We start from the raw sequence: 72,089 nt of genomic DNA on the forward strand, positions 1-72,089 counted from the left end.
CTGAGTGAGCACGTCTTGCTCCATGATGTCAAGAGAAAGAGGGGGGAGGTGAGGGGGTGGCTCATCAAAAGTGACTGTGATCTTTGCTGTCTCAGTGACATCGTTGGTCTTAGTTGTGTCACTAAGAGACAGCACAGTCCTTTGTTGTAAAGTGGAACATGGGGCTGGAGAGACCACAGAGGTGCTGGGGCAAAATGGCTGCTCAAAGCGACAATAAAAGTTGTTCAGGTCCTGTGCAAGAGTGAGGTTGTTCAGACTGTGGGGGGCACGTGGCTTGTAGTTAGTGACCACCTTGAGCCCTCTCCACACCGCAGCCGAGTCATTGGCTGAGAACTGCTGCGTGAGTTTGTCAGAGTATGCGGCCTTAGCTTTCTTCAGCTCCCTCTGAAACCGATACTTCATCTCTTTGTAGCAGTTCCTGTCCCCACTCTTGCGCGCTGCCTCCTTCTCCCGTCTAATCTGGCTGAGTTTAGCTGTGAACCAAGGTTTGTCATTTGCATAACTCACCTTGGTGTGCGTTGGAACTATGCACTCTTCACAGTAGCTGATCCATGAAGTCACAGTGTCTGTATATTCATCCAGATTATTGGTCGCAGCCCTGAACACCTCCCAGTCTGTGGTCTCCATGCAAGACTGCAGCTCCTCTTTAGCTTCACTTGTCCAGATCTTCATGCTCCTCACGACAGGCTTTGCCAGCTTCAGCTTCTGCTTGTATGTAGGAACAAGATGAACCATCAAGTGGTCAGAGAGTCCCAGTGCAGCTCGAGGGAGGGCGGTATAGGAGTTGCGGAGCGATGAGTAACAGTGATCTAGCACGCTCTGCTCTCTGGTGGGACATTTTACAACCTGCCTGTACCTGGGAAGCTCCTCACTCAGATTTGCCTTGTTGAAGTCACCAAGCACAATCACAGGAGAGTCCGGGAAAGTTCGCTCCACATGCAGGACCTGATCCGCGAGCGCACTCTGAGCCTCACGTACATCCGCGCTGGGCGGGATATACACGGCAGCCAGAATGAATGAAGCGAACTCACGTGGGGAGTAAAACGGCTTACAGTTCACGATCAGACATTCCAGAGAGGGAGAGCAGTGCTGGAAGATCACCGTCACGTCCGTACACCAGCGATTGTTGATGTAGAAACACAGTCCTCCGCCTTTGGTTTTGCCGGTGAGCTCCGGAACCCGGTCCGCGCGGTGAAGCTGGAAATCCTACAGATGAAGGGCAGTGTCCGGGATGAGATCGCTCAACCACGTCTCCGTGAAACACAAAACACAAGAGGAGGAGAAGTCTCTGTTCCGTCTCAACATCAGCGCCAATTCATCCATCTTATTGCTGAGCGAGCGGACGTTGGAGAGGATTATCCCGGGAAGTGGAGTGCGCGATCCTCTTCGACGAAGACGAACGAGCGCACCGGCACGTTTCCCACTCCTCCTCAGTTTCTTCCGCCCCGCCAAAAGATGAACTAACTCCGCAACTGACACCAAAAATACTGGTAGTAAGTCAGACGGAGTCATAGCCCTGATGTTCATCAACTGATCTTGTGTGTACGAACACGCAGATGCTCCATCAAAACACAAAAATAAACAAAATAACATGCACGGTAATTCCAGGCCAGCATTCGTCGGCGCCATCTTGAATTAGATCATGAAATATTCATTTCCCACTATAGCAGAAAGGGTCTTTCTAGTAGGTGCACATCAAATCGAAGCTGTCTGAAGTGTTTTTCCTAAGTTATCAACATTTTTATGTTTGGCGTTCCGGAATCGACCTTATCTCAGGATGAAAAATCGTTTTCTGCATTGTCCCATAACTTTGCAGGGAAGCTTCAGAACATGAAATTCTGACCTCCCACTATAGCAGGAAGTGTTTTTCTAGTAGTTGCACATCAAATCAAAGCTGTCTTGAAGTGTTTTTCTAAAGTTATCAACATTTTTATGTTTGGCGTTCCGGAACCCACCTTATCTCAGCCTGAAAACGCGTTTTACATATTTTGCCATAACTTTGCAGGGAAGCTTCAGAACATGAAATTTTAACATCCCACTATAGCAGAAAGGGTCTTTGTAGTAGTTGCACATCAAATCTAAGCTGTTTGAAGTGTTTTTCCAAAGTTAACACCATTTTTATGTTTGGCGTTCCAGAAACAACCTTTTCTCAGGCTGAAAACGCGTTTTACGCAATTTGCCCTAATTTTGCAGGAAAGCTTCAGAACATGAAATTTTCACCTCCCACTATAGCAGGAAGTGTTTTTCTGGTAGTTGCACATCAAATCTAAGCTGTCTGAAGTGTTTTTCCAAAGTTATCAACATTTTTATGTTTGGCGTTACGGAATCGACCTTATCTCCAGCTGAAAACGCGTTTTCTGCATTGTGCCATAACTTTGCAGGGAAGCTTCAGAACATGAAATTTTAACCTCCCACTATAGCAAAAAAGGTCATTCTAGTAGTTGCACATCAAATCTAAGCTGTCTTGAAGTGTTTTTCTAAAGTTATCAACATTTTTATGTTTGGCGTTCTGGAACCCACCTTATCTCAGGCTGAAAACGCGTTTTCTGCATTGTGCCATAACTTTGCAGGGAAGCTTCAGAACATGAAATTTTCACCTCCCACTATAGCAGAAAGGGTCTTTCTAGTAGTAGCACATCAAATCTAAGCTGTCTGAAGTGTTTTTCCAAAGTTATCAATATTTTTATGTTTGGCGTTCCGGAATCGACCTTATCTCAGGCTGAAAACGCGTTTTCTGAATTGTGCCGTAACTTTGCAGGGAAGCTTCAGAACATGAAATTTTAACTTCGAACTATAGCAGAAAGGGTCTTTCTACTAGTTGCACATCAAATCTAAGCTGTCTGAAGTGTTTTTCCAAAGTTATCAACATTTTTGTGTTTGGCGTTCTGGAACCCACCCTATCTCAGGCTGAAAACGCGTTTTCTGCATTGTGCCATAACTTTTCAGGGAGACTTCAGAACATGAAATTTTCTCCTCCCACTATAGCAGAAAGGGTATTTCTAGTAGTTGCACATCAAATCTAAGTTGTCTGAAGTGTTTTTCCAAAGTTATCAACATTCTTATGTTTGGCGTTCCGGAATCAACCTTATCTCAGACTGAAAACGTGTTTTCTGCATTGTGCCATAACTTTGCAGGGAAACTACAGAACATGAAATTTTCACCTCCAACTATAGCAGAAAGGGTCTTTCCAGTAGTCGCACAGCAAATCTAAGCTGTTTGAAGTGTTTTTCCAAAGTTAACACCACTTTCATGTTTGGCGTTCCAGAAACAACCTTATCTCAGCCTGAAAACGCGTTTAACATATTTTGCCATAACTTTGCTGGGAAGCTTCAGAACATGAAATTTTCTCCTCCCACTATAGCAGAAAGGGTCTTTCTAGTAGTTGCACATCAAATCTAAGCTGTCAGAAGTGTTTTTCCAAAGTTATCAACATTCTTATGTTTGGCGTTCCGGAATCAACCTTATCTCAGGCTGAAAACGCGTTTTACGCATTGTGCCATAACTTTGCAGGAAAGCTTCAGAACATGAAATTTTCTCCTCCCACTATAGCAGAAAGGGTATTTCTAATAGTTGCACTTCAAATCTAAGTTGTCTGAAGTGTTTTTCCAAAGTTATCAACATTCTTATGTTTGGCGTTCCGGAATCAACCTTATCTCAGACTGAAAACTTGTTTTCTGCATTGTGCCATAACTTTGCAGGGAAACTTCAGAACATGAAATTTTAACTCCGCACTATAGCAGAAAGGGTCTTTCTAGTAGTTGCACATCAAATCTAAGCTGTCTGAAGTGTTTTTCCAAAGTTATCAACATTTTTGTGTTTGGCGTTCTGGAACCCACCCTATCTCAGGCTGAAAACGCGTTTTCTGCATTGTGCCATAACTTTTCAGGGAGACTTCAGAACATGAAATTTTCTCCTCCCACTATAGCAGAAAGGGTATTTCTAGTAGTTGCACATCAAATCTAAGTTGTCTGAAGTGTTTTTCCAAAGTTATCAACATTCTTATGTTTGGCGTTCCGGAATCAACCTTATCTCAGACTGAAAACGTGTTTTCTGCATTGTGCCATAACTTTGCAGGGAAACTACAGAACATGAAATTTTCACCTCCAACTATAGCAGAAAGGGTCTTTCCAGTAGTCGCACAGCAAATCTAAGCTGTTTGAAGTGTTTTTCCAAAGTTAACACCACTTTCATGTTTGGCGTTCCAGAAACAACCTTATCTCAGCCTGAAAACGCGTTTAACATATTTTGCCATAACTTTGCTGGGAAGCTTCAGAACATGAAATTTTCTCCTCCCACTATAGCAGAAAGGGTCTTTCTAGTAGTTGCACATCAAATCTAAGCTGTCAGAAGTGTTTTTCCAAAGTTATCAACATTCTTATGTTTGGCGTTCCGGAATCAACCTTATCTCAGGCTGAAAACGCGTTTTACGCATTGTGCCATAACTTTGCAGGAAAGCTTCAGAACATGAAATTTTCTCCTCCCACTATAGCAGAAAGGGTATTTCTAATAGTTGCACTTCAAATCTAAGTTGTCTGAAGTGTTTTTCCAAAGTTATCAACATTCTTATGTTTGGCGTTCCGGAATCAACCTTATCTCAGACTGAAAACTTGTTTTCTGCATTGTGCCATAACTTTGCAGGGAAACTTCAGAACATGAAATTTTAACTCCGCACTATAGCAGAAAGGGTCTTTCTAGTAGTTGCTCATCAAATCTAAGCTGTCTGAAGTGTTTTTCCAAAGTTATCAATATTTTTATGTTTGGCGTTCCGGAATCGACCTAATCTCAGGCTGAAAACGCGTTTTCTGCATTGTGCCATAACTTTGCAGGGAAGCATCAGAACATGAAATTTTCACCTCCCACTATAGCAGAAACGGTCTTTCTAGTAGTTGCACATCAAATCTAAGCTGTCTGAAGTGTTTTTCCAAAGTTGTCAACATTTTTATGTTTGGCGTTCTGGAACCCACCTTATCTAAGGCTGAAAACGCGTTTTCTGAATTGTGCCGTAACTTTGCAGGGAAGCTTCAGAACATGAAATTTTCTCCTCCCACTATATCAGAAAGGGTAGTTCTAGTAGTTGCACATCAAATCTAAGCTGTTTGAAGTGTTTTTCCAAAGTTAACACCATTTTTATGTCTGGCGTTCCAGAAACAACCTTATCTTAGGCTGAAAACGCGTTTTACGCATTTTGCCAAAACTTTGCAGGAAAGCTTCAGAACATGAAATTTTCTCCTCCCACTATATCAGAAAGGGTATTTCTAGTAGTTGCACATCAAATCTAAGCTGTCTGAAGTGTTTTTCCAAAGTTATCAACATCTTTATGTTTGGCGTTCCGGAATCGACCTTATCTCAGACTGATAACGTGTTTTCTGCATTGTGCCATATCTTTGCAGGGAAACTTCAGAACATGGAATTTTCACCTCCAACTATAGGAGAATGGGTCTTTCTAGTAGTTGCACATCAAATCTAAGCTGTTTGAAGTGTTTTTCCAAAGTTAACACCATTTTTATGTCTGGCGTTCCAGAAACAACCTTGTCTTAGGCTGAATACTCGTTTTACGCAATTTGCCATAACTTTGCAGGAAAGCTTCAGAACATGAAATTTTTACCTCCCACTATAGCAGAAAGGGTCGTTCTAGTAGTTGCACATCAAATCTAAGCTGTCTGAAGTGTTTTTCCAAAGTTATCAACATCTTTATGTTTGGCGTTCCGGAATCAACCTTATCTCAGACTGAAAACGTGTTTTCTGCATTGTGCCATATCTTTGCAGGGAAACTTCAGAACATGAAATGTTCACCTCCCACTATAGCAGAAAGGGTCTTTCTAGTAGTTGCACATGAAATCTAAGCTGTCTGAAGTGTTTTTCCAAAGTTATCAATATTTTTAGGTTTGGCTTTCTGAAATCAACCTCATCTCAGGCTGAAAACGCGTTTTACGCGTTGTGCCATAACTTCTCAGGGAAGCTTCAGAACATGAAATTTTCTCCCCCCACTATAGCAGAAAGGGTCTTTCTAGTAGTTGCACATCAAATCTAAGCTGTCGAAAGTGTTTTTCCAAAGTTATCAGCATTTTTATGTTTGGCGTTACGGAATCGACCTTATCTCAGCCTGAAAACGCGTTTAACATATTTTGCCATAACTTTGCAGGGAAGCTTCAGAACATGAAGTTTTAACATCCCACTATAGCAGAAAGGGTCTTTCTAGTAGTTGCTCATCAAATCTAAGCTGTCTGAAGTGTTTTTCCAAAGTTATCAATATTTTTATGTTTGGCGTTCCGGAATCGACCTAATCTCAGGCTGAAAACGCGTTTTCTGCATTGTGCCATAACTTTTCAGGGAAGCTTCAGAACATGAAATGTTTGACTCCCACTATATCAGAAAGGGTATTTCTAATAGTTGCACTTCAAATCTAAGTTGTCTGAAGTGTTTTTCCAAAGTTATCAACATTCTTATGTTTGGCGTTCCGGAATCAACCTTATCTCAGACTGAAAACTTGTTTTCTGCATTGTGCCATAACTTTGCCGGGAAACTTCAGAACATGAAATTTTAACTTCGCACTATAGCAGAAAGGGTCTTTCTACTAGTTGCACATCAAATCTAAGCTGTCTGAAGTGTTTTTCCAAAGTTATCAACATTTTTGTGTTTGGCGTTCTGGAACCCACCCTATCTCAGGCTGAAAACGCGTTTTCTGCATTGTGCCATAACTTTTCAGGGAGACTTCAGAACATGAAATTTTCTCCTCCCACTATAGCAGAAAGGGTATTTCTAGTAGTTGCACATCAAATCTAAGCTGTTTGAAGTGTTTTTCCAAAGTTAACACCATTTTTATGTTTGGCGTTCCAGAAACAACCTTATCTCAGGCTTTAAACGTGTTTTCTGCATTGTGCCATAGCTTTGGAGGGAAGCTTCAGAACATGAAATTTCAACCTGCCACTATTGCAGAAAGGGTCCTTCTAGTAGTTGCACATCAAATCTAACCTGGCTGAAGTGTTTTTCCAAAGTTATCAACATTTTTATGTTTGGCGTTCCAGAATCGACCTTATCTCAGGCTGAAAACGCGTTGTCTGCAATCTGCCATAACTTTGCTAGGAAGCTTCCGAAAATGAAATTTTAACCTACCACTATAGCAGAAAGGGTCTTTCTAGTAGTTGCACATCAAATCGAAGCTGTCTGAAGTGTTTTTCCAAAGTTATCAACATTTTTATGTTTGGCGTTCCGCAATCAACCTTATCTCAGGCTGAAAGCGCGTTTTACGCATTGTGCCATAACTTTGCAGGAAAGCTTCAAAAATGAAATTTTCACCTCCCACTATAGCAGAAAGGGTTTTTCTAGTAGTTGCACCTCAAACCTAAGCTGTCTGAAGTGTTTTTCGAAAGTTATCAACATTTTTATGTTTGCCGTTCCGGAACCCACCTTACCTCTGGCTGAAAACGTGTTTTCTGCATTATGCCATAACTTTGAAGGAAAGCTTCAGAACACGAAAGTTTCACCTACCACTATGGCAGAAATTGTCTTTCTAGTAGTTGCACATCAAATATAAGCTGTCTGAAGTGTTTTTCCAAAGTTATCAACATTTTTATGTTTAGCGTTCTGGAACCCACCTTATGTCAGGCTGGAAACGTCTTTTCTGCGTTGTGCCATAACTTTGCAGGGAAGCTTCAGAACATGAAATTTTCACATCCCACTATAGCAGAAAGGGTCTTTCTCGTAGTTGCACATCAAATCTAAGCTGTCTGATGTGTTTTTCCAAAGTTATCAACATTGTTATGTATGGCGTTCCGGAATCAACCTTATCTCAGGCTGAAAACGCGTTTTACGCATTGTGCCATAACTTTGCAGGGAAGCTTCAGAACATGAAATGTTCACCTCCCACTATAGCAGAAAGGGTCTTTCTCGTAGTTGCACATCAAATCTAAGCTGTCTGGAGTGTTTTTCCAAAGTTATCAACATTTTTATGTTTGGTGTTCCGGAACCCACCTTATCTCAGGCTGAAAACGCGTTTTCGGTATTGTGCCATAACTTTGCATGGAAGCTTCAGAACATGAAATGTTCACCTCCCACTATAGCAGAAAGGGTCTTTCTAGTAGTTGCACATCAAATCTAAGCTGTCTGAAGTGTTTTTCGAAAGTTATCAACATTTTTATGTTTGGCGTTCCGGAATCGACCTTATCTCAGGATGAAAAATTGTTTTCTGCATTGTCCCATAACTTTACAGGGAAGATTCTGAACATGAAATTTTCACGTCCCACTATAGCAGAAAGGGTCTTTCTAGTATTTGCACATCAAATCTAAGATGTCTGAAGTGTTTTTCCAAAGTTATCAACATTTTTATGTTTGGCGTTCCGGAATCGACCTTATCTCAGGCTGAAAACGCGTTTTACGCATTGTGCCATAACTTTGCAGGGAAGCTTCAGAAAATGAAATTTTCACCTCCCACTATAGCAGAAAGGGTCTTTCTCGTAGTTGCACATCAAATCTAAGCTGTCTGGAGTGTTTTTCCAAAGTTATCAACATTTTTATGTTTGGTGTTCCGGAACCCACCTTATCTCAGGCTGAAAACGCGTTTTCGGCATTGTGCCATAACTTTGCATGGAAGCTTCAGAACATGAAATGTTCACCTCCCACTATAGCAGAAAGGGTCTTTCTAGTAGTTTCACATCAAATCTAAGCTGTCTGAAGTGGTTTTCGAAAGTTATCAACATTTTTATGTTTCACGTTCCAGAATTGACCTTATCTCAGGCTGAAAACGCGTTTTCTGCATTGTGCCATAATTTTGCAGGGAAGCTTCAGAACATGAAATTTTCACGTCCCACTATAGCAGAAAGGGTCTTTCTAGAGGTTGCACATCAAATCTAAGCTGTCTGAAGTGTTTTTCGAAAGTTATCAACATTTTTATGTTTGGCGTTCCGGAATCGACCTTATCTCAGGCTGAAAACGCGTTTTCTGCATTGTGCCATAACTTTGCAGGAAAGCTTCAAAAATGAAATTTTCACCTCCCACTATAGCAGAAAGGGTTTTTCTAGTAGTTGCACCTCAAACCTAAGCTGTCTGAAGTGTTGTTCCAAAGTGATCAACATTTTTACGTTTTGGCGTTTCGGAACCCACCTTATCTCAGTCTGAAAACGCGTTTTTTGCATTGTGCCATAACTTTGCAGGGAAGTTTCAGAACATGAAATTTTAACCTCCCACTGTAGCAGAAAGGGTCTTTCTAGTAGTTGCACATCAAATCTAAGCTGTCTGATGTGTTTTTCCAAAGTTATCAACATTTTTATGTATGGCGTTCCGGAATCGACCTTATCTCAGGCTGAAAACGCGTTTTCTGCATTGTGCCATAACTTCTCAGGGAAGGTTCAGAACATGAAATTTTAACCTCCCACTATAGCAGAAAGGGTCTTTCTAGAAGTTGCACATCAAATCTAAGCTGTCTGATGTGTTTTTCCAAAGTTATCAACATTTTTATGTTTGGCGTTCCGGAATCGACCTTATCTCAGGCTGAAAACGCGTTTTACGCATTGCGCCATAACTTTGCAGGGAAGCTTCAGAAAATGAAATTTTCACCTCCCACTATAGCAAAAATGGTCTTTCTAGTAGTTGCCCATCAAATCTAAGCTGTCTGAAGTGTTTTTCGAAAGTTATCAACATTTTTATGTTTGGCGTTCCGGAACCCACCTTATCTCAAGCTGAAAACGCGTTTTCTGCGTTGTGCCTTAACTTTGCAGGGAAGCTTCAGAAAAAGAAATTTTCACCTCCCACTATAGCAGTAAGGGTTTTTCTAGTAGTTGCACATCAAATCTAACCAGTCTGAAGTGTTTTTCCAAAGTTATTAACATTTTTATGTTTGGCGTTACGGAATCAACCTTATCTCAGGCTGAAAACGCGTTTTCTGCATTGTGCCATAACTTTGCAAGGAAGCTTTATAACTTGAATTTTTCTCCTCCCACTATAGCAGAAAGGGTCTTTCTCGTAGTTGCACATCAAATCTTAGCTGTCTGAAGTGTTTTTCGAAAGTTATCAACATTTTTATGTTTGGCGTTCCGGAATCGACCTTATCTCAGGATGAAAACGCGTTTTCTGCATTGTCCCATAACTTTCCAGGGAAGCTTCAGAACATGAAATTTTGACCTCCCACTATAGCAGAAAGGTTCTTTCTAGTAGTTGCACATCAAATCTAAGCTGTCTGAAGTGTTTTTCGTTGGTTATCAACATTTTTACGTTTGGCGTTTCGGAACCCACCTTATCTCAGGCTGAAAACGCGTTTTCTGCATTGTGCCATAACTTCTCAGGGAAGCATCAGAAAATGAAATTTTGACCTCCCACGATAGCAGAAAGGGTCTTTCTAGTAGTTGCACATCAAATCTAACCAGTCTGAAGTGTTTTTCCAAAGTTATCAACATTTTTATGTTTGGCGTTCCGGAATCGACCTTATCTCAGGCTGAAAACGCGTTTTACGCATTGCGCCATAACTTTGCAGGGAAGCTTCAGAAAATGAAATTTTCAACTCCCACTATAGCAGAAAGGGTCTTTCTAGTAGTTGCACATCAAATCTAAGCTGTCTGATGTGTTTTTCCAAAGTTATCAACATTTTTATGTTTGGCGTTCCGGAATCGACCTTATCTCAGGCTGAAAACGCGTTTTACGCATTGCGCCATAACTTTGCAGGGAAGCTTCAGAAAATGAAATTTTCAACTCCCACTATAGCAGAAAGGGTCTTTCTAGTAGTTGCACATCAAATCTAAGCTGTCTGAAGTGTTTTTCCAAAGTTAACAACATTTTTATGTTTGGCGTTAAGGAATCAACCTTATCTCAGGCTGAAAACATGTTTTCTGCATTGTGCCATAACTTTCCAGGAAAGCTTCAGAACATGAAATTTTCACCTCCCACGATAGCAGAAAGGATCTTTTTAGTAGTTGCACATCAAATCTAAGATGTCTGAAGTGTTTTTCCATAGTTATCAACATTCTTATGTTTGGCGTTCCGGAATCAACCTCATCTCAGGCTGAAAATGCGTTTTCTGCATTGTCCCATAACTTTACAGGGAAGCTTTAGAACATGAAATTTTAACCTCCCACTATTGCAGAAAGTGTCTTTCTAGTAGTTGCACATCAAATCTAAGCTGTCTGATGAGTTTTTCCAAAGTTATCAACATTTTTATGTTTGGCGTTCCGGAATCTACCTTATCTCATGCTGAAAACGATTTTTACGCTTTTTTCCATAACTTTGAAGGGAAGCTTCAGAAAATAAAATGTTCACCTCCCTCAATAGCAGAAAGGGTCTTTCTAGTAGTTGCACATCAAATCTAAGCTGTCTGAAGTGTTTTTCCAAAGTTATCAACATTTTTATGTTTGGCGTTCCGGAACCCACCTTATCTCAGGCTGAAAACGCGTTTTCTGCATTGTGCCATAATTTTGCAGGGAAGCTTCAGAACATGAAATTTTATCCTGCCAATATAGCAGAAAGGGTCCTTCTAGTAGTTGCACATCGAATCTAAGCTGTCTGAAGTGTTTTTCCAAAGTTATCAACATTTTTATGTTTGGCGTTCCGGAATCGACCTTATCTCAGGCTGAAAATGCGTTTTCTGCATTGTCCCATAAGTTTCCAGGAAAGCTTCAGAACATGAAATTTTCACCTCCCACGATAGCAGAAAGGTTCTTTTTAGTAGTTGCACATCAAATCTAAGCAGTCTGAAGTGTTTTTCCATAGTTATCAACATTCTTATGTTTGGCGTTCCGGAATCAACCTTATCTCAGGCTGAAAATGCGTTTTCTGCATTGTCCCATAACTTTACAGGGAAGCTTTAGAACATGAAATTTTAACCTCCCACTATAGCAGAAAGGGTCTTTCTAGTAGTTGCACATCAAATCTAAGCCGTCTGAAGTGTTTTTCCAAAGTTATCAACATTTTAAGTTTGGCGTTCCGGAACCCACCTTATCTCAGGCTGAAAACGCGTTTTCTGCAGTGTGCCATAACTTTGCAGGGAAGTTTCAGAACATGAAATTTTAACCTCCCACTATTGCAGAAAATGTCTTTCTAGTAGTTGCACATCAAATCTAAGCTGTCTGATGAGTTTTTCCAAAGTTATCAACATTTTTATGTTTGGCGTTCCGGAATCTACCTTATCTCATGCTGAAAACGATTTTTACGCTTTTTTCCATAACTTTGAAGGGAAGCTTCAGAAAATAAAATGTTCACCTCCCACTATAGCAGAAAGGGTCTTTCTAGTAGTTGCACATCAAATCTAAGCTGTCTGAAATGTTGTTCCAAAGTTATCAACATTTTTATGTTTGGCGTTCCGGAACCCACCTTATCTCAAGCTGAAAACGCGTTTTCTGCATTGTGCCATAACTTTGCAGGGAAGCTTCAGAACATGAAATTTTCACCTCCCACTATAGCAGAAAGGGTCTTTCTAGTAGTTGCACATCAAATCTAAGCTGTCTGAAGAGTTTTTCGGAAGTTATCACCATTTTTATGTTTGGCGTTCCAGAATCGACCTTATCTCAGGCTGAAAACGTGTTTTCTGCATTGTGCCACAACTTTGCAGCGAAGCTTCAGAACATGAAATTTTCAAATCCCACTGTAGCAGAAAGGGTCTTTCTAGTAGTTGCACATCAAATCTAAGCTGTCTGAATTGTTTTTCCAAATTATCAACATTTTTATGTTTGGCGTTCCGGAACCCACCTTATCTCAGGCTGAAAACGCGTTTTCTGAATTGTGCCATAACTTTGGAGGAAAGCTTCAGAACACGAAATTTTCAATTCCCATTATAGCAGAAAGGGTCTTTCTAGTAGTTGCACATCAAATCTAAGCTGTCTGAAGTGTTTTTCCAAAGTTATCAACATTTTTATGTTTGGCGTTCCGGAATCAACCTTATCTCAGGCTGAAAACGCATTTTCTGCATTGTGCCATAACTTTGCAAGGAAGCTTCAGAACATGAAATTTTCACCTCCCACTGTACCAGAAAGGGTCTTTCTAGTAGTTGCACATCAAATCTAAGCTGTCTGAAGTGTTTTTCTAAAGTTGTCAACATTTTTATGTTTGGCGTTCCGGAATCAACCTTATCTCAGGCTGAAAACGCATTTTCTGCATTGTGCCATAACTTTGCAAGGAGGCTACAGAACATGAAATTTTCACCTCCCACTATAGCAGAAAGGGTCTTTCTAGTAGTTACACATCAAATCTAACCTGTCTGATGTGTTTTTCCAAAGTTATCAACATTCTTATCTTTGGTGTTCCGGAATCAACCTTATCTAAAGCTGAAAACGCGTTTTCTGCATTGTGCCATAACTTTGCAGGGAGGCTTCAGAACATGAAATGTTCACCTCCCACTATAGTAGAAAGGGTCTTTCTAGTAGTTGCACATCAAATCTAAGCTGTCTGAAGTGTTTTTCGAAAGTTATCAACATTTTTATGTTTGGCGTTCCGGAATCGACCTTATCTAAAGCTGAAAACGCGTTTTCTGCATTGTGCCATAACTTTGCAGGGAGGCTTCAGAACATGAAATGTTCACCTCCCACTATAGTAGAAAGGGTCTTTCTAGTAGTTGCACATCAAATCTAAGCTGTCTGAAGTGTTTTTCGGAAGTTATCAACATTTTTATGTTTGGCGTTCCAGAATCGACCTTATCTCTGGCTGAAAACGCGTTGTCTACATTGTGCCATAACTTTGCATGGAAGCTTCCGAACATGAAATTTTAACCTCCCACTATAGCAGAAAGGGTCTTTCTAGTAGTTGCACATCAAATCTAAGCTGTCTGAAGTGTTTTTTCGAAGTTATCAACATTTTTATGTTTGGCGTTCCGGAATCGACCTTATCTCAGGCTGAAAACGCGTTTCCTGCATTGTGGCATAACTTTGTAGGGAAGCTTCAGAACATGAAATTTTCACCTCCCACTGTAGCAGAAAGGGTCTTTCTAGTAGTTGCACATCAAATCTAAGCTGTTTGAAGTGTTTTTCCAAAGTTAACACCATTTTTATGTTTGGCGTTCCAGAAACAACCTTATCTCAGGCTGAAAACGCGTTTTACACAATTTGCAATAACTTTGCTGGAAAGCTTCAGAACATGAAATTTTTACCTCCCACGATAGCTGAAAGGGTCTTTCTAGTAGTTGCACATCAAATCTAAGCTGTCTGAAGTGTTTTTCCAAAGTTATCAACATTTTTATGTTTGGCGTTCCGGAATCGACCTTATCTCATGCAGAAAACGCTTTTTACGCTTTGTGCCATAACTTTGCAGGGCGGCTTCAGAAAATGAAATTTTAACCTCCCACTATAGCAGAAAGGGTTTTTCTAGTATTTGCACATCAAATCTAAGCTGTCTGAAGTGTTTTTCGAAAGTTATCAACATTTTTATATTTGGCGTTTCGGAACCCACCTTATCTCAAGCTGAAAACGCGTTTTCTGCATTGTGCCAAAACTTTGCAGGGAAGCTTCAGAACATGAAATTTTCACATCCCACTATAGCAGAAAGGGTCTTTCTAGTAGTTGCACATCAAATCTAAGCTGTCTGAAGTGTTTTTCTAAAGTTATCAACATTTTTATGTTTGGCGTTCCGGAATCGACCTTATCTCAGGATGAAAAATCGTTTTCTGCATTGTCCCAAAACTTTGCACGGAAGATTCAGAACATGAAATTTTCACGTCCCACTATAGCAGAAAGGGTCTTTCTAGTATTTGCACATCAAATCTAAGCTGTCTGAAGTGTTTTTCGAAAGTTATCAAGATTTTTATGTTTGGCGTTTCGGAACCCACCTTATCTCAAGCTGAAAACGCGTTTTCTGCATTGTGCCAAAACTTTGCAGGGAAGCTTCAGAACATGAAATTTTCACGTCCCACTATAGCAGAAAGGGTCTTTCTCGTAGTTGCACATCAAATCTAAGCTGTCTGAAGTGTTTTTCCAAAGTTGTCAACATTTTTATGTTTGGCGTTCCGGAATCAACCTTATCTCAGGCTGAAAACGCATTTTCTGCATTGTGCCATAACTTTGCAAGGAAGCTACAGAACATGAAATTTTCACCTCCCACTATAGCAGAAAGGGTCTTTCTAGTAGTTGCACATAAAATCTAAGCTGTCTGTACTTTTTTTCGAAAGTTATCAACATTTTTATGTTTGGCGTTCCGGAATCAACCTTATCTCAGGCTGAAAACGCATTTTCTGCATTGTGCCATAACTTTGCAAGGAAGCTACAGAACATGAAATTTTCACCTCCCACTATAGCAGAAAGGGTCTTTCTAGTAGTTACACATCAAATCTAACCTGTCTGATGTGTTTTTCCAAAGTTATCAACATTCTTATGTTTGGTGTTCCGGATTCAACCTTTTCTCAGGCTGAAAACGCGTTTTCTGCATTTTGCCATCACTTTGCAGGAAAGCTGCTGAATATGAAATTTTCACCTCCCACTATAGCAGAAAGGGTCTTTCTAGTAGTTGCATTGCAAATCTAAGCTGTCTGTACTTTTTTTCGAAAGTTATCAACATTTTTATGTTTGGCGTTCCAGAATCGACCTTATCTCAGGCTGAAAACACGTTGTCTACATTGTGCCATAACTTTGCATGGAAGCTTCCGAACATGAAATTTTAACCTCCCACTATAGCAGAAAGGGTCTTTCTCGTAGTTGCACATCAAATCTAAGCTGTCTGAAGTGTTTTTCGAAAGTTATCAACATTTTTATGTTTGGCGTTCCGGAATCGACCTTATCTCAGGCTGAAAACGCGTTGTGTGCATGTGCCATTAATTCTCAGGGAAGATTCAGAAAATGAAATTTTCACCTCCCACTATAGCAGAAAGGGTTTTTCTAGTAGTTGCACATCAAATCTAAGCTGTCTGAAGTGTTTTTCGAAAGTTATCAACATTTTTATGTTTGGCGTTCCGGAACACACCTTATCTAAAGCTGAAAACGCGTTTTCTGCATTGTGCCATAACTTTGCAGGGAAGCTTCAGAACATGAAATTTTCACCTCCCACTGTAGCAGAAAGGGTCTTTCTAGTCGTTGCACATTAAATCTAAGCTGTCTGAAGTGTTTTTACAAAGTTATCAACATTTTTAAGTTTGGCGTTCCGGAACCCACCTTATCTCAGGCTGAAAATGCGTTTTCTGCATTGTCCCATAGCTTTGCAGGGAAGCTTCAGAACATGAAATTTTCACCTCCCACTATAGCAGAAAGGGTCTTTCTAGTAGTTGCACATCAAATCTAAGCTGTCTGAAGTGTTGTTCCAAAGTTATCAACATTTTTATCTTTGGCGTTCCGGAATCAACCTTATGTCAGACTGAAGACGCGTTTTACGCATTGTGCCATAACTTTCCAGGGAAGCTTCAGAACATGACATTTTTACCTCCCACTATGGCAGAAAGAGTCTTTCTAGTAGTTGCACATCAAATCTAAGCTGTCTGAAGAGTTTTTCGAAGGTTATCAACATTTTTATCTTTGGCGTCCCGGAATCGACCTTATGTCAGGTTGAAAAATTGTTTTCTGCATTGTCCCATAACTTTCCAGGGAAGCTTCAGAACATGAAATTTTGACCTCCCACTATAGCAGAAAGGGACTTTCTAGTAGTTGCACATTAAATCTAAGCTGTCTGAAGTGCTTTTCGAAAATTATCAACATTTTTATGTTTGGCGTTCCGGAACACACCTTATCTAAAGCTGAAAACGCGTTTTCTGCATTGTGCCATTACTTTGCAGGGAAGCTTCAGAACATGAAATTTTCACTTCCCACTATAGCAGAAAGGGTCTTTCTAGTAGTTGCATATCAAATCTAAGCTGTCTGAAATGTTTTTTCCAAAGTTATCAACATTTTTATGTTTGGCGTTCGGGAACCCACCTTATCTCAGGCTGAAAACGCGTTTTCTGCATTGTGCCATAACTTTGCAGGGAAGCTTCAGAACATGAAATTTTAACCTCCCACTGTAGCAGAAAGGGTCTTTCTAGTAGTTGCACATCAAATCTAAGCTGTCTGAAGTGTTTTTCCAAAGTTATCAACATTTTTATGTTTGGCGTTCCGGAATCAACCTTATCTCAGGCTGAAAACGCATTTTCTGCATTGTGCCATAACTTTGCAGGGAAGCTTCAAAACATGAAATTTTCACCTCCCACTATTGCAGAAAGTGTCTTTCTAGTAGTTGCACATCAAATCTAAGCTGTCTGATGAGTTTCTCCAAAGTTATCAACATTTTCATGTTTGGCGTTCCGGAATCGACCTTATCTCAGGCTGACGACGCGTATTACGCATTGTGCCATAACTTTGCAGGGAAGTTCCAGAAAATGAAATTTTCACCTCCCACTATAGCAGAAAGGGTCTTTCTCGTACTTACACTTCAAATCTAAACTGTCTGAAGTGTTTTTTGAAATTTTTCAACATTTTTGTGTTTGGCGTTCCGGAACCCACCTTATCTCTGGCTGAAAACGCGATTTCTGCATTGTGCCATAACTTTGCAGAGAAGCTTCAGAACATGAAATTTTCAACTCCCACTATGACAGACAGGGCTTTGTAGTAGTTGCACATCAAATCTAAGCTGTCTGAAGTGTTTTTCCAAAGTTATCAACATTTTTATTTTTGGCGTTCCGGAAAACATCTTATCTCAGGCTGAAAACGCGTTTTCTGCATTGTGCCATAACTTTGAAGGAAAGCTTCAGAACACGAAAGTTTCATCTACCACTATAGCAGAAATTGTCTTTCTAGTAGTTGCACATCAAATCTAAGCTGTCTGAAGTGGTTTTCCAAAGTTATCAACATTTTTATGTTTGGCGTTCCGGAACCCACCTTATCTCAGGCTGAAAACGCATTTTCTGCATTGTGCCATAACTTTGAAGGAAAGCTTCAGAACATGAAAGTTTCACCTCCCACTATAGCAGAAAGGGTCTTTCTAGTAGTTGCACATCAAATCTAACCTGTCTGATGTGTTTTTCCAAAGTTATCAACATTTTTATGTTTGGCGTTCCGGAACCCACCTTATCTCATGTTGAATACGCTTTTTCGGCATTGTGCCATAACTTTGCAGGGAAGCTTCAGAAAATGAAATTTTCACCTCCCACTATAGCAGAAAGGGTCTTTCTAGTATTTGCACATCAAATCTAAGCTGTCTGAAGTGTTTTTCGAAAGTTATCAACATTTTTATGTTTGGCGTTTCGGAACCCACCTTATCTCAAGCTGAAAACGCGTTTTCTGCATTGTGCCAAAACTTTGCAGGGAAGCTTCAGAACATGAAATTTTCACGTCCCACTATAGCAGAAAGGGTCTTTCTAGTAGTTGCACATCAAATCTAAGCTGTCTGAAGTGTTTTTCCAAAGTTGTCAACATTTTTATGTTTGGCGTTCCGGAATCAACCTTATCTCAGGCTGAAAACGCATTTTCTGCATTGTGCCATAACTTTGCAAGGAAGCTACAGAACATGAAATTTTCACCTCCCACTATAGCAGAAAGGGTCTTTCTAGTAGTTGCACATAAAATCTAAGCTGTCTGAAGTGTTTTTCGAAAGTTATCAACATTTTTACGTTTGGCGTTCCTGAATCGACCTTTTCTCAGGCTCTAAACGCTTTTTCTGCATTTTGCCATCACTTTGCAGGAAAGCTGCAGAATATGAAATTTTCACCTCCCACTATAGCAGAAAGGGTCTTTCTAGTAGTTGCACAACAAATCTAACCTGTCTGATGTGTTTTTCCAAAGTTATCAACATTCTTATGTTTGGTGTTCCGGAATCAACCTTTTCTCAGGCTGAAAACGCGTTTTCTGCATTTTGCCATCACTTTGCAGGAAAGCTGCAGAATATGAAATTTTCACCTCCCACTATAGCAGAAAGGGTCTTTCTAGTAGTTGCATTGCAAATCTAAGCTGTCTGTACTTTTTTTCGAAAGTTATCAACATTTTTATGTTTGGCGTTCCGGAATCGACCTTATCTAAAGCTGAAAACGCGTTTTCTGCATTGTGCCATAACTTTGCATGGAAGCTTCGGAACATGAAATTTTAAACTCCCACTATAGCAGAAAGGGTCTTTCTAGTAGTTGCACATCAAATCAAAGCAGTCTGATGTGTTTTTCCAAAGTTATAAACATTTTTATGTATGGCGTTCCGGAATCTACCTTGTCTCAGGCTGAAAACGCGTTTTCTGCATTGTGCCATAACTTTGCAGGGAAGCTTCAGAACATGAAAATTTAACCTCCCACTATAGCAGAAAGGGTCCTTCTAGTAGTTGCACATCAATTCTAAGCTGTCTGAAGTGTTGTTCCAAAGTGATCAACATTTTTACGTTTGTCGTTTCGGAACCCACCTTATCTCAGGCTGAAAACGCGTTTTCTGCATTGTGCCATATCTTTGCAGGGAAGCTTCAGAACATGAAATTTTAACGTACCACTATAGCAGAAAGGGTTCTTCCAGTAGTTGCACATCAAATCTAAGCTGTCTGATGTGTTTTTCCAAAGTTATCAACATTTTTATGTTTGGTGTTCCGGAATCGACCTTATCTCAGGATGAAAAATCGTTTTCTGCATTGTCCCATGACTTTCCAGGGAAGCTTCAGAACATGAAATTTCGACCTCCCACTATAGCAGAAAGGGTCTTTCTAGTAGTTGCACATCAAATCTAAGCTGTCTGAAGTGTTATTCCAAAGTTATCAACATTTTTATGTTTGGCGTTCCTGAATCGACCTTATCTCAGGCTGAAAACGCGTTTTCTGCATTGTCCCATAACTTTCCAGTGAAGTTTCAGAACATGAAATTTTGACCTCCCACTATAGCAGAAAGGGTCTTTCTAGTAGTTGCACATCAAATCTAAGCTGTCTGAGGTGTTTTTCCAAAGTTATCAACATTTTTATGTTTGGCGTTCCAGAATCGACCTTATCTCAGGCTGAAAACGCATTTTCTGCATTGTGCCATAACTTCTCAGGGAAGCTTCAGAACATGAAATGTTCACCTCCCACTATAGAAGAAAGGGTCTTTCTAGTAGTTGCACATCAAATCTAAGCTGTCTGAAGTGTTTTTCGAAAGTTATCAACATTTTTATGTTTGGCGTTCCAGAATCGACCTTATCTCAGGCTGAAAACGTGTTTTCTGCATTGTCCCATAACTTTCCAGGGAAGCTTCAGAACATGAAATGTTCACCTCCCACTATAGCAGAAAGGGTCTTTCTAGTAGTTGCACATAAAATCTAAGCTGTCTGAGGTGTTTTTCCAAAGTTATCAACATTTTTATGTTTGGCGTTCCAGAATCGACCTTATCTCAGGCTGAAAACGCATTTTCTGCATTGTGCCATAACTTCTCAGGGAAGCTTCCGATCATGAAATTTTAACCTACCACTATAGCAGAAAGGGTCTTTCTAGTAGTTGCACATTAAATCTAAGCTGTCTGATGTGTTTTTCCAAAGTTATCAACATTGTTATGTTTGGCCTTCCAGAATCGACCTTATCTCAGGCTGAAAACACGTTTTACGCATTGTGCCATAACTTTGCAGGGAAGCTTCAGAACATGAAATTTTCACCTCCCACTGTAACAGAAAGGGTCTTTCTAGTACTTGCACATCAAATCTAAGCTGTCTGAAGTGTTGTTCCAAAGTTATCAACATTTTTATGTTTGGCGTTCCAGAATCGACCTTATCTCTGGCTGAAAACGCGTTTTCTGCATTGTGCCATAACTTCTCAGGGAAGCTTCAGAACATGAAATGTTCACCTCCCACTATAGAAGAAAGGGTCTTTCTAGTAGTTGCACATCAAATCTAAGCTGTCTGAAGTGTTTTTTAAAAGTTATCAACATTTTTACGTTCGGCGTTCCGGAACCCACCTCATCTCAGGCTGAAAACGTGTTTTCTGCATTGTGCCATATCTTTGCAGGGAAGCTTCAGAACATGAAATGTTCACCTCCCACTATCGCAGAAAGGGTCTTTCTAGTAGTTGCAGATCAAATCTAAGCTGTCTGATGTGTTTTTCCAAAGTTATCAACATTTTTATGTTTGGCGTTCCGGAATCGACCTTATCTTAGGCTGAAAACGCATTTTACGCATTGTGCCATAACTTTGCAGGGAAGCTTCAGAACATGAAATGTTCACCTCCCACTATAGCAGAAAGGGTCTTTCTAGTAGTTGCACATCAAATCTAAGCTGTCTGAAGTGTTTTTCCAAAGTTATCAACATTTTTATGTTTGGCGTTCTGGAATCGACCTTATCTCAGGCTGAAAACGCTGTTTACGCTTTGTGCCATAACTTTGCAGGGAAGCTTCAGAACATGAAATGTTCACCTTCCACTATAGAAGAAAGGGTCTTTCTAGTAGTTGCACATCAAATCTAAGCTGTCTGAAGTGTTTTTCCAAAGTTATCAACATTTTTATGTTTGGCTTTCCGGAATCTACCTTATCTCAGGCTGAAAACGCTTTTTACGCTTTGTGCCATAACTTTGCAGGGAAGCTTCAGAAAATGAAATTTTCACCTCCCACTATTGCAGAAAGGGTTTTTCTAGTAGTTGCACATCAAATCTAAGCTGTTTGAAGTGTTTTTCCAAAATTATCAACATTTTTATGTTTGGCGTTCCGGAATCAACCTTATCTCAGGCTGAAAACGCATTTTCTGCATTGTGCCATAACTTTGAAGGAAGCTTCAGAACATGAAATGTTCACCTCCCACGATAGCAGAAAGGGTCTTTCTCGTAGTTGCACATCAAATCTAAGCTGTCTGAAGTGTTTTTCGAAAGTTATCAACATTTTTATGTTTGGCGTTCCGGAATCGACCTTATCTCAGGCTGAAAACGCGTTGTGTGCATGTGCCATTAATTCTCAGGGAAGATTCAGAAAATGAAATTTTCACCTCCCACTATAGCAGAAAGGGTTTTTCTAGTAGTTGCACATCAAATCTAAGCTGTCTGAAGTGTTTTTCGAAAGTTATCAACATTTTTATGTTTGGCGTTCCGGAACACACCTTATCTAAAGCTGAAAACGCGTTTTCTGCATTGTGCCATAACTTTGCAGGGAAGCTTCAGAACATGAAATTTTCACCTCCCACTGTAGCAGAAAGGGTCTTTCTAGTAGTTGCACATCAAATCTAAGCTGTCTGATGAGTTTCTCCAAAGTTATCAACATTTTCATGTTTGGCGTTCCGGAATCGACCTTATCTCAGGCTGACGACGCGTATTACGCATTGTGCCATAACTTTGCAGGGAAGTTCCAGAAAATGAAATTTTCACCTCCCACTATAGCAGAAAGGGTCTTTCTCGTACTTACACTTCAAATCTAAACTGTCTGAAGTGTTTTTTGAAATTTTTCAACATTTTTGTGTTTGGCGTTCCGGAACCCACCTTATCTCTGGCTGAAAACGCGATTTCTGCATTGTGCCATAACTTTGCAGAGAAGCTTCAGAACATGAAATTTTCAACTCCCACTATGACAGACAGGGCTTTGTAGTAGTTGCACATCAAATCTAAGCTGTCTGAAGTGTTTTTCCAAAGTTATCAACATTTTTATTTTTGGCGTTCCGGAAAACATCTTATCTCAGGCTGAAAACGCGTTTTCTGCATTGTGCCATAACTTTGAAGGAAAGCTTCAGAACACGAAAGTTTCATCTACCACTATAGCAGAAATTGTCTTTCTAGTAGTTGCACATCAAATCTAAGCTGTCTGATGTGTTTTTCCAAAGTTATCAACATTTTTATGCTTGGCGTTCCGAAACCCACCTTATCTCAGGCTGAAAACACGTTTTCTGCATTATGCCATAACTTTGCAGGGAAGCTTCAGAACATGAAATTTTCACCTCCCACTATAGCAGAAAGTGTCTTTCTAGTAGTTGCACATCAAATCTAAGCTGTTTGAAGTGTTTTTCCAAAGTTATCAACATTTTTATGTTTGGCGTTCCGGAACCCACCTTATCTCAGGCTGTGAGCGCGTTTTCTGCAATGTGCCATAACTTTGGAGGAAAGCTTCAGAACATGAAATTTTCAATTCCCATTATAGCAGAAAGGGTCTTTGTCGTACTTGCACTTCAAATCTAAACTGTCTGAAGTGTTTTTTGAAAGATTTCAACATTTTTGTGTTTGGCCTTCCGGAATCGACCTTATCTCAGGCTGAAAACGCGTTTTACGCAATGTCCCATAACTTTGCGGGGAAGCTTCAGAACATGACATTTTCAACTCCCACTATAGCAGAAAGGGTCTTTCTAGTAGTTGCACATCAAATCTAAGCTGTCTGAAGTGTTTTCCCAAAGTTATCAATATTTTTATGCTTGGCGTTCCGTAATCGACCTTATCTCAGGCTGAATACACGTTTTCTGCATTGTGCCATAACTTTGCAGGGAAGCTTCAGAACTTGACATTTTCACATCCCACTATAGCAGAAAGGGTCTTTCTAGTAGTTGCACATCAAATCTAAGTTGTCTGAAGTGTTTTTCGAAAGCTATCAACATTTTTTAGGTTAGCGTTCCGGAAACGACCTTATCTCGGGCTGAAAACGCATTTTCTGCATTGTGCCATAACTTTGCAGGGAAGCTTCAGAACATGAAATTTTCACCTCCCACTATAGCAGAAAGGGTCTTTCTAGTCGTTGCACATTAAATCTAAGCTGTCTGAAGTGTTTTTCCAAAGTTATCAACATTTTTACGTTTGCCGCTCCGGAACCCACATTATCTCGGGCTGAAAACGGGTTTTCTGCATTGTGCCATAACTTTGCAGGGAAGCTTCAGAACATGAAATTTTAACCTCCCACTGTAGCAGAAAGGGTCTTTCTAGTCGTTGCACATTAAATCTAAGCTGTCTGAAGTGTTTTTCCAAAGTTATCAACATTTTTAAGTTTGGCGTTCCGAAACCCACCTCATCTCAGGCTGAAAACGCGTTTTCTGCATTGTGCCATAACTTTGCAGGGAAGCTTCAGAACATGAAATGTTCACCTCCCACTATAGCAGAAAGGGTCTTTCTGGTAGTTGCACATCAAATCTAAGCTGTTTGAAGTGTTTTTCCAAAGTTATCAACATTTTTATGTTTGGCGTTCTGAAATCAACCTCATCTCAGGCTGAAAACGAGTTTTACGCATTGTGCCATAACTTTGCAGCGAAGCTTCAGAACATGAAATTTTAACCTCCCACTGTAGCAGAAAGGGTCTTTCTAGTCGTTGCACATTAAATCTAAGCTGTCTGAAGTGTTTTTCCAAAGTTATCAACATTTTTATGTTTGGCGTTCCGGAACCCACATTATCTCGGGCTGAAAACGTGTTTTCTGCATTGTGCCATAACTTTGCAGGGAACCTTTAGAACATGAAATTTTCACCTCCCACTATAGCAGAAAGGGTCTTTCTAGTAGTTGCACATCAAATCTAAGCTGTCTGAAGTGTTTTTCGAAAGTTATCAACATTTTTATGTTTGGCGTTCCGAAACCCACCTTATCTCAGGCTGAAAACGCGTTTTCTGCATTGTTCCTTAACTTTGCAGGGAAGCATCAGAACATGAAATTTTCGGCTCCCACTATGACAAACAGGGTCTTTCTAATAGTTGCACATCAAATCTAAGCTGTCTGAAATGTTTTTTCCAAAGTTATCAACATTTTTATATTTGGCGTTCCGGAACCCACCTTATCTCACGCTGAAAACGCGTTTTCTGCATTGTGCCATAACTTTGCAGGGAAGCTTCGGAACATGAAATGTTCACCTCCCACTATAGCAGGATGGGTCTTTCTAGTAGTTGCACATCAAATCTAAGCAGTCTGAAGTGTTTTTCGAAAGGTATCTACATTTTTATGTTTGCTGTTCCAGAATCGACCTTATCTCAGGCTGAAAACGCGTTGTCTGCATTGTGCCATAACTTTGCATGGAAGCTTCCGAACATGAAATTTTCACATCCCTCTATAGCAAAAAGGGTCTTTCTGGTAGTTGCACATCAAATCTAAGCTGTCTGAAGTGTTTTTCCAAAGTTATCAACATTTTTATGTTTGGCGTTCCGGAACCCACCTTATCTCACACTGAAAACGCGTTTTCTGCATTGTGCCATAACTTTGCAGGGAAGCTTCAGAACATGAAATTTTAACCTCCCACTATAGCAGAAAGGGTCCTTCTAGTAGTTGCACATCAAATCTAAGCTGTCTGAAGTCTTTTTCCAAAGTTGTCAACATTTTTCTTTTTGGCGTTCCGGAAAACATCTTATCTCAGGCTGAAAACGCGTTTTCTGCATTGTGCCATAACTTTGAAGGAAATCTTCAGAACACGAAAGTTTCATCTACCACTATAGCAGACAGGGTCCTTGTAGTAGTTGCACATCAAATCCAAGCTGTCTGAAGTGTTTTTCCAAAGTTATCAACATTTTTATGTTTAGCGTTCTGGAACCCAACTTATGTCAGGCTGCAAACGTCTTTTCTACGTTGTGCCATAACTTTGCAGGGAAGCTTCAGAACATGAAATTTTCACGTCCCACTATAGCAGAAAGGGGCTTTTTAGTAGTTGCACATCAAATCTAAGCTGTCTGAAATGTTTTCCGAAAGTTATCATCATTTCTATGTTTGGCGTTCCAGAATCGACCTTAACTCAGGCTGAAAAGGCGATTTCTGCATTGTGCCATAACTTGGCATGGAAGCTTCCGAACATGAAATTTTAACCTCCCACTATAGCAGTAAGGGTCTTTCTAGTAGTTGCACATCATATCTAAGCTGTCTGAAGTGTTTTTCCAAAGTTATCAACATTTTTACGTTTGGCGTTTCGGAAACCACCTTGTCTCAGGCTGAAAACGCGTTTTCTGCATTGTGCCATAACTTCTCAGGGAAGCTTCAGAACATGAAATGTTCACCTCCTACTATAGCAGAAAGGGTCTTTCTAGTAGTTGCATATCAAATCTAAGCTGTCTGATGTGTTTTTCCAAAGTTATCAACATTTTTATGTTTGGCGTTCCGGAATCGACCTTATCTTAGGCTGAAAATGTGTTTTACGCATTGTGCCATAACTTTGCAGGGATGCTTCAGAACATGAAATGTTCACCTCCCACTATAGCAGAAAGGGTATTTCTAGTAGGTGCACATTAAATCTAAGCTGTCTGAAGTGTTGTTCCAAAGTTATCAACATTTTTACGTTTGCCGTTTCGGAAACCACCTTGTCTCAGGCTGAAAACGCGTTTCCTGCATTGTGCCATAACTTCTCAGGGAAGCTTCTGAACATGAAATGTTCCCCTCCCACTGTAGCAGAAAGGGTCTTTCTAGTAGTTGCACATCAAATCTAAGCTGTCTGATGTGTTTTTCCAAAGTTATCAACATTTTTATGTATGGCGTTCGGAATCGACCTTATCTCAGGCTGAAAACGCGTTTTACGGATTGTGCCATAACTTTGCAGGGAACCTTTAGAACATGAAATTTTCACCTCCCACTATAGCAGAACGGTTCTTTCTAGTAGTTGCACATCAAATCTAAGCTGTCTGAAGTGTTGTTCCAAAGTGATCAACATTTTTACGTTTTGGCGTTTCGGAACCCACCTTATCTCAGTCTGAAAACGCGTTTTTTGCATTGTGCCATAACTTTGCAGGGAAGTTTCAGAACATGAAATTTTAACCTCCCACTGTAGCAGAAAGGGTCTTTCTAGTAGTTGCACATCAAATCTAAGCTGTCTGATGTGTTTTTCCAAAGTTATCAACATTTTTCTGTTTGGTGTTTCGGAATCGACCTAATCTCAGGCTGAAAACGCGTTTTGGGAATTGTGCCATAACTTTGCAGGGAAGCTTTAGAACATGAAGTTTTGACCTCCCACTATTGCAGAAAGGGTCTTTCTCGTAGTTGCACGTCAAATCTAACCTGTCTGAATTGTTTTTCCAAAGTTATCAACATTCTTATGTTTGGCGTTCCGGAATCAACCTTATCTCAGGCTGAAAACGCGTTTTCTGCATTGTGCCATAACTTTGACGGAAAGCTTCAGAACATGAAATTTTAAACTTGCGCTACAGCAGAAAAGGTCTTTCTAGTAGTTGTACATCAAATCTATGCTGTCTGAAGTGTTTTTCCAAAGTTCTAAACATTTTTATGTTTGGCGTTCCGGAACCCACCTCATCTCAGGCTGAAAACGTGATTTCTGCATTGTGCCATAACTTTGCATAAAGCTTCAGAACATGAAATTTTCACCTCCCACTATAGCAGAAAGGGTCTTTCTAGTAGTTTCACGTGAAATCTAAGCTGTCTGAAGTGTTTTTCCAAAGTTATCAACACTTTTATGTTTGGCGTTCGGGAACCCACCTTATCTGAAGCTGAAAACGCGTTTTCTGCATTGTACCATAACTTTGCAGGAAACTTCAGAATATGAAATTTTAACCTCCCACTATTGCAGAAAGGGTCCTTCTCCTAGTTGTACGTCAAATCTAAGCTGACTGATGTGTTTTTCCGAAGTTATCAACATTTTTATGTTTGGCGTTCCGGAACCCACTTTATCTCAGGCTGAAAACGTGTTTTCTGCATTGTGCTATAACTTTGCAGTGAAGCCTCAGAACATGAAATTTTCACCTCCCACTATAGTAGAAAGGGCCTTTCTAGTAGTTGCACATCAAATCGAAGCTGTCTGAAGTGTTTTTCCAAAGTTATCAACATTTTTATGTTTGGCGTTCCGGAATCGACCTTATCTCAGGCTGAAAACGCGTTTTCTGCATTGTGCCATAACTTTGCAGGGAAGCTTCAGAACATGAAATTTTCACCTCTGACTATAGCAGAAAGGGTCTTTCTAGTAGTTGCACATCAAATCTAAGCTGTCTGAAGTGTATTTCCAAAGTTATCAACATTTTTATGTTTGGCGTTCCAGAATCAACCTTGTCTCAGGCTGAAAACGCGTTTTACGCAATTTGTCATAACTTTGCAGGAAAGCCTCAGAACATGAAATTTTCACCTCTCACTATAGCAGAAAGGGTCTTTCTAGTAGTTGCACATCAAATCTAAGCTGTCTGAAGTGTTTTTCCATAGTTATCAACATTTTAATCTTTGGCATTCCGGAATCGACCTTATCTCAGGCTGAAAACGCGTTTTACGCATTGTCCCATAACTTTGCATAAAGCTTCAGAACATTACATTTTCACATCCCACTATAGCAGAGAGGGTCTTTCTCGTAGTTGCACGTCAAATCTAAGCTGACTGATGTGTTTTTCCGAAGTTATCAACATTCTTATGTTTGGCGTTCCGGAATCAACCTTATCTCAGGCTGAAAACGCGTTTTACGCATTGTGCCATAACTTTGCAGGAAAGCTTCAGAACATGAAATTTTCAATTCCCACTAAAGCAGAAAGGGTTTTTCTCCTACTTGCACATCAAATCTAAGCTGTCTGAAGTGTTTTTCCAAAGTTATCAACATTCTTATGTTTGGCGTTCCGGAATCAACCTTATCTCTGGCTGAAAACGCGTTTTCTGCTTTATGCCATAACTTTGCTGGGAATCTTCAGAACATGAAATTTTCACCTCCCAATATAGCAGAAAGGGTTTTTCTAATAGTTGCACATCAAATCTAAGCTGTTTGAAGTGTTTTTCCAAAGTTATCAACATTTTTATGTTTGGCGTTCCGGAACCCACCTTATCTCAGGCTGTAAAAGCGTTTTCTGCGTTGTGCCATAACTTTGGAGGGAAGCTTCAGAACATGAAATTTTAACCTGCCACTATAGCAGAAAGGGTCTTTCTAGTAGTTGCAAATCAAATCTAAGCTGTCTGAAGTGTTTTTTCAAAGTTATCATATTTTTATGTTTGGCGTTCCGTAATTGACCTTGTCTCATGCTGAAAACGCATTTTCTGCATTTTGCCATAACTTTGCAGGGAAGCTTCAGAACATGAAATTTTCAACTATCACTATAGCAGAAAGGCTTTTTCCAGTAGTTGCACATCAAATCTAAGCTGTCTGAAGTGTTTTTCCAAAGTTGTCAACATTTTTATGTTTGGCTTTCCGGAATCGACCTTATCTCAGGCTGAAAACGCGTTTCCTGCATTGTGGCATAACTTTGCAGGGATGCTTCAGAACATGAAATTTTCACCTCCCACTGTAGCAGAAAGGATCTTTCTAGTAGTTGCACATCAAATCTAAGCTGTCTGAAGTGTTTTTCCAAAGTTGTCAACATTTTTATGTTTGGCTTTCCGGAATCGACCTTATCTCAGGCTGAAAACGCGTTTTCTGCATTGTGCCATAACTTTTCAGGGAAGCTTCAGAACATGAAATTTTCACCTCCCACAATAGCAGAAATGGACTTTCTAGTAGTTGCACATCAAATCTAAGCTGTCTGAAGTGTTTTTCCAAAGTTATCAACATTTTTATGTTTGGCGTTCCGGAACTCTCCTTATCTCACGCTTAAAACGCGTTTTCTGCATTGTGCCATAACTTTGCAGGGAAGCTTTAGAACATGAAATTTTCACCCCCCACTAGAGCAGAAAGGGTATTTCTAGTAGTTGCACATCAAATCTAAGCTGTCTGAAATGTATTTCCAAAGTTATCAACATTTTTATGTTTGGCGTTCCAGAATCGACCTTGTCTCAGGCTGAAAACGCTTTTTACGCAATTTGCCATAACTTTGCAGGGAAGCTTCAGAACAAGAAATTTTCATATCCCACTATAGCAGAAAGGGTCTTTCTAGTAGTTGCACATCAAATCTAAGCTGCCTGATGTGTTGTTCAAAAGTTATCAACATTTTTATGTTTGGCGTTCCGGAACTCTCCTTATCTCACGCTTAAAACGCGTTTTCTGCATTGTGCCATAACTTTGCAGGGAAGCTTCAGAACATGAAATTTTCAACTCCCACTATAGCAGAAAGGGTTTTTCTAATAGTTGCACATCAAATCTAAGCTGTTTGAAGTGTTTTTCCAAAGTTATCATCATTTTTATGTTTGGCGTTCAGGAACCCACCTTATCCCAGGCTGTAAAAGCGTTTTCTGCATTGTGCCATCACTTTGCAGGGAAGCTTCAGAACATGAAATTTTCACCTCCCACTATAGCAGAAAGGGTAATTCTAGTAGTTGCACATCAAATCTAAGCTGTTTGAAGTGTTTTTCCAAAGTTAACACCATTTTTATGTTTGGCGTTCCAGAAACAACCTTATCTCAGGCTGAAAACGCGTTTTACACAATTTGCCATAACTTTGCAGGAAAGCTTCAGAACATGAAATTTTTACTTCCCACTATAGCAGAAAGGGTCTTTCTAGTAGTTGCACATCAAATCTAAGCTGTCTGAAGTGTTTTTCCAAAGTTATCAACATTCTTATGTTTGGCGTTCCGGAATCAACCTTATCTCAGGCTGAAAACGCGTTTTACGCATTGTGCGATAACTTTGCAGGAAAGATTCAGAACATGAAATTTTTACCTCCCACTATAGCAGAAAGGGTCTTTCTAGTAGTTGCACATCAAATCTAAGCTGTCTGAAGTGTTTTTCCAAAGTTGTCAACATTTTTATGTTTGGCTTTCCGGAATCGACCTTATCTCAGGCTGAAAACGCGTTTCCTGCATTGTGGCATAACTTTGCAGGGATGCTTCAGAACATGAAATTTTCACCTCCCACTGTAGCAGAAAGGATCTTTCTAGTAGTTGCACATCAAATCTAAGCTGTCTGAAGTGTTTTTCCAAAGTTATCAACATTTTTATGTTTGGCGTCCTGGAACCCACCTAATCTCAGGCTGAAAACGCGTTTTCTGCATTGTGCCATAACTTTTCAGGGAAGCTTCAGAACATGAAATGTTCGCCTACCACTATAGCGGATAGGGTCTTTCTAGTAGTTGCACATCAAATCTAAGCTGTCTGAAGTGTTTTTCCAAAGTTATCAACATTTTTATGTTTGGCGTTCTGGAACCCACCTTATCTCAGGCTGAAAACGCGTTTTCTGCATTGTGCCATAACTTTGTAGGGAAGCTTCAGAACATGAAATTTTCACCTCCCACAATAGCAGAAATGGTCTTTCTAGTAGTTGCACATCAAATCTAAGCTGTCTGAAGTGTATTTCCAAAGTTATCAACATTTTTATTTTTGGCGTTCCAGAATCGACCTTGTCTCAGGCTGAAAACGCGTTTTACGCAATTTGCCATAACTTTGCAGGAAAGCCTCAGAACATGAAATTTTCACCTCTCACTATAGCAGAAAGGGTCTTTCTAGTAGTTGCACATCAAATCTCAGCTGTCTGAAGTGTTTTTCCAAAGTTATCAACATTTTTATGTTTGGCGTTTCGGAACTCTCCTTATCTCACGCTTAAAACGCGTTTTCTGCATTGTGCCATAACTTTGCAGGGAAGCTTTAGAACATGGAATTTTCACCTCCCACTAGAGCAGAAAGGGTCTTTCTAGTAGTTGCACATCAAATCTAAGCTGTTTGAAGTGTTTTTCCAAAGTTATCAACATTCTTATGTTTGGCGTTCCGGAATCGACCTTTTCTCAGGCTGAAAACGCGTTTTCTGCATTGTGCCATAACTTTGCAGGGAAGCTTTAGAACATGGAATTTTCACCTCCCACTAGAGCAGAAAGGGTCTTTCTAGTAGTTGCACATCAAATCTAAGCTGTTTGAAGTGTTTTTCCAAAGTTATCAACATTTTTATGTTTGGCGTTCCGGAATCGACCTTATCACAGGATGAAAAATCGTTTTCTGCATTGTCCCATAACTTTGCAGGGAAGCTTCAGAACATGAAATTTTGACCTCCCAATATAGCAGAAAGGGTCTTTCTAGTAGTTGCACATCAAATCTAATCTGTCTGAAGTGTTTTTCGAAAGTTATCAACATTTTTATGTTTGGCGTTCCGGAACCCACCTTATCTCAGGCTGAAAACGCGTTTTCTGCATTTTTCCTTAACTTTGCAGGGACGCTTCAGAACATGAAAGTTTCAACTCCCACTATAACAGACAGGGTCTATCTAGTAGTTGCACATCAAATCTAAGTTGTCTGAAGTGTTTTTCGAAAGCTATCAACATTTTTATGTTTGGCGTTCCGGAAACGACCTTATCTCAGGCTAAAAACGCGTTTTACGCATTGTGCCATAACTTTCCAGGGAAGCTTCAGAACATGAAATTTTAACCTCCCACTGTAGCAGAATGGGTCTTTCTAGTAGTTGCACATCAAATCTAAGCTGTCTGAATTGTTTTTCCAAAGTTATCAACATTTTTAAGTTTGGCGTTCTGGAACCCACCTGATCTCAGGTTGAAAACTTGTTTTCTGCGTTGTGCCATAACTTTGCAGGGAAGCTTCAGAAAATGAAATTTTAACCTCCCACTGTAGCAGAAAGGGTCTTTCTAGTAGTTGCACCTCAAAACTAAGCTGTCTGAAGTGTTTTTCCAAAGTTATCAACATTTTTATTTTTGGCGTTCCGGAAAACATCTTATCTCAGGCTGAAAACGCGTTTTCTGCATTGTGCCATAACTTTGAAGGAAAGCTTCAGAACACGAAAGTTTCACCTGCCACTATAGCAGAAATTGTCTTTCTAGTAGTTGCACATCAAATCTAAGCTGTCTGAAGTGGTTTTCCAAAGTTATCAACATTTTAATGTTTGGCGTTCCGGAATTGACCTTATCTCAGCCTGAAAACGCGTTTTACGCATTGTGCCATAACTTCTCAGGGAAGCTTCAGAACATGAAATGTTCACCTCCCACTATAGCAGAAAGGGTCTTTCTAGTAGTTGCACTTCAAATCTAAGCTGTCTGAAGTGTTTTTCCAAAGTGATCAACATTTTTACGTTTTGCGTTTCGGAACCCACCTTATCTCAGGCTGAAAACGCGTTTTCTGCATTGTGCCATAACTTTGCAGGGAAGCTTCAGAACATGAAATTTTCACCTCCCACAATAGCAGAAATGGTCTTTCTAGTAGTTGCACATCAAATCTAAGCTGTCTGATGTGTTGTTCAAAAGTTAACACCATTTTTATGTTTGGCGTTCCGGAATCGACCTTATCACAGGATGAAAACGCGTTTTCTGCATTGTCCCATAACTTTGCAGGGAAGCTTCAGAACATGAAATTTTGACCTCCCAATATAGCAGAAAGGGTCTTTCTAGTAGTTGCACATCAAATCTAATCTGTCTGAAGTGTTTTTCGAAAGTTATCAACATTTTTGTGTTTGGCGTTCCGGAATCGACCTAATCTCAGGATGAAAATGCTTTTTCTGCATTGTCCCATAACTTTCGAGGGAAGCTTCATAACATGGAATTTTGACATCCCACTATAGCAGAAAGGGTCTTTCTAGTAGTTGCGCATCAAATCTAAGCTGTCTGAAGTGTTTTTCCAAAGTTATCAACATTTTTATGTTTGGCGTTGTGGAACCCACCTTATCTCAGGCTGAAAACGCATTTTCTGCATTGTGCCATAACTTTGCAGGGAAGCTTCAGAACATGAAATTTTCACCTCCCACTATAGCAGAAAGGGTCTTTCTAGTAGTTGCACATCAAATCTAAGCTGTTTGAAGTGTTTTTCCAAAGTTATCAACATTCTTATGTTTGGCGTTCCGGAATCGACCTTTTCTCAGGCTGAAAACGCGTTTTCTGCATTGTGCCATAACTTTGCAGGGAAGCTTTAGAACATGAAATTTTCACGTCCCACTAGAGCAGAAAGGGTATTTCTAGTAGTTGCACATCAAATCTAAGCTGTCTGAAGTGTTTTTCGAAAGTTATCAACATTTTTATGTTTGGCGTTCCGGAATCGACCTTATCACAGGATGAAAAATCGTTTTCTGCATTGTCCCATAACTTTGCAGGGAAGCTTCAGAACATGAAATTTTGACCTCCCAATATAGCAGAAAGGGTCTTTCTAGTAGTTGCACATCAAATCTAATCTGTCTGAAGTGTTTTTCGAAAGTTATCAAAATTTTTATGTTTGGCGTTCCGGAATCGACCTAATCTCAGGATGAAAATGCTTTTTCTGCATTGTCCCATAACTTTCGAGGGAAGCTTCATAACATGAAATTTTGACATCCCACTGTAGCAGAAAGGGTCTTTCTAGTAGTTGCACATCAAATCTAAGCTGTCTGAAATGTTTTTCCAAAGTTATCAACATTTTCACGTTTGGCGTTCCGGAACCCACCTTATCTCAGGCTGAAAACGCGTTTTGTGCATTGTGCCATAACTTCTCAGGGAAGCTTCAGAACATGAAATGTTCACCTCCCACTATAGCAGAAAGGGTCTTTCTAGTAGTTGCACATCAAATCTAAGCTGTCTGAAGTGTTTTTCCAAAGTTATCAACATTTTTATGTTTAGCATTCCGGAATCGACCTTATTTCAGGCTGAAAACGCATTTCACGCATTGTTCCATAACTTTCCAGGGAAGCTTCAGAACATCGAATGTTCGCCACCCACTATAGCAGAAAGGGTCTTTCTAGTAGTTGCACATCAAATCTAAGCTGTCTGAAGTGTTTTTGCAAAGTCATCAACATTTTTATGTTTGGCGTTCTGGAACCCACCTTATCTCAGGCTGAAGATGCGTTTTCTGCATTGTGCCATAACTTTGCAGGGAAGCTTCAAAACATGAAATTTTCAGCGCCCACTATAGCAGAAAGGGTCTTTCTAGTAGTTGCACATGAAATCTAAGCTGTCTGAAGTGTTTTTCCAAAGTTAACAACATTTTTATTTTTGGCGTTCCAGAACCCACCTTATCTCAGGCTGAAAACGCGTTTTACGCATTGTGCCATAACTTTACACAAAGCTCCAGAAGATGAAATTTTCACCTCCCACTATAGCAGAAAGGGTCTTTCTAGTAGTTGCACATGATATCTAAGCTGTCTGAAGTGTTTTTCGAAAGTTATCAATATTCTTATGTTTGGCGTTCCGGAATCGACCTTATTTCAGGCTGAAAACGCGTTTTCTGCATTGTGCCATAACTTTGCAGGGAAGCTTCAGAACATGAAATGTTCACCTCCCACTATAGTAGAAAGGGTCTTTCAAGTAGTTGCACATCAAATCAATGCTGTCTGAAGTGTTTTGCCAAAGTTATCAAAATTGTTATGTTTGGCGTTCGGGAACCCACATTATCTCAGGCTGAAAACGTGTTTTCTGCATTGTGCCATAACTTTGCAGGAAACTTCAGAATATGAAATTTTAACCTCCCACTATTGCAGAAAGGGTCTTTCTTGTAGTTGCAGATCAAATCTAAGCTGTCTGAAGTGTTTTTCCAAAGTTATCAACATTTTTACGTTTGGCCTTCCGGAATCGACCTTATCTCAGGCTGAAAAGGCGTTTTACGCATTGTGCAATAACTTTGCAGGGAAGCTTCAGAACATGAAATTTTAACCTCCCACTATAGCAGAAAGGGTGTTTCTAGTAGTTGCTCATCAAATCTAAGCTGTCTGAAGTGTTTTTCCAAAGTTAACAACATTTTTATGTTTGGCGTTCCGGAATCGATTTATCTCAGGCTGAAAACGCGTTTAACGCACTGTTCCATAACTTTGCAGGGAAGCTTCCGAACATCGAATTTTCACGAACCACTATAGCAGAAAGGGTCTTTCCCGTAGTTGCAAATGAAATCTAAGCTGTCTGATGTGTTTTTCCGAAGCTATCAACATTTTTATGTTTGGCGTTCCGGAATCGACCATATCTCAGGCTGAAAACGCGTTTTCTGCATTGTGCCATAACTTTGCAGGGAAGCTTCAGAACATGAAATTTGCAACTCCCACTATAGCAGAAATAGTCTTTCAAGTAGTTGCACATCAAATCTAAGCTGTCTGAAGTGTTTTTCCAAAGTAATCAACATTTTTATGTTTGCCGTTCCTGAATCGACCTTATCTCGGGCTAAACACGCGTTTTCTACATTGTGCCATAACTTTTCAGGGAAGCATCAGAACATGACCTTTTAAACTTCCACTATAGCAGAAAAGGTATTTCTAGTAGTTGCACATCAAATCTAAGCTGTCTGACGTGTTTTTCCAAAGTTAACAACATTTTTATGTTTGGCGTTCCGGAATCGACCTTATCTCAGGCTGAAAACACGTTTAACGCACTGTTCCAGAACTTTGCAGGGAAGCTTCCGAACATCGAATTTTCACAAACCACTATAGCAGAAAGGGTCTTTCTCGTAGTTGCAAATGAAATCTAAGCTGTCTGATGTGTTTTTCCGAAGTTTTCAACATTTTTATGTTTGGCGTTCCGGAATCGACCTTATCTCAGGCTGAAAACGCGTTTTCGGAATTGTGCCATAGTTTTGCAGGGAAGCTTCAGAACATGAAGTTTTCACCTCCCACTATAGCAGAAAGGGTCTTTCTAGTAGTTGCACATCAAATCTTAGCTGTCTGAAGTGTTTTTCCAAAGTTATCAACATTTTTACGTTTGGCGTTCCGCAACCCACCTTATTACAGGCTGTGACCGCGTTTTCTGCATTGTGCCATAACTTGGGAGGAAAGCTTCAGAACATGAAATTTTCAATTCCCATTATAGCAGAAAGGGTCTTTCTCGTACTTGCACTTCAAATCTAAACTGTCTGAAGTGTTTTTTGAAAGTTTTCAACATTTTTGTGTTTGGCGTTCCTGAATCGACCTTATTTCAGGCTGAAACGCGTTTTCTGCAATGTGCCATAACTTTGCAGGGAAGCTTCAGAACATGAAATTTTCAACTCCCACTATAACAGAAAGGATCTTTCTAGTAGTTGCACATCACATCTAAGCTGTCTGACGTGTTTTTCCAAAGTTAACAACATTTTTATGTTTGGCGTTCCGGAATCGACCTTATCTCAGGCTGAAAACACGTTTAACGCACTGTTCCAGAACTTTGCAGGGAAGCTTCCGAACATCGAATTTTCACAAACCACTATAGCAGAAAGGGTCTTTCTCGTAGTTGCAAATGAAATCTAAGCTGTCTGATGTGTTTTTCCGAAGTTTTCAACATTTTTATGTTTGGCGTTCCGGAATCGACCTTATCTCAGGCTGAAAACGCGTTTTCGGAATTGTGCCATAGTTTTGCAGGGAAGCTTCAGAACATGAAGTTTTCACCTCCCACAATAGCAGAAAGGGTCTTTCTAGTAGTTACACATCAAATCTTAGCTGTCTGAAGTGTTTTTCCAAAGTTATCAACATTTTTATGTTTGGCGTTCCGGAACCCACCTTATTACAGGCTGTGAGCGCGTTTTCTGGATTGTGCCATAACTTGGGAGGAAAGCTTCAGAACATGAAATTTTCAATTCCCATTATAGCAGAAAGGGTCTTTCTCATTCTAGCACATCAAATCTAAGCTGTCTGAAGTGTTTTTCGAAAGTTATCAACATTTTTATGTTTGGCATTCCGGAATCGACCTTATCTCAGGCTGAAAACGCTTTTTCTGCATTGTACAACAACTTTGCAGAGAAGCTTGAGAACATGGAATGTTCACCTCCCACTATAGAAGAAATGGACTTTCTAGTAGTTGCACATTAATTCTATGCCGTCTGAAGAGTTTTTCCAAAGTTATCAACTTTTTTATGTTTGGCGTTCTGGAATCGACCTTATCTCAGGCTGAAAACGCGTTTTACGCATTGTGCCATAACTTTACAGGGAAGCTTCAGAACGTGAAATTTTCACCTCCCACTATAGCAGAAACGGTGTTTCTAGTAGTTGCACATCAAATCTAAGCTGTCTGAAGTGTTTTTCCAACGTTATCAACATTTTTATGTTTGGCGTTCCGGAACCCACCTTATCTCAGGCTGAAAACGCGTTTTCTACATTGTGCCATTACTTTGCAAGGAAGCTTGAGAACATGGAATGTTCACCTCCCACAATAGCAGCAATGGTGTTTCTAGCAGTTGCACATCAAATCTACGCTGTCTCAAGTGTTTTTCCAAAGTTATCAACATTTTTATGTTTGGCGTTCCGGAATCGACCTTATCACTGGCTGAAAACGTGTTTTGTGCATTGTGCCATAACTTTGCAATGGAGCTTCAGAACATGAAATTTTTACCTCCCACGACAGCAGAAAGGGTCTTTCGAGTAGTTGCTCATCAAATCTAAGCTGTCTGAAGTGTTTTTCCAAAGTTATCAACATTTTTATGTATGGCGTTCCGGAACCCACCTAATCTCAGGCTGAAAACGCGTTTTCTGCATTGTGCCATAAATTTGCAGAGAATCTTCAGAACATGAAATTTTCAGATCCCACTATAGCAGAAAGGGTCTTTCTAGTAGTTGCACATCAAATCTAAGTTGTCTGAAGTGTTTTTCCAAAATTATCAACATTTTTATGTTTGGCGTTCCGGAATCGACCTTATCTCAGGCTGAAAACGCATTTTCTGCATTGTGCCATTACTTTGCAAGGAAGCTTGAGAACATGGAATGTTCACCTCCCACAACAGCAGAAAGGGTGTTTCTAGCAGTTGCACATCAAATCTACGCTGTCTCAAGTGTTTTTCCAAAGTTATCAACATTTTTATGTTTGGCGTTCCGGAATCGACCTTATCACAGGCTGAAAACGTGTTTTGTGCATTGTGCCATAACTTTGCAATGGAGCTTCAGAACATGAAATTTTTACCTCCCACGACAGCAGAAAGGGTCTTTCGAGTAGTTGCTCATCAAATCTAAGCTGTCTGAAGTGTTTTTCCAAAGTTATCAACATTTTTATGTATGGCGTTCCGGAACCCACCTAATCTCAGGCTGAAAACGCCTTTTACGCATTGTGCCATAAATTTGCACGGAAGCTTCAGAATATGAAATTTTCACCACCCACTATAGCAGATAGGGTCTTTCTAGTAGTTGCACATAAAATCTTAGTTGTCTGAAGTGTTTTTCAAAAGTTATCAACATTTTTATGTTTGGCGTTCCGGAACCCACCTAATCTCAGGCTGAAAACGCCTTTTACGCATTGTGCCATAAATTTGCACGGAAGCTTCAGAATATGAAATTTTCACCTCCCACTATATCAGAAAGGGTCTTTCTCGTAGTTGCACATCAAATCTAAGCTGTCTGAAGTGTTTTTCCAAAGTTATCAACATTTTTATGTTTGGCGTTCCAAAATCAACCTTTTCTCAGGCTGAAAACACTTTTTACGCATTGTGCCATAACTTTGCAGGAAAGCTTCAGAACATGAAATTTTCACCTCCCACTATAGCAGAAAGAGTCTTTCTAGAAGTTTCACGTGAAATCTAAGCTGTCTGAATTGTTTTTCCAAAGTTATCAACATTTTTATGTTTGGCGTTCCGGAATCGACTTTATCTCAGGCTGAAAACCTTTTTTTCCGCATTGTGCCATAACTTTGCAAGGAATCTTCAGAACATGAAATTTTCACCTCCCACTATAGCAGAAAAGGTCTTTCTGGTAGTTGCTCATCAAATCTAAGCTGTCTGAAGTGTTTTTCCAAAGTTTTCAACATTTTTATGTTTGGCGTTCGGGAACCCACCTTATCTCAAGCTGAAAACGCGTTTTCTGCATTGTGCCACAACTTTGCAGTAAACTTCAGAATAAAAAATTTTAACCTCCCACTATTGCAGAAAGGGTCTGTCTTGTAGTTGCACATCAAATCTAAGCTGTCTGAAATGTTTTTCCAAAGTTAGCAACATTTTTATGTTTGGCGTTTTGGAACCCACCTTATCTCAGGCTGAAAACGCATTTTCTGCATTGTGCCTTAACTTTGCAGGGAAGCTTCAGAACATGAAATTTTCACCTCCCACTATAGCAGAAATGGTCTTTCTAGTAGTTGCACGTCAAATCTAAGCTGTCTGAAGTGTTTTCCCAAAGTTAACAACATGTTTATGTTTGGCGTTCCGGAATCGACCTTATCTCAGGCTGAAAACGCGTTTTACTCATTGTGCCATAACTTTACAGGGAAGCTTCAGAACATCGAATTTTCACCACCCACTATAGCAGAAAGGGTCTTTCACGTAGTTGCACATCAAATCGAAGCTGTCTGAAGTGTTTTTCCAAAGTTATGAAAATTTTTCTGTTTGGCGTTTCGGAATCGACCTAATCTCAGCCTGAAAACGCTTTTTCGGAATTGTGCCATAACTTTGCAGGGAAGCTTCAGAACATGAAGTTTTCACCTCCCACTATAGCAGAAAGAGTCTTTCTCATAGTTGCACGTCAAATCTAAGCTGTCTGATGTGTTTTTCCGAAGTTATCATATTTTTTTGTTTGGCGTTCCGGTACCCACCTTATCTCAGGCTGAAAACGCGTTTTACGCAATTTGCCATTACTTTGCAGGAAAGCTTTAGAACATGAAATTTTCACCTCCCACTATAGCAGAAAGGGTCTTTCTAGTAGTTGCACATCAAATCTAAGCTGTCTGAAGTGTTGTTCCAAAGTTATCAACATTTTTATGTTTGGCGTTCCGGAACTCACCTTATCTCACGCTTAAAACGCGTTTTCTGCATTGTGCCATAACTTTGCAGGGAAGCTTCAGTATATGAAATTTTCACCTCCCACTATAGCAGAAAGGGTTTTTCTAGTAGTTGCACATCAAATCTAAGCTGTCTGTAGAGTTTTTCCTGAGTTATCAACATTTTTATGTTTGGCGTTCTGAAATCAACCTCATCTCAGGCTGAAAACGCGTTTTCTGCATTGTGCCATAACTTTGCAGGGAACCTTCAGAATCAGAATCAGAATCAGAATCAGAATCAAATTTATTGCCATGGTCAGTGGGGAGCCCACTGACTAGGAAAGTGCCTTGGAATAAAGTGCAACAAAAAACAAATACAATAAAATAAATAGAATAACATTACAACAAGGCTGTTCATGAATTTAACAATCTGACGGCCGAGGGAAAGAAGCTGTTCCTGTGACGGGAGGTTCTGGTTTGGATGGACCGTAGCCTCCTGCCAGAGGGAAGAGGAACAAACAGTCTATGTCCAGGGTGAGAAGGGTCGGCTCTGATCCGACCTGCACGTCTCTGGGTCCTAGAGGCATACAGGTCCTGAAGAGGTGGCACGCTGCAACCGATCACCTTCTCAGCAGAATGTACGATGCGCTGCAGTCTGCTCTTGTCCCTGGAGGTGGCACTGTTGTACCAGATGGTGATAGAGGAGGTGAGGATGGACTGGATGATGGCTGTGTAGAACTCCACCAGCAACTTCGTCGGCAGTCGTAGTTTTCGTAGCTGCCTCAGAAAGAACATTCTCTGCTGGGCCTTCCTGATGAGGGACCTGATGGTTGGCTCCCATTTGAGGTCCTCAGTGATGGTGGTTCCCAGGAAGCAGAAGGAGTCCACAATAGGAATCGATAAACCAGCCAACATGAGAGGGGACGGAGGAGCTGTTACTCTCCTGAAGTCTATGACCATCTCCACTGTCTTCTGAGCGTTGAGCTCCAGGTTGTTGTGGCTGCACCAGGACACCAGCCGCTCCACCTCCCTCCTGTAAGCCGACTCATCTCCATCTGAGATGAGCCCGATGATGGTGGTGTCGTCCGCAAACTTGATCAGCTTCACGGACTCGTGGCTGGAGGTGCAGCAGTTAGTGTACAGGGAGAAGAGCCATGGAGAGAGAACACAGCCCTGAGGAGACCCAATGTTGAGGGTCCGAGTGTCAGAGACAGTCATCCCCAGCCGCACACGCTGACTTCGGCTGGTCAGGAAGTCTGTAATCCATCTGCAGAGGGAGTCAGGCACGTCCAGCTGGCGAAGTTTGTCTTCAAGCAGAGTTGGAAGAATTGTATTAAAGGCAGAGCTGAAGTCCACAAACAGGATCCTGGCATAGGTTCCTGGGGAGTTCAGATGCTCCAGAACGAAATGAAGGGCCTGGTTCACTGCATCGTCCACAGATCTGTTGGCTTAGTAGGCAAACTGCAATGAGTCCAGGTGAGAAGCAGTGATGGACTTCAGGTGAGAGAGAACCAGGCGCTCAAAGGACTTCATGACCACAGACGTCAGTGCCACCGGTTTGTAGTCATTCAGTCCAGTGATCCTGGTCTTCTTGGGAACAGGGATGATAGTGGAGGACTTAAAGCAGGCAGGAACATGACAGGACACCAAGGAAGCATTGAAGATGTCCGTGAACACTGGAGCCAGCTCAGCAGCACAATGCTTCAGGATGGCAGGGGAAACTCTGTCCGGACCTGCCGCCTTCCGAAGGTTCAGCCTCCTGAACTGAGTGAGCACGTCCTGCTCCATGATGTCAAGAGAAAGAGGGGGGAGGTGAGGGGGTGGCTCATCAAAAGTGACTGTGATCTTTGCTGTCTCAGTGGCATCGTTGGTCTTAGTTGTGTCACTAAGAGACAGCACAGTCCTTTGTTGTAAAGTGGAACATGGGGCTGGAGAGACCACAGAGGTGCTGGGGCAAAATGGCTGCTCAAAGCGACAATAAAAGTTGTTCAGGTCCTGTGCAAGAGTGAGGTTGTTCAGACTGTGGGGGGCACGTGGCTTGTAGTTAGTGACCACCTTGAGCCCTCTCCACACCGCAGCCGAGTCATTGGCTGAGAACTGCTGCGTGAGTTTGTCAGAGTATGCGGCCTTAGCTTTCTTCAGCTCCCTCTGAAACCGATACTTCATCTCTTTGTAGCAGTTCCTGTCCCCACTCTTGCGTGCTGCCTCCTTCTCCCGTCTAATCTGGCTGAGTTTAGCTGTGAACCAAGGTTTGTCATTTGCATAACTCACCTTGGTGCGCGTTGGAACTATGCACTCTTCACAGTAGCTGATCCATGAAGTCACAGTGTCTGTATATTCATCCAGATTATTGGTCGCAGCCCTGAACACCTCCCAGTCTGTGGTCTCCATGCAAGACTGCAGCTCCTCTTTAGCTTCACTTGTCCAGATCTTCATGCTCCTCACAACAGGCTTTGCCAGCTTCAGCTTCTGCTTGTATGTAGGAACAAGATGAACCATCAAGTGGTCAGAGAGTCCCAGTGCAGCTCGAGGGAGGGCGGTATAGGAGTTGCGGAGCGATGAGTAACAGTGATCCAGTACGCTCTGCTCTCTGGTGGGACATTTTACAACCTGCCTGTACCTGGGAAGCTCCTCACTCAGATTTGCCTTGTTGAAGTCACCAAGCACAATCACAGGAGAGTCCGGGAAAGTTCGCTCCACATGCAGGACCTGATCCGCGAGCGCACTCTGAGCCTCACGTACATCCGCGCTGGGCGGGATATACACGGCAGCCAGAATGAATGAAGCGAACTCACGTGGGGAGTAAAACGGCTTACAGTTCACGATCAGACATTCCAGAGAGGGAGAGCAGTGCTGAAAGATCACCGTCACGTCCGTACACCAGCGATTGTTGATGTAGAAACACAGTCCTCCGCCTTTGGTTTTGCCGGTGAGCTCCGGAACCCGGTCCGCGCGGTGAAGCTGGAAATCCTCCAGATGAAGCGCAGTGTCCGGGATGAGATCGCTCAACCACGTCTCCGTGAAACACAAAACACAAGAGGAGGAGAAGTCTCTGTTCCGTCTCAACATCAGCGCCAATTCATCCATCTTATTGCTGAGCGAGCGGACGTTGGAGAGGATTATCCCGGGAAGTGGAGTGCGCGATCCTCTTCGACGAAGACGAACGAGCGCACCGGCACGTTTCCCTCTCCTCCTCAGTTTCTTCCGCCCCGCCAAAAGATGAACTAACTCCGCAACTGACACCAAAAATACTGGTAGTAAGTCAGACGGAGTCATAGCCCTGATGTTCATCAACTGATCTCGTGTGTACGAACACGTAGATGCTCCATCAAAACACAAAAATAAACAAAATAACATGCACGGTAATTCCAGGCCAGCCTTCGTCGGCGCCATCTTGAATTAGATCATGAAATGTTCATTTCCCACTATAGCAGAAAGGGTCTTTCTAGTAGGTGCACATCAAATCGAAGCTGTCTGAAGTGTTATTCCTAAGTTATCAACATTTTTATGTTTGGCGTTCCGGAATCGACCTTATCTCAGGATGAAAAATTGTTTTCTGCATTGTCCCATAACTTTGCAGGGAAGCTTCAGAACATGAAATTCTGACCTCCCAATATGGCAGAAAGGGTCTTTCTAGTAGTTGCACATCAAATCTAAGCTGTCTGGTGTGTTTTTCGAAAGTTATCAACATTTTTATGTTTGGCGTTCCGGAACTCACCTTATCTCACGCTTAAAACGCGTTTTCTGCATTGTAGCATAACTTTGCAGGGAAGCTTTAGAACATGAAATTTTCACCTCCCACTTCAGCAGAAAGGGTATTTCTTGTAATTGCACATAAAATCGAAGCTGTCTGAAGTGTTTTTCCAAAGTTATCAACACTTTTATGTTTGCCGTTCCGGAATCGACCTTATCTCAGGCTGAAAACACGATCTACGCATTCTGCCATAACTTTGGAGGGAAGCTTCAGAACATGAAATTTTCATATCCCACTATAGCAGAAAGGGTCTTTCTAGTAGTTGCACATCAAATCTAAGCTGTCTGTTGAGTTTTTCCTGAGTTATCAACATTTTTATGTTTGGCGTTCTGAAATCAACCTCATCTCAGGCTGAAAACGCGTTTTACGCATTGTGCCATAACTTTGCAGGGAAGCTTCAGAACATGATATTTTCACCTCCCACTATGGCAGAAAGGGTCTTTCACGTAGTTGCACATCAAATCTAAGCTGTCTCAAGTGTTTTTCCAAAGTTATCAATATTTTTATGTTTGGCGTTCCGGAATCGACCTTATCTCAGGCTGAAAACGCGTTTCCTGCATTGTGGCATAAATTTGTAGGGAAGCTTCAGAACATGAAAATTTCACCTCCCACTATAGCAGAAAGGGTCTTTCTAGTAGGTGCACATCAAATCAAAGCTGTCTGAAGTGTTTTTCCTAAGTTATCAACACTTTTATGTTTGCCGTTCCGGAATCGACCTTATCTCTTTCTGAAAACACGATTTACGCATTCTGCCATAACTTTGCAGGGAAGCCTCAGAACATGAAATTTTAACCTCCCACTATAGCAGAAAGGGTCTTTCTTGTAGTTGCACATCAAATCTAAGCTGACTGAAGCGTTTTTCCAAAGTTATCAACATTTTTATGTTTGGCGTTCCGGAATCGACCTTTTCTCAGGCTGAAAACGCGTTTTCTGCATTGTGCCATAACTTTGCAGGGAACCTTCAGATCATGAAATGTTCATTTCCCACTATAGCAGAAAGGGTCTTTCTAGTAGTTGCAGATCAAATCTAAGCTGTCTGAAGTGTTTGTCCAAAGTTATCAACATTTTTATGTTTGGCGTTCCTGAATCGACCTTATCTCACGCTGAAAACACGATTTACGCATTCTGCCATAACTTTGCAGGGAAGCTTCAGAACATGAAGTTTTCATATCCCACTATAGCAGAAAGGGTCTTTCTTGTAGTTGCACATCAAATCTAAGCTGTCTGAAGTGTTTTTCCAAAGTTATCAACATTTTTACGTTTGGCGTTCCTGAATCGACCTTATCTCAGGCTGAAAACGCGTTTTATGCATTGTGCCATAAATTTGCAGGAAAGCTTCAGAACATGAAATTTCCACATCCCACTATAGCAGAAAGGGTCTTTCTAGTAGTTGCACATCAAATCTAAGCTGTTTGAAGTGTTTTTCCAAAGTTATCAACATTTTTATGTTTGGCGTTGCGGAATCGACCTTATCTCAGGCTGAAAACGCGTTTCCTGCATTGTGGCATAAATTTGTAGGGAAGCTTCAGAACATGAAAATTTCACCTCCCACTATAGCAGAAAGGGTCTTTCTTGTAGTTGCACATCAAATCTAAGCTGTCTGAAGTGTTTTTCCAAAGTTATCAACACTTTTATGTTTGCCGTTCCGGAATCGACCTTATCTCAGGCTGAAAACGCGATTTACGCATTCTGCCATAACTTTGCAGGGAAGCTTCAGAACATGAAGTTTTCACCTCCCACTATAGCAGAAAGGGTCTTTCTTGTAGTTGCACATCAAATCTAAGCTGTCTGAAGTGTTTTTCCAAAGTTATCAACATTTTTACGTTTGGCGTTCCGGAATCGACCTTATCTCAGGCTGAAAACGCGTTTTCTGAATTGTGCCATAACTTTGCAGGGAAGCTTCAGAGCATGAAATTTTAACCTCCCACTATAGCAGAATGCGTCTGTCTAGTAGTTGCACATCAAATCTAAGCTGTCTGAAGTGTTTTTCGAAAGTTTTCAACATTTTTATGGTTGGTGTTCCTGAATCGACCTTTTCTCAAGCTGAAAATGCGTTTTCTGCATTGTGCCATAACTTTGCAGGGAACCTTCAGATCATGAAATGTTCATTTCCCACTATAGCAGAAAGGGTCTTTCTAGTAGTTGCACATCAAATCTAAGCTGTCTGAAGTGTTTTTCCAAAGTTATCAACATTTTTATGATTGGCGTTCTGGAACCCACCTTATCTCAGGCTGAAAACAGGTTTTCTGCATTGTGCGATAACTTTGCAGGGAAGCTTCAGAACATGAAATTTTCACCTCCCACTATAGCAGAAAGGGTCTTTCTAGTAGTTGCACATCAAATCTAAGCTGTCTGAAGTGTATTTCCAAAGTTATCAACATTTTTATGTTTGGCGTTCTGGAACCCACCTTATCTCAGGCTGAAAACGCGTTTTCTGCATTGTGCCATAACTTTTGCAGGGAGACTTCAGAACATGACATTTTCTCCTCCCACTATAGCAGAAAGGGTATTTCTAGTAGTTGCACATCAAAACTAAGTTGTCTAAAGTGTTTTTCCAAAGTTATCAACATTCTTATGTTTGGCGTTCCGGAACCCACCTTATCTCAGCCAGAAAAGGCGTTTTACATATTTTGCCATAACTTTGCAGGGAAGCTTGAGAACATGAAATTTTAACATCCCACTATAGCAGAAAGGGTCTTTCTAGTAGTTGCACATCAAATCTAAGCTGTCTGAAGTGTTTTTCCAAAGTTATCAACATTTTTATGTTTGGCGTTCTGGAAACCACCTTATCTCAGGCTGAAAACAGGTTTTCTGCATTGTGCGATAACTTTGCAGGGAAGCTTCAGAACATGAAATTTTCACCTCCCACTATAGCAGAAAGGGTCTTTCTAGTAGTTGCACATCAAATCTAAGCTGTCTGAAGTGTATTTCAAAAGTTATCAACATTTTTATGTTTGGCGTTCTGGAACCCACCTTATCTCAGGCTGAAAACGCGTTTTCTGCATTGTGCCATAACTTTGCAGGGAGACTTCAGAACATGACATTTTCTCCTCCCACTATAGCAGAAAGGGTATTTCTAGTAGTTGCACATCAAAACTAAGTTGTCTAAAGTGTTTTTCCAAAGTTATCAACATTCTTATGTTTGGCGTTCCGGAAACCACCTTATCTCAGCCAGAAAAGGCGTTTTACATATTTTGCCATAACTTTGCAGGGAAGCTTGAGAACATGAAATTTTAACATCCCACTATAGCAGAAAGGGTCTTTCTAGTAGTTGCACATCAGATCTAAGCTGTCTGAAGTGTTTTTCCAAAGTTATCAACATTTTTATGTTTGGCGTTCTGGAAACCACCTTATCTCAGGCTGAAAACAGGTTTTCTGCATTGTGCCATAACTTTGCAGGGAAGCTTCAGAACATGAAATTTTCACCTCCCACTATAGCACAAAGGGTCTTTCTAGTAGTTGCACATCAAATCTAAGCTGTCTGAAGTGTTTTTCCAAAGTTATCAACATTTTTATGTTTGGCGTTCTGGAAACCACCTTATCTCAGGCTGAAAACGCGTTTTCTGCATTGTGCCATAACTTTGCAGGGAGACTTCAGAACATGACATTTTCTCCTCCCACTATAGCAGAAAGGGTCTTTCTAGTAGTTGCACATCAAATCTAAGCAGTCTGAAGTGTTTTTCTAAAGTTATCAACATTTTTATGTTTGGCGTTCTGGAAACCACCTTATCTCAGGCTGAAAACAGGTTTTCTGCATTGTGCCATAACTTTGCAGGGAAGCTTCAGAACATGAAATTTTCACCTCCCACTATAGCACAAAGGGTCTTTCTAGTAGTTGCACATCAAATCTAAGCTGTCTGAAGTGTTTTCCCAAAGTTATCAACATTTTTATGTTTGGCGTTCTGGAAACCACCTTATCTCAGGCTGAAAACAGGTTTTCTGCATTGTGCGATAACTTTGCAGGGAAGCTTCAGAACATGAAATTTTCACCTCCCACTATAGCAGAAAGGGTCTTTCTAGTAGTTGCACATCAAATCTAAGCTGTCTGAAGTGTTTTTCCAAAGTTATCAACATTTTTATGATTGGCGTTCTGGAACCCACCTTATCTCAGGCTGAAAACGCGTTTTCTGCATTGTGCCATAACTTTGCAGGGAGACTTCAGAACATGAAATTTTCTCCTCCCACTATAGCAGAAAGGGTATTTCTAGTAGTTGCACATCAAATCTAAGCTGTCTGAAGTGAATTTCCAAAGTTATCAACATTTTTATGTTTGGCGTTCTGGAACCCACCTTATCTCAGGCTGAAAACGCGTTTTCTGCATTGTGCCATAACTTTGCAGGGAGACTTCAGAACATGACATTTTCTCCTCCCACTATAGCAGAAAGGGTATTTCTAGTAGTTGCACATCAAAACTAAGTTGTCTAAAGTGTTTTTCCAAAGTTATCAACATTCTTATGTTTGGCGTTCCGGAACCCACCTTATCTCAGCCAGAAAAGGCGTTTTACATATTTTGCCATAACTTTGCAGGGAAGCTTGAGAACATGAAATTTTAACATCCCACTATAGCAGAAAGGGTCTTTCTAGTAGTTGCACATCAAATCTAAGCAGTCTGAAGTGTTTTTCTAAAGTTGTCAACATTCTTATGTTTGGCGTTCCGGAACCCACCTTATCTCAGCCAGAAAAGGCGTTTTACACATTTTGCCATAACTTTGCAGGGAAGCTTGAGAACATGAAATTTTAACATCCCACTATAGCAGAAAGGGTCTTTCTAGTAGTTGCACATCAAATCTAAGCTGTCTGATGTGTTTTTCCAAAGTTATCAACACTTTTATGTTTGGCGTTCCGGAATCGACCTTATCTCAGGCTGAAAACGCGTTTTCTGCATTGTGCCATAACTTTGCAGGGAAGCTTTAGAACATGAAAATTTCACCTCCCACTATATCAGAAAGGGTCTTTCGAGTAGGTGCACATCAAATCAAAGCTGTTTGAAGTGTTTTTCCAAAGTTATCAACACTTTTATGTTTGGCGTTCCGGAATCGACCTTATCTCAGGCTGAAAACACGATTTACGCATTCTGCCATAACTTAGCAGGGAAGCTTCAGAACATGAAATTTTCATATCCCACTATAGCAGAAAGGGTCTTTCTTGTAGTCTCACATCAAATCTAAGCTGTCTCAAGTGTTTTTCCAAAGTTATCAATATTTTTATGTTTGGCGTTCCGGAATCGACCTTATCTCAGGCTGAAAACGCGTTTCCTGCATTGTGGCATAACTTTGTAGGGAAGCTTCAGAACATGAAATTTTCACCTCCCACTGTAGAAGAAAGGGTCTTTCTAGTAGTTGCCCATCAAATCTAAGCTGTCTGAAATGTTTTTCCAAAGTTATCAACTTTTTTATGTTTGGCGTTCTGGAACCCACCTTATCTCAGGCTGAAAACGCATTTTCTGCATTGTGCCACAACTTTGCAGGCAAGCTTCAGAACATGAAATATTCACATGCCACTATAGCAGAAAGGGTCTTTCTAGTAGTTGCACATCAAATCTAAGCTGTCTGAAGTGTTTTTCCAAAGTTATAAACATTTTTATGTTTGGCGTTACGGAATCGACCTTATCTCAGGCTGAATACGCGTTTTCTGCATTGTGCCATAACTTTGCAGGGAATCTTCAGAACATGAAATTTTCACCTCCCACTATAGCAGAAAGGGTCTTTTTAGTACTTGCACATCAAATCTAAGCTGTCTGAAGTGTTTTTCCAAAGTTATCAACATTTTTATGTTTGGCGTTCCGGAATCGACCTTATCTCAGGCTGAAAAGCGTTTTTGTGCATTGTGCCATAACTTTTCAGGGAAGCTTCACAACATGAAATTTTAACCTCCCACTATAGCAGAAAGGGTCTTTCGAGTAGTTGCACATCAAATCTAAACTGTCTGAAGTGTTTTTCCAAAGTTATCAAAATTTTAATGTTTGGCGTTCCGGATCGCACCTTATTGAAAACGCCTTTTCTGCATTGTGCCATAACTTTGCAGGGAAACTTCAGAACATGAAATTTTCACCTCCCACTATAGCAGAAAGGGTCTTTCTAGTAGTTGCACATCAAATCTAAGCTGTCTGAAGTGTTTTTCCAAAGTTCTCAAAATTTTTATGTTTGGAGTTCCTGAACCCACCTTATCTCAGGCTGAAAACGCGTTTTCTGCATTGTGCCATAACTTTGCAGGAAAGCTGCAGAATATGAAATTTTCACCTCCCACTACAGCAGAAAGGGTCTTTCTAGTAGTTGCACATCAAATCTGAGCTGTTTGAAGTGTTTTTCCAAAGTTATCAACATTTTTATGTTTGGCGTTCCGGAATCAACCTTATCTCAGGCTGAAAACGCGTTTTCTGCATTGTGCCATAACTTTGCAGGGAGGCTTCAGAACATGAAATTTTCTCCTCCCACTATAGCATAAAGGGTCTCTCCAGTAGTTGCACATCAAATCTAACCTGTCTGAAGTGTTTTTCCAAAGTTATCAACATTTTTATGTTTGGCGTTCCGGAACCCACCTTTTGTCAGGCTGAAAATGCGTTTTCTGCATTGTACCACAACTTTGCAGGGAAGCTTCAGAACATGAAATTTTCACATCCCACAATAGCAGAAAGGGTCTTTCTCGTAGTTGCACATCAAATCTAAGCTGTCTGAAGTGTTTTTCGAAAGTTTTCAACATTTTTATGTTTGGTGTTCCTGAATCGACCTTATCTCAAGCCGAAAACGCGTTTTCTGCATTGTGCCATAACTTTGCAGGGAAGCTTCAGAACATGAAAATTTCACCTCCCACTACAGCAGAAAGGGTCTTTCTAGCAGATGCACATCAAATCTAAGCTGTCTGAAGTGTTTTTCCAAGGTTATCAACATTTTTATGTTTGGCGTTCCGGAATCTACCTTATCTCAGGCTGAAAACGCGTTTTCTGCATTGTGCCATAACTTTGCAGGGAAGCTTCAGAACATCAAATTTTCACCTCCCACTATAGCAGAAAGGGTCTTTCTAGTAGTTGCACATCAAATCTAAGCGGTCTGAAGTGTTTTTCCAACGTTATCAACATTTTAATGTTTGGCGTTACAGAATCGACCGTATCTCCGGATGAAAAATTGTTTTCTGCATTGTCCCATAACTTTCCAGGGAAGCTTTAGAACATGAAATTTTGACCTAACACTATAGCAGAAAGGGTCTTTCTAGTAGTTGCACATCAAATCTAAGTTGTCTGAAGTGTTTTTCGAAAGTTATCAACATTTTTATGTTTGGCGTTCCAGAATCGACCTTATCTCAGGCTGAAAACGCGTTGTCTGCATTGTGCCATAACTTTGCAGGGAAGCTTCAGAACATGAAATTTTCACCTCCCACTATAGCAGAAAGGGTCTTTCTAGTAGTTGCACATCAAATCTAAGCTGTCTGAAGTGTTTTTCCAAAGTTATCAACATTTTTGTGTTTGGCTTTCCGGAATCGACCTTATCTCAGGCTGAAAACGCGTTTTCTGCATTGTGCCATAACTTTGCAGGGAAGCTTCATAACATGAAATTTTCACCTCCCACTAAAACAAAAAGGGTTTTTCTAATAGTTGCACATCAAATCTAAGCTGTTTGAAGTGTTTTTCCAAAGTTATCAACATTTTTATGTTTGGCGTTCCGGAACCCACCTTATCTCAGGCTTTAAACGCGTTTTCTGCATTGTGCCATAACTCTGGAGGGAAGCTTCAGAACATGAAATTTTAACCTGCCACTATTGCAGAAAGGGTCCTTCTAGTAGTTGCACATCAAATGTAAGCTGTCTGAAGTGTTTTTTCAAAGTTATCATATTTTTATGTTTGGCGTTCCGGAATTGACCTTGTCTAATGCTGAAAACGCGTTTTCTCCATTGTGCCATAACATTGCAGGGAAGCTTCAGAACATGACATTTTCACCTCCCACTATAGCAGAAAGGGTCTCTCTAGTAGTTGCACATCAAATCTACGCTGTCTGAAGTGTTTTTCGAAAGTTTTCAACATTTTTATGTTTGGTGTTCCTGAATCGACCTTATCTCAGGCTGAAAACGCGTTTTCTGCATTGTGCCAAAACTTTGCAAGGAAGCTTCAGAACAAGAAATTTTCACCTCCCACTATAGCAGAAAGGGTCTTTCTAGTAGTTGCACATCAAATCTAAGCTGTCTGAAGTGTTTTTCCAAAGTTATCAACATTTTTATGTTTGGCGTTCCGGAATTGACCTTATGTGATGCTGAAAACGCGTTTTCTGCATTGTGCCACAACTTTGCAGGCAAGCTTCAGAACATGAAATATTCACATGCCACTATAGCAGAAAGGGTCTTTCTAGTAGTTGCACATCAAATCTAAGCTGTCTGAAGTGTTTTTCCAAAGTTATAAACATTTTTATGTTTGGCGTTACGGAATCGACCTTATCTCAGGCTGAATACGCGTTTTCTGCATTGTGCCATAACTTTGCAGGGAATCTTCAGAACATGAAATTTTCACCTCCCACTATAGCAGAAAGGGTCTTTTTAGTACTTGCACATCAAATCTAAGCTGTCTGAAGTGTTTTTCCAAAGTTATCAACATTTTTATGTTTGGCGTTCCGGAATCGACCTTATCTCAGGCTGAAAAGCGTTTTTGTGCATTGTGCCATAACTTTTCAGGGAAGCTTCACAACATGAAATTTTAACCTCCCACTATAGCAGAAAGGGTCTTTCGAGTAGTTGCACATCAAATCTAAACTGTCTGAAGTGTTTTTCCAAAGTTATCAAAATTTTAATGTTTGGCGTTCCGGATCGCACCTTATTGAAAACGCCTTTTCTGCATTGTGCCATAACTTTGCAGGGAAACTTCAGAACATGAAATTTTCACCTCCCACTATAGCAGAAAGGGTCTTTCTAGTAGTTGCACATCAAATCTAAGCTGTCTGAAGTGTTTTTCCAAAGTTCTCAAAATTTTTATGTTTGGAGTTCCTGAACCCACCTTATCTCAGGCTGAAAACGCGTTTTCTGCATTGTGCCATAACTTTGCAGGAAAGCTGCAGAATATGAAATTTTCACCTCCCACTACAGCAGAAAGGGTCTTTCTAGTAGTTGCACATCAAATCTGAGCTGTTTGAAGTGTTTTTCCAAAGTTATCAACATTTTTATGTTTGGCGTTCCGGAATCAACCTTATCTCAGGCTGAAAACGCGTTTTCTGCATTGTGCCATAACTTTGCAGGGAGGCTTCAGAACATGAAATTTTCTCCTCCCACTATAGCATAAAGGGTCTCTCCAGTAGTTGCACATCAAATCTAACCTGTCTGAAGTGTTTTTCCAAAGTTATCAACATTTTTATGTTTGGCGTTCCGGAACCCACCTTTTGTCAGGCTGAAAATGCGTTTTCTGCATTGTACCACAACTTTGCAGGGAAGCTTCAGAACATGAAATTTTCACATCCCACAATAGCAGAAAGGGTCTTTCTCGTAGTTGCACATCAAATCTAAGCTGTCTGAAGTGTTTTTCGAAAGTTTTCAACATTTTTATGTTTGGTGTTCCTGAATCGACCTTATCTCAAGCCGAAAACGCGTTTTCTGCATTGTGCCATAACTTTGCAGGGAAGCTTCAGAACATGAAAATTTCACCTCCCACTACAGCAGAAAGGGTCTTTCTAGCAGATGCACATCAAATCTAAGCTGTCTGAAGTGTTTTTCCAAGGTTATCAACATTTTTATGTTTGGCGTTCCGGAATCTACCTTATCTCAGGCTGAAAACGCGTTTTCTGCATTGTGCCATAACTTTGCAGGGAAGCTTCAGAACATCAAATTTTCACCTCCCACTATAGCAGAAAGGGTCTTTCTAGTAGTTGCACATCAAATCTAAGCGGTCTGAAGTGTTTTTCCAACGTTATCAACATTTTAATGTTTGGCGTTACAGAATCGACCGTATCTCCGGATGAAAAATTGTTTTCTGCATTGTCCCATAACTTTCCAGGGAAGCTTTAGAACATGAAATTTTGACCTAACACTATAGCAGAAAGGGTCTTTCTAGTAGTTGCACATCAAATCTAAGTTGTCTGAAGTGTTTTTCGAAAGTTATCAACATTTTTATGTTTGGCGTTCCAGAATCGACCTTATCTCAGGCTGAAAACGCGTTGTCTGCATTGTGCCATAACTTTGCAGGGAAGCTTCAGAACATGAAATTTTCACCTCCCACTATAGCAGAAAGGGTCTTTCTAGTAGTTGCACATCAAATCTAAGCTGTCTGAAGTGTTTTTCCAAAGTTATCAACATTTTTGTGTTTGGCTTTCCGGAATCGACCTTATCTCAGGCTGAAAACGCGTTTTCTGCATTGTGCCATAACTTTGCAGGGAAGCTTCATAACATGAAATTTTCACCTCCCACTAAAACAAAAAGGGTTTTTCTAATAGTTGCACATCAAATCTAAGCTGTTTGAAGTGTTTTTCCAAAGTTATCAACATTTTTATGTTTGGCGTTCCGGAACCCACCTTATCTCAGGCTTTAAACGCGTTTTCTGCATTGTGCCATAACTCTGGAGGGAAGCTTCAGAACATGAAATTTTAACCTGCCACTATTGCAGAAAGGGTCCTTCTAGTAGTTGCACATCAAATGTAAGCTGTCTGAAGTGTTTTTTCAAAGTTATCATATTTTTATGTTTGGCGTTCCGGAATTGACCTTGTCTAATGCTGAAAACGCGTTTTCTCCATTGTGCCATAACATTGCAGGGAAGCTTCAGAACATGACATTTTCACCTCCCACTATAGCAGAAAGGGTCTCTCTAGTAGTTGCACATCAAATCTACGCTGTCTGAAGTGTTTTTCGAAAGTTTTCAACATTTTTATGTTTGGTGTTCCTGAATCGACCTTATCTCAGGCTGAAAACGCGTTTTCTGCATTGTGCCAAAACTTTGCAAGGAAGCTTCAGAACAAGAAATTTTCACCTCCCACTATAGCAGAAAGGGTCTTTCTAGTAGTTGCACATCAAATCTAAGCTGTCTGAAGTGTTTTTCCAAAGTTATCAACATTTTTATGTTTGGCGTTCCGGAATTGACCTTATGTGATGCTGAAAACGAGTTTTCTGCATTGTGCCATAACTTTGCAGGGACGCTTCAGAACATGAAAATTTCACCTCCCACTATAGCAGAAAGGGTGTTTCTAGTAGGTGCACATCAAATCGAAGCTGTCTGAAGTGTTTTTCCAAAGTTATCAACACTTTTATGATTGCCGTTCCGGAATCGACCTTATCTCAGGCTGAAAACGCGTTTTCTGCATTGTGCCATAACTTTGCAGGGAAGCTTCATAACATGAAATTTTCACCTCCGACTATAGCAAAAAGGGTTTTTCTAATAGTTGCACATAAAATCTAAGCTGTTTGAAGTGTTTTTCCAAAGTTATCAACATTTTTATGTTTGGCGTTCCGGAACCCACCTTATCTCAGGCTTTAAACGCGTTTTCTGCATTGTGCCATAACTTTGGAGGGAAGCTTCAGAACATGAAATTTTAACCTGCCACTATTGCAGAAAGGGTCCTTCTAGTAGTTGCACATCAAATCTAAGCTGTCTGAAGTGTTTTTCGAAAGTTATCAACATTTTTGTGTTTGGTGTTCCGGATCGCACCTTATTGAAAACGCATTTTCTGCATTGTGCCATAACTTTGCAGGGAAACTTCAGAACATGAAATTTTCACCTCCCACTATAGCAGAAAGGGTCTTTCTAGCAGTTGCACATCAAATCTAAGCTGTCTGAAGTGTTTTTCCAAAGTTATCAACATTTTTATGTTTGGCGTTCCGGAACCCACCTTATCTCAGGTTGAAAACGCGTTTTCTACATCGTGCCATAACTTTGCAGGGAATGTTCTGAACATGAAATGTTCACCTCCCACTACAGCAGAAAGGGTCTTTCTAGTAGTTGCACATCAAATCTAAGCTGTCTGAAGTGTTTTTTGAAAGTTATCAACATTTTTATGTTTGGCTTTCCGGAATCGACCTTATCTCAGGATGAAAAATCGTTCTCTGCATTGTCCCATAACTTTGCAGGGAAGCTTCAGAACATGAAATGTTCACCCCCCACTATAGCAGAAAGGGTTTTTCTAGTAGTTGCACATCAAATCTAAGCTGTCTGAAGTGTTTTTCGAAAGTTTTCAACACTTTTATGTTTGGTGTTCCTGAATCGACCTTATCTCAGGCCGAAAACGCGTTTTCTGCATTGTGCCATAGCTTTGCAAGGAAGCTTTAGAACATGAATTTTTCACCTCCCACTTGAGCAGACAGGGTATTTCTCGTAGTTGCACATCAAATCTAAGCTGTCTGTAGAGTTTTTCCTGAGTTATCAACATTTTTATGTTTGGCGTTCCGGAACCCACCTTATCTCAGGTTGAAAACGCGTTTTGTACATCGTGCCATAACTTTGCAGGGAATCTTCTGAACATGAAATTTTCATCTCCCACTATAGCAGAAAGGGTCTTTCTAGTAGTTGCACAACAAATCTAAGCTGTCTGATGTGTTTTTCCAAAGTTATCAACATTTTTATGTTTTACGTTCCGGAATCGACCTTATCTTAGGCTGAAAACGCGCTTTACGCGTTGTGCAATAACTTTGCAGGGAAGCTTCAGAACATGAAATGTTCACCTACCACTATAGCAGAAAGGGTCTTTCTAGTAGTTGCACATTAAATCTGAGCTGTCTGAAGTGTTGTTCGAAAGATATCAACATTTTTACGTTTGGCGTTCCGGAACCCACCTTATCTCAAGCTGAAAACGCGTTTTCTGCATTGTGCCATAACTTTGCAGGGAAGCTTCAGAACATGAAATGTTCACCTCCCTCTATAGCAGAAAGGGTCTTTCTAGTAGTTGCACATCAAATGTAAGCTGTCTGAAGTGTTTTCCAAAGTTATGAACATTTTCATGTTTGCCGTTCGGGAATCAACCTTATCTCAGGCTGAAAAGGCGTTTTCTGCATTGTGCCATAACTTTGCAGGGAAGCTTCAGAACATGACATTTTCACCTCCCACTAGAGCAGAAAGGGTATTTCTAGTAGTTGCTCATCAAATCTAAGCTGTCTGTAGAGTTTTTCCTGAGTTATCAACATTTTTATGTTTGGCGTTCCGGAATCGACCTCATCTCAGGCTGAAAACGCGTTTTCTGCATTGTGCCATGACTTTGCAGGGAAGCTTCAGAACATGAAATTTTCACCTCCCACTACAGCAGAAAGGGTCTTTCTAGTAGTTGCACATCAAATCTAAGCTGTCTGAAGTGTTTTTCGAAAGTTATCAACATTTTTATGTTTAGCGTTCCGGAACCCACCTTACCTCAAGCTGAAAACGCGTTTTCTGCATTGTGCCATAACTTTGCAGGGAAGCTTCAGAACATGAAATGTTCACGTCCCACTATAGCAGAATGGGTCTTTCTAGTAGTTGCACATTAAATCTGAGCTGTCTGAAGTGTTGTTCGAAAGCTATCAACATTTTTACGTTTGGCGTTTCGGAAACCACCTTATCTCAGGCTGAAAACGCGTTTTCTGCATCGTTCCATAACTTCTCAGGGAAGCTTCAGAACATGAAATGTTCACCTCCCACTATAGCAGAAAGGGTCTTTCTAGTAGTTGCACATCAAATCTATGCTGTCTGAAGTGTTTTTCCAAAGTTAACCACATTTTTATGTTTGGTGTTCCGGAACCAACCTTATCTCAAGCTGAAAACGCGTTTTCTGCATTGTGCCATAACTTTGCAGGGAATCTTCAGAACATGAAATTTTCACGTGCCACTATAACAGAAATGGTCTTTCTAGTAGTTGCACGTCAAATCTAAGCTGTCTGAAGTGTTTTTCGAAAGTTATCAATATTTTTATGTTTTGCGTTTCGGAATCGACCTTATCTCAAGCTGAAAACGCGATTTCTGCATTGTGCCATAACTTTGCAGGGAAGCTTCAGAACATGAAATGTTCACCTCCCCCTATAGCAGAAAGGGTCTTTCTAGTTGTTTCACATCAAATCTAAGCTGTCTGAAATGTTTTTCCAAACTTATCAACATTTTTACGTTTGGCGTTCCAGAATCGATCTTATCTCAGGCTGAAAACGCGTTGTCTGCATTGTGCCATAACTTTGCATGGACGCTTCAGAACATGAAATGTTCACCTCCCACTATAGCAGAAAGGGTCTTTCTAGTAGTTGCACATCAAATGTAAGCTGTCTGAAGTGTTTTCCAAAGTTATGAACATTTTCATGTTTGGCGTTAGGGAATCAACCTTATCTCAGGCTGAAAAGGCGTTTTCTGCATTGTGCCATAACTTTGCAGGGAAGCGTCAGAACATGAAATTTTCACCTCCCACTACAGCAGAAAGGGTATTTCTAGTAGTTGCACATCAAATCTAAGCTGTCTGATGAGTTTTTCCAAATGTATCAACATTTTTACGTTTGGCGTTTCGGAAACCACCTTATCTCAGACTGAAAACGCGTTTTCTGCATTGTGCCATAACTTCTCAGGGAAGCTTCAGAACATGAAATGTTCACCTCCCACTATAGCAGAAATTGTCTTTCTAGTAGTTGCACATCAAATCTAAGCTGTCCGAAGTGTTTTTCCGAAGTCATCAACATTTTTATGTTTGGCGTTCCGCAACCCACCTTATCTGAGGGTGAAAACGCCTTTTCGGCATTGTGCCATAACTTTGCAGGGTAGCTTCAGAACATGAATTTTTCAGGTCCCACTATAGCAGAAAGGGTCTTTCGAGTAGTTGCACATCAAATGTAAGCTGTCTGAAGTGTTTTCCAAAGTTATGAACATTTTCATGTTTGGCGTTAGGGAATCAACCTTATCTCAGGCTGAAAAGGCGTTTTCTGCATTGTGCCATAACTTTGCAGGGAAGCGTCAGAACATGAAATTTTCACCTCCCACTACAGCAGAAAGGGTATTTCTAGTAGTTGCACATCAAATCTAAGCTGTCTGAAGCGTTTTTCCAAAGTTATCAGCATTTTTATGTTTGGCGTTCCAGAATCGACCTTATCTCAGGCTGAAAACGCGTTTTACGCATTGTGCCATAACTTTGCAGGGAAGCTTCAGAACATGAAATGTTCACCTCCCACTATAGCAGAAAGGGTCTTTCTAGTAGTTGCACATCAAATGTAAGCTGTCTGAAGTGTTTTTCCAAAGTTATGAACATTTTCATGTTTGGCGTTCGGGAATCAACCTTATCTCAGGCTGAAAAGGCGTTTTCTGCTTTGTGCCATAACTTTGCAGGGAAGCTTCAGAACATGAAATTTTCACCTCCCACTATAGCAGAAAGGGTGTTTCTAGTAGTTGCACAACAAATCTAGGCTGTCTGAAGTGTTTTTCCAAAATTATCAACATTTTTATGTTTGGCGTTTCGGAAATCACCTTATCTCAGACTGAAAACGCGTTTTCTGCATTGTGCCATAACTTTGCAGGGAAGCTTCAGAACAAGAAATGTTCACCTCCCACTATAGCAGAAAGGGTCTTTCTAGTAGTTGCTCATCAAATCTAAGCTGTCTGAAATGTTTTTCGAAAGTTATCACCATTTTTATGTTTGGCGTTCCGGAACCCACGTTATCACAAGCTGAAAACGCGTTTTCTGCATTGTGCCATAACTTTGCAGGGAAGCTTCAGAACATGAAATTTTCACCTCCCACTATACCAGAAAGGGCCTTTCTAGTAGTTGCACATGAAATCTAAGCTGTCTGATGTGTTTTTCCAAAGTTATCAACATTTTTATCTTTGGCTTTCCGGAATCGACCTTATCTCAGGCTGAAAACGCGCTTTACGCATTGTGCGATAACTTTGCAGGGAAGCTTCAGAAAATGAAATTTTCACCTCCCACTATAGCAGAAAGGGTCTTTCTAGTAGTTGCACATCAAATCTAAGCTTTCTGAAGTGTTTTTCCAAAGTTATCAACATTTTTATGTTTGGCGTTCCGGAATCGACCTCATCTCAGGCTGAAAACGCGTTGTCTGCATTGTGCCATAACTTTGCAGGGAAGCTTCAGAACATGAAATTTTCACGTCCCACTATAACAGAAAGGGTCTTTGTAGTAGTTGCACATCAAATCTAAGCTGTCTGAAGTGTTTTTCCAAAGTTATCAACATTTTTACGCTTGGCGTTCTGGAGCCCACCTTATCTCAGGCTGAAAACGCGTTTTCTGTATTGTGCCATAACTTCTCAGGGAAGCTTAAGAACATGAAATGTTCACGTCCCACTATAGCAGAAAGGGTCTTTCTAGTAGTTGCACATCAAATGTAAGCTGTCTGAAGTGTTTTTCCAAAGTTATCAGCATTTTTATGTTTGGCGTTCCGGAATCGACCTTATCTCAGGCTGAAAAGGCGTTTTCTGCATTGTGCCATAACTTTGCAGGGAAGCTTCAGAACATGAAATTTTCACCTCCCACTATACCAGAAAGGGTCTTTCTAGTAGTTGCACATCAAATCTAAGCTGTCTGATGTGTTTTTCCAAAGTTATCAACATTTTTATGTTTGGCGTTCCGGAATCGACCTTATCTCAGGCTGAAAACGCGTTTTCTGCATTGTGCCATAACTTTGCAGGGAAGCTTCAGAACATGAAATGTTCACCTCCCACTATAGCAGAAAGGGTTTTTCTAGTAGTTGCACATCAAATCTAAGCTGTCTGAAGTGTTTTTCCAAAGTTATCAACATTTTTACGCTTGGCGTTCTGGAACCCACCTTATCTCAGGTTGAAAACGCGTTTTCTGTATTGTGCCATAACATCTCAGGGAAGCTTCAGAACATGAAATTTTAACCTCCCACTATAGCAGAAAGCGTCTTTCTAGTAGTTGCAGATCAAATCTAAGCTGTCTGATGTGTTTTTCCAAAGTTATGAACATTTTTATGTTTGGCGTTCCGGAATCGACTTTATCTTAGGCTGAAAACGCGTTTTACGCATTGTGCCACAACTTTGCAGGGAAGCTTCAGAACATGAAATGTTCACGTCCCACTATAGCAGAAAGGGTCTTTCGAGTAGTTGCACATCAAATCTAAGCTGTCTGAAATGTTTTTCCAAAGTTAACCACATTTTTATGTTTGGCGTTCCGGAACCAACCTTATCTCAGGCTGAAAACGCGTTTTCGGCATTGTGCCATAACTTTGCAGGGAAGCTTCAGAACATGAAATGTTCACCTCCCACTATAGCAGAAAGGGTCTTTCTAGTAGTTGCACATCAAATCTATGCTGTCTGAAGTGTTTTTCCAAAGTTAACCACATTTTTATGTTTGGCGTTCCGGAACCAACCTTATCTCAAGCTGAAAACGCGTTTTCTGCATTGTGCCATAACTTTGCAGGGAATCTTCAGAACATGAAATTTTCACGTGCCACTATAACAGAAATGGTCTTTCTAGTAGTTGCACGTCAAATCTAAGCTGTCTGAAGTGTTTTTCGAAAGTTATCAATATTTTTATGTTTGGCGTTTCGGAATCGACCTTATCTCAAGCTGAAAACGCGATTTCTGCATTGTGCCATAACTTTGCAGGGAAGCTTCAGAACATGAAATGTTCACCTCCCACTATAGCAGAAAGGGTCTTTCTAGTAGTTTCACGTCAAATCAAAGCTGTCTGATGTGTTTTTCCAAAGTTATCAACATTTTTATGTTTGGCGTTCCGGAATCGAGCTTATCTTAGGCTGAAAACGCGTTTTACGCGTTGTGCAATAACTTTGCAGGGAAGCTTCAGAACATGAAATGTTCACCTCCCACTATAGCAGAAAGGGTCTTTCTAGTAGTTTCACATCAAATCTAAGCTGTCTGAAATGTTTTTCCAAAGTTATCAACATTTTTACGTTTGGCGTTCCAGAATCGATCTTATCTCAGGCTGAAAACGCGTTGTCTGCATTGTGCCATAACTTTGCATGGAAGCTTCCGAACATGAAATTTTAACCTCCCACTATAGCAGAAAGGGTCTTTCTAGTAATTGCATATCAAATCTAAGCTGCCTGATGTGTTTTTCCAAAGTTATCAACATTTTTATGTTAGGCGTTTCGGAACGCACCTTATCTAAGGCTCTAAACGCTTTTTTTGCATTGTGCCATAACTTTGGAGGGAAGCTTCAGAACTCAAAATTTTAACCTCCCACTATAGCAGAAAGGGTCTTTCTAGTAGTTGCACAACAAATCTAAGCTGTCTGTAGTGTTTTTCGAAAGATATCAACATTTTTATATTTGGCGTTCCGTATCGCACCTTATTGAAAACGCCTTTTCTGCATTGTGCCATAACTTTGCAGGAAAGCTTCAGAACATGAAATTTTCACCTCCCACGATAGCAGAAAGGGTCTTTCTAGTAGTTGCACATCAAATCTAAGCTGTCTGAAGTGTTTTTCCAAAATTATCAACATTTTTATGTTTGACGTTCCGCAACCCACCTTATCTAAGGCTGAAAACGCGTTTTCTGCATTATGCCATAACTTTGCAGGGAAGCTTCAGAACATGAATTTTTCAGGTCCCACTATAGCAGAAAGGGTCTTTCTAGTAGTTGTACATCAAATCTAAGCTGTCTGAAGTGTTTTTCGAAAGTTATCAACATTTTTATGTTTGGCGTTCCGGAATCGACCTTATCACAGGATAAAAAATCGTTTTCTGCATTGTCCCATAACTTTGCAGGGAAGCTTCAGAACATGAAATTTTCACGTCCCACTATAGCAGAAAGGGTCTTTCTAGTATTTGCACATCAAATCTAAGCTGTCTGAAGTGTTTTTCGAAAGTTATCAACATTTTTATGTTTGGCGTTCCGGAACCCACGTTATCACAGGCTGAAAACGCGTTTTCTGCATTGTGCCACAACTTTGCAGGGAAGCTTCAGAACATGAAATTTTCACCTCCCACTATAGCAGAAAGGGTGTTTCTAGTAGTTGCACAACAAATCTAAGCTGTCTGAAGTGTTTTTCCAAAATTATCAACATTTTTATGTTTGGCGTTCCGGAATCGACCTTATCTCAGGCTGAAAACGCGTTTTACGGATTGTGCCATAACTTTGCAGGGAAGCTTCAGAAAATGAAATTTTCACCTCCCACTATAGCAGAAAGGGTCTTTCTATTAGTTGCACATCAAATCTAAGCCGTCAGAAGTGTTGTTCCAAAGTTATCAGCATTTTTATGTTTGGCGTTCCGGAATCGACCTTATCTCAGGCTGAAAACGCGTTTTACGCATTGTGCCATTACTTTGCAGGGAAGCTTCAGAACATGAAATGTTCACCTCCCACTATAGTAGAAAGGGTCGTTCTAGTAGTTGCACATCAAATCTAAGCTGTCTGAAGTGTTTTTCGAAAGTTATCAACATTTTTATGTTTGGCGTTCCGGAACCCACCTTATCTCAAGCTGAAAACGCGTTTTCGGCATTGTGCCATAACTTTGCAGAGAAGCTTCAGAACATGAAATGTTCACCTCCCACTAAAGCAGAAAGGGTCTTTCTAGTAATTGCACATCAAATCTAAGCTGTCTGAAGTGTTTTTCGGAAGTTATCAACATTTTTATGTTTGGCGTTCCGGAACCCACCTTATCTCAGGCTGAAAACGCGTTTTCGGCATTGTGCCATAACTTTGCAGGGAAGCTTCAAAACATGAAATTTTCAGGTCCCACTATAGCAACAAGGGTATTTCTAGTATTTGCACATCAAATCTAAGCTGTCTGAAGTGTTTTTCGAAAGTTATCAACATTTTTATGTTTGGCGTTCCGGAACCCACCTTATCTCAAGCTGAAAACGCGTTTTCTGCATTGTGCCACAACTTCTCAGGGAAGCTTCAGAACATGAAATGTTCACCTCCCACTATAGCAGAAAGCGTCTTTCTAGTAGTTGCACATCAAATCAAAGCTGTCTGAAGTGTTTTTCGAAAGTTATCAACATTTTTATGTTTGGCGTTCCTTAATCGACCTTATCTCAGGATGAAAAATCGTTTTCTGCATTGTCCCATAACTTTCCAGGGAAGCTTCAGAACATGAAATTTTGACCTCCCACTAGAGCAGAAAGGTTCTTTCTCGTAGTTGCACATCAAATCTAAGCTGTCTGAAGTGTTTTTCGAAAGTTATCAACATTTTTATGTTTGGCGTTCCGGAATCGACCTTATCTCAGGATGAAAAATCGTTTTCTGCATTGTCCCATAACTTTCCAGGGAAGCTTCAGAACATGAAATTTTGACCTCCCACTATGGCAGAAAGGGTCTTTCTGGTAGTTGCACATCAAATCTAAGCTGTCTGAAGTGTTTTTCGAAAGTTATCAACATTTTTATGATTGGCGTTCCGGAATCGACCTTATCTCAGGATGAAAATGCATTTTCTGCATTGTCCAATAACTTTCCAGGGAAACTTCAGAACATGAAATTTTGACCTCCCACTGTAGTAGAAAGGTTCTTTCGAGTAGTTGCACATCAAATCTAAGCTGTCTGAAGTGTTTTTCGAAATTTATCAACATTTTTATGTTTGGCGTTCCAGAATCGACCTTATCTCAGGCTGAAAACGCGTTGTCTGCATTGTGCCATAACTTTGCATGGAAGCTTCCGAACATGAAATTTTAACCTCCCACAATAGCAGAAAGGGTCTTTCTAGTAGTTGCACATCAAATCTAAGCTGTCTGAAGTGTTGTTCCAAAGTTATCAACATTTTTATGTTTGGCGTTCCAGAATCGACCTTATCTCAGGCTGAAAACGCGTTTTACGCATTGTGCCATAACTTTGCAGGGAAGCTTCACAACATGAAATGTTCACCTCCCACTATAGCAGAAAGGGTCTTTCTAGTAGTTGCACATCAAATCTAAGCTGTCTGAAGTGTTTTTCGAAAGTTATCAACATTTTTATGTTTGGCGTTCCGGAATCGACCTTATCTCAGGATGAAAATGCATTTTCTGCATTGTCACATAACTTTCCAGGGAAGCTTCAGAACATGAAATTTTGACCTCCCACTATAGCAGAAAGGTTCTTTCTCGTAGTCGCACATCAAATCTAAGCTGTCTGAAGTGTTTTTCCAAAGTTATCAACATTTTTATGTTTGGCGTTCCGGAATCGACCTTATCTCAGTCTGAAAACGCGTTTTACGCATTGTGCCATAACTTTGCAGGGAACCTTTAGAACATGAAATTTTCACCTCCCACTATAGCAGAAAGAGTCTTTCTAGTAGTTACATATCAAATCTAAGCTGTCTGAAGTGTTTTTCGAAAGTTATCAACATTTTTATGATTGGCATTCCGGAATCGACCTTATCTCAGGATGAAAATGCATTTTCTGCATTGTCCAATAACTTTCCAGGGAAGCTTCAGAACATGAAATTTTGACCTCCCACTATAGCAGAAAGGGTCTTTCTAGTAGTTGCACATCAAATCTAAGCTGTCTGAAGTGTTGTTCCAAAGTTATCAACATTTTTATGTTTGGCGTTCCAGAATCGACCTTATCTCAGGCTGAAAACGCGTTTTACGCATTGTGCCATAACTTTGCAGGGAAGCTTCAGAACATGAAATTTTGACCTCCCACTATAGCAGAAAGAGTCTTTCTAGTAGTTGCATATCAAATCTAAGCTGTCTGAACTGTTTTTCGAAAGTTATCAACATTTTTATGATTGGCGTTCCGGAATCGACCTCATCTCAGGATGAAAATGCATTTTCTGCATTGTCCAATAACTTTCCAGGGAAGCTTCAGAACATTAAATTTTGACCTCCCACTGTAGTAGAAAGGTTGTTTCGAGTAGTTGCACATCAAATCTAAGCTGTCTGAAGTGTTTTTCGAAAGTTATCAACATTTTTATGTTTGGCGTTCCGGAATCGACCTTATCTCATGATGTAAAATCGTTTTCTGCATTGTCCCATAACTTTCCCGGGAAGCTTCAGAACATGAAATTTTGACCTCCCACTATAGCAGAACGGTTCTTTCTCGTAGTCGCACATCAAATCTAAGCTGTCTGAAGTGTTTTTCGAAAGTTATCAACATTTTTATGTTTGGCGTTCCAGAATCGACGTTATCTCAGCCTGAAAACGCGTTGTCTGCATTGTGCCATAACTTTGCATGGAAGCTTCCGAACATGAAATTTTAACCTCCCACAATAGCAGAGAGGGTCTTTCTAGTAGTTGCACATCAAATCTAAGCTGTCTGAAGTGTTGTTCCAAAGTTATCAACATGTTTATGTTTGGCGTTCCAGAATCGACCTTATCTCAGGCTGAAAACGCGTTTTACGCATTGTGCCATAACTTTGCAGGGAAGCTTCAGAAAATGAAATTTTGACCTCCCACTATAGCAGAAAGGTTCTTTCTAGTAGTTGCACATCAAATCTAAGCTGTCTGAAGTGTTTTTCGAAAGTTATCAACATTTTTACGTTTGGCGTTCCGGAACCCACCTTATCTCAAGCTGAAAACGCGTTTTCTGCATTGTGCCTTAACTTTGAAGGGAAGCTTCAGAACATGAAATTTTCACATCCCACTATAGCAGAAAGGGTCTTTCTAGTAGTTGCACATCAAATCTAAGCTGTCTGAAGTGTTTTTCGAAAGTTATCAACATTTTTATGTTTGGCGTTCCGGAATCGACCTTATCTCAGGATGAAAAATCGTTTTCTGCATTGTCCCATAACTTTCCAGGGAAGCTTCAGAACATGAAATTTTGACCTCCCACTATGGCAGAAAGGGTCTTTCTAGTAGTTGCACATCAAATCTAAGCTGTCTGAAGTGTTTTTCCAAAGTTATCAACATTTTTATGTTTGGAGTTCCTGAATCCACCTTATCTCAGTCTGAAAACGCGTTTTACGCATTGTGCCATAACTTTGCAGGGAACCTTTAGAACATGAAATTTTCACCTCCCACAATAGCAGAAAGGGTCTTTCTAGTAGTTGCACATCAAATCTAAGCTGTCTGAAGTGTTTTTCCAAAGTTATCAACATTTTTATGTTTGGAGTTCCTGAATCCACCTTATCTCAGTCTGAAATCGTGTTTTACGCATTGTGCCATAACTTTGCAGGGAACCTTTAGAACATGAAATTTTCACCTCCCACAATAGCAGAAAGGGCCTTTCTAGTAGTTGCACATCAAATCTAAGCTGTCTGAAGTGTTGTTCCAAAGTTATCAACATTTTTATGTTTGGCGTTCCAGAATCGACCTTATCTCAGTTTGAAAAGGCGTTTTACGCATTGTGCCATAACTTTGCAGGGAAGCTTCAGAAAATGAAATTTTGACCTCCCACTATAGCAGAAAGGTTCTTTCTAGTAGTTGCACATCAAATCTAAGCTGTCTGAAGTGATTTTCGAAAGTTATCAACATTTTTACGTTTGGCGTTCCGGAACCCACCTTATCTCAAGCTGAAAACGCGTTTTCTGCATTGTGCCATAACTTTGAAGGGAAGCTTCAGAACATGAAATTTTCACATCCCACTATAGCAGAAAGGGTCTTTCTAGTAGTTGGACATCAAATCTAAGCTGTCTGAAGTGTTTTTCGAAAGTTATCAACATTTTTTTGTTTGGCGTTCCAGAATCGACCATATCTCAGGCTGAAAACGCGTTGTCTGCATTGTGCCATAACTTTGCATGGAAGCTTCCGAAAATGAAATTTTAACCTCCCACTATAGCAGAAAGGGTCTTTCTAGTAGTTGCACATCAAATCTAAGCTGTCTGAAGTGTTTTTCCAAAGTTATCAACATTTTTACGTATGGAGTTCCTGAATCCACCTTATCTCAGTCTGAAAACGCGTTTTACGCATTGTGCCATAACTTTGCAGGGAACCTTTAGAACATGAAATTTTCACCTCCCACAATAGCAGAAAGGGTCTTTCTAGTAGTTGCACATCAAATCTAAGCTGTCTGAAGTGTTGTTCCAAAGTTATCAACATTTTTATGTTTGGCGTTCCATAATCGACCTTACCTCAGGCTGAAAACGCGTTTTACGCATTGTGCCATAACTTTGCAGGGAAGCTTCAGAAAATGAAATTTTGACCTCCCACTATAGCAGAAAGGTTCTTTCTAGTAGTTGCACATCAAATCTAAGCTGTCTGAAGTGTTTTTCGAAAGTTATCAACATTTTTACGTTTGGCGTTCCGGAACCCACCTTATCTCAAGCTGAAAACGCGTTTTCTGCATTGTGACATAACTTTGAAGGGAAGCTTCAGAACATGAAATTTTCACATCCCACTATAGCAGAAAGGGTCTTTCTAGTAGTTGCACATCAAATCTAAGCTGTCTGAAGTGTTTTTCGAAAGTTATCAACATTTTTATGTTTGGCGTTCCGGAATCGACCTTATCTCTGGATGAAAAATCGTTTTCTGCATTGTCCCGTAACTTTCCAGGGAAGCTTCAGAACATGAAATTTTGACCTCCCACTATAGCAGAAAGGTTCTTTCTCGTAGTCGCACATCAAATCTATGCTGTCTGAAGTGTTTTTCGAAAGTTATCAACATTTTTATGTTTGGCGTTCCAGAATCGACCTTATCTCAGGCTGAAAACGCGTTGTCTGCATTGTGCCATAACTTTGCATGGAAGCTTCCGAACATGAAATTTTAACCTCCCACTATAGCAGAAAGGGTCTTTCTAGTAGTTGCACATCAAATCTAAGCTGTCTGAAGTGTTTTTCCAAAGTTATCAACATTTTTATGTTTGGCGTTCCGGAATCGACCTTATCTCAGACTGAAAACACGTATTACGCATTGTGCCATAACTTTGCAGGGAACCGTTAGAACATAAAATTTTCACCTCCCACTATAGCAGAAAGGGTCTTTCTAGTAGCTGCACATCAAATCTAAGCTGTCTGAAGTGTTTTTCCAAAGTTATCAACATTTTTATGTTTGGCGTTCCGGAATCGACCTTATCTCAGTCTGGAAACGCATTTTACGCATTGTGCCATAACTTTGCAGGGAAGCTTCAGAAAACGAAATTTTCACCTCCCACTATAGCAGAAAGGGTCTTTCTAATAGTTGCACATCAAATCTAAGCTGTCTGAAGTGTTGTTCCAAAGTACTCAACATTTTTACGATTGGCGTTCCGGAACCCACCTTATCTCAGGCTGAAAACGCGTTATCTGCATTGTGCCATAGCTTCTCAGGGAAAGTTCAGAACATGAAATGTTCACCTCCCACTATAGCAGAATGGGACTTTCTAGTAGTTGCACATCAAATCTAATCTGTCTGAAGTGTTTTTCGAAAGTTATCAACATTTTTACGTTTGGCGTTCCGGAACCCACCTTATCTCGAGCTGAAAACGCGTTTTCTGCATTGTGCCATAACTTGGAAGGGAAGCTTCAAAACATGAAATTTTGACCTCCCACTATGGCAGAAAGGGTCTTTCTAGTAGTTGCACATCAAATCTAAGCTGTCTGAAGTGTTTTTCGAAAGTTATCAACATTTTTATGTTTGGCGTTCAGGAATCGACCTTATCTCAGGATGAAAAATCGTTTTCTGCATTGTCCCATAACTTTCCAGGGAAGCTTCAGAACATGAAATTTTGACCTCCCACTATGGCAGAAAGGTTCTTTCTCGTAGTCGCACATCAAATCTATGCTGTCTGAAGTGTTTTTACAAAGTTATCAACATTTTTATGTTTAGCGTTCCGGAATCGACCGTATCTCAGGCTGAAAACGCGTTGTCTGCATTGTGCCATAACTTTGCATGGCAGCTTCCGAACATGAAATTTTAACCTCCCACTATAGCAGAAAGGGTCTTTCTAGTAGTTGCACATCAAATCTAAGCTGTCTGAACTGTTTTTCCAAAGTTATCAACATTTTTATGTTTGGCGTTCCGGAATCGACCTTATCTCAGGCTGAAAACGCGTTTTCTGCATTGTGCCATAACTTTGCAGGGAAGCTTCAGAACATGAAATGTTCACCTCCCACTATAGCAGAAAGGGTCTTTCTAGTAGTTGCACATCAAATCTAAACTGTCTGAAGTGTTGTTCCAAAGTACTCAACATTTTTACGATTGGCGTTCCAGAACCCACCTTATCTCAGGCTGAAAACGCGTTATCTGCATTGTGCCATAGCTTCTCAGGGAAAGTTCAGAACATGAAATGTTCTCCTCCCACTATAGCAGAAAGGTTCTTTCTAGTAGTTGCACATCAAATCTAAGCTGTCGGAAGTGTTGTTCCAAAGTTATCAACAATTTTACGTTTGGCGTTTCGGAACCCACCTTATCTCAGGCTGAAAACGCGTTTTCTGCATTGTGCCATAACTTCTTAGGGAAGCTTCAGAACATGAAATGTTCACCTCCCACTATAGCAGAAAGGGTCTTTCTAGTAGTTGCACATCAAATCTAAGCTGTCTGAAGTGTTTTTCGAAAGTTATCAACATTTTTATGTTTGGCGTTCCGGAATCGACCTTATCTCAGGATGAAAAATCGTTTTCTGCATTGTCCCATAACTTTGCAGGGAAGCTTCAGAACATGAAATTTTGACCTCCCACTATGGCAGAAAGGGTCTTTCTAGTAGTTGCACATCAAATCTAAGCTGTCTGAAGTGTTTTTCGAAAGTTATCAACATTTTTATGTTTGGCGTTCCGGAATCGACCTTATCTCAGGATGAAAAATCATTTTCTGCATTGTCCCATAACTTTCCAGGGGAGCTTCAGAACATGAAATTTTGACCTCCCACTATAGCAGAAAGGTTCTTTCTCGTAGTTGCACATCAAATCTAAGCTGTCTGAAGTGTTTTTCGAAAGTTATCAACATTTTTATGTTTGGCGTTCCAGAATCGACCTTATCTCAGGCTGAAAACGCTTTGTCTGCATTGTGTCATAACTTTGCATGGAAGCTTCCGAACATGAAATTTTAACCACCCACTATCGCAGAAAGGGTCTTTCTAGTAGTTGCACATCAAATCTAAGCTGTCTGAAGTGTTTTTCCAAAGTTATCAACATTTTTAAGTTTGGCGTTCCGGAACCGACCTTATCTCAGGATGAAAATGTATTTTCTGCATTGTCCCATAACTTTCCAGGGAAGCTTCAGATCATGAAATTTTGACCTCCCACTATAGCAGAAAGGTTCTTTCTCGTAGTCGCACATCAAATCTATGCTGTCTGAAGTGTTTTTCGAAAGTTATCAACATTTTTATGTTTGGCGTTCCAGAATCGACCTTATCTCAGGCTGAAAACGCGTTGTCTGCATTGTGCCATAACTTTGCAGGGAACCTTTAGAACATGAAATTTTCACCTCCCACTATAGCAGAAAGCGTCTTTCTAGTAGTTGCACATCAAATCAAAGCTGTCTGAAGTGTTTTTCCAAAGTTATCAACATTTTTATGTTTAGCGTTCCGGAATCGACCTTATCGCAGGCTGAAAACGCGTTTTACGCATTGTGCCATAACTTTGCAGGGAAGCTTCAGAACATGAAATGTTCACCTCCCACTATAGCAAAAAGGGTCTTTCTAGTAGTTGCACATCAAATCTAAGCTGTCTGAAGTGTTTTTCCAAAGTTATCAACATTTTTATGTTTGGCGTTCCGGAATCGACCTTATCTCAGGATGAAAAATCGTTTTCTGCATTGTCCCATAACTTTCCAGGGAAGCTTCAGAACATGAAATTTTGACCTCCCACTATGGCAGAAAGGGTCTTTCTAGTAGTTGCACATCAAATCTAAGCTGTCTGAAGTGTTTTTCGAAAGTTATCAACATTTATATGTTTGACGTTCCGGAATCGACCTTATCTCAGGATGAAAAATTGTTTTCTGCATTGTCCCATAACTTTCCAGGGAAGCTTCAGAACATGAAATTTTGACCTCCCACTACGGCAGAAAGGGTCTTTCTCGTAGTTGCACATCAAATCTAAGCTGTCTGAAGTGTTTTTCGAAAGTTATCAACATTTTTATGTTTGGCGTTCCAGAATCGACCTTATCTCAGGCTGAAAACGCGTTGTCTGCATTGTGCCAAAACTTTGCATGGAAGCTTCCGAACATGAAATTTTAACCACCCACTATAGCAGAAAGGGTCTTTCTAGTAGTTGCACATCAAATCTAAGCTGTCTGAAGTGTTTTTCCAAAGTTATCAACATTTTTATGTTTGGCGTTCCGGAATCGACCATATCTCAGGATGAAAATGCATTTTCTGCATTGTCCAATAACTTTCCAGGGAAGCTTCAGAACATGAAATTTTGACCTCCCACTATGGCAGAAAGGGTCTTTCTAGTAGTTGCATATCAAATCTAAACTGTCTGAAGTGTTTTTCCAAAGTTATCAACATTTTTATGTTTGCCGTTCCGGAATCGACCATATCTCAGGCTGAAAACGTGTTTTACGCATTGTGCCAAAACTTTGCAGGGAAGCTTCAGAACATGAAATTTTCACAGCCCACTATAGCAGAAAGGTTCTTTCTAGTAGTTGCACATTAA

Source organism: Synchiropus splendidus, chromosome 19, assembly GCF_027744825.2.
Source record: "Synchiropus splendidus isolate RoL2022-P1 chromosome 19, RoL_Sspl_1.0, whole genome shotgun sequence".
In the NCBI taxonomy this organism is placed as follows: Eukaryota; Metazoa; Chordata; class Actinopteri; order Syngnathiformes; family Callionymidae; genus Synchiropus; species Synchiropus splendidus.